Below are 72,089 nucleotides of genomic sequence, written 5' to 3'. Positions count from 1 at the left end.
TGTATTCCCTAATGCCTTAAAAATCAGATCCCTTCTTCTAAGGTCTGCCCCTGTATTTATACAAGTTTGCCCCCTCTCTTAAGTGCTGCCTGGACCCCTTTCTTCTTTTAAAAATCAGAAAGTCCCATTAAAATATGCTTTCACTACTTTAAATCCCATTAAGTTAACTTTTTCCTGATTTCCAGCATTCCATTACCCTTTGTTTCCCATTATCCCATTAAATTAACAGCCACTAACATTCCACTTTCAGCACACTACTATTAACATATTACCCTCACTGTTTTATCTGTTTCATTCCCAGAAATGCCCCTGAATCCTACTGTTATTACAGTCTTTAAACTAAAAATCAGAATCTATTACCAACCAGATTAAAAAAATCTGTTCAAACCTAATTATCAACCTGATTTAAACCAGCTAATACCAATTCTCTTAAGTTCTGGACTGAATCTTAACTGAGAATGTACCTTTCTAACACAATGGTATCTAATCAACACTTGTGAAATTGAATTTTAACCTAACATCACAATAACATTACACTGAATTCAGTACAATAATTCAAACTGAACTTCAACTTTGAACTAAAATCAAACAAACACAGGAGCATTGTCAATATACTGACAATGCCCTGAAACTTAATGTTCAGGAAACAATATATATACAACATTTTGACAGACTTATTGATTTACAAACGAGTATTAATCAACTGACTATCAAATACGAAACAACTGATTACAACAAAATAATCCATCCAAAACAGGTTGTTTCAATCAACATTTTCAGAAACAGGATTTATAACACAACTAATCGACGAACTTAATCGAGTCGATTACACACATTGTAAATAATCATAACCAATAGAAACAATTCACATTTTGATCAAGTAGGCGGGTAGGAGACAGAATCATAGAATTAGATAAACAAAAATATGAAAAATTACACAGGTTATTAAAACAAACAACTATACATACGTAGGAATCAAAAGAAGTAGAAAAAAATACCTCTGAATCCTTAATTCACACGGACACAGGGTCGACTTGGACTTGGACCTTTTTGAGGCTGAACAGACTTTATTCGAAGTATTCTCAGTTGAGAATACCTCGATTAAAGTCTCTTAGACCTCAATCTTTCACTCGAATCAGAAAAATTCCAAGATTGGAAAATTTTTAGGGTTTCAGATTTTTGGATCTTAAATCCGAACACTTCTAGGTAGATTCGAAGGGAACCAAAGATGACACAAGGGTGAGGGAGGCCTAGGGGTCATTTGGTGTTAATTTGGAAGGAATCTGAGTGAGTTCATATTTGATTCGAACCTTCAAAAGAAGATTCGAAGAGTTCTGAGGGGATTCGAACCAAACCAACACTAGATCCATAGCTAGGGTAGTTAGGGGAGGCTACGGTGTGAATTTGGAGACCATCGGAGAGGGTTCAGTTTTCAGACCAACCTTCGATTTAAGATTCGAAGAGTTGGGGTCTGATTCGAAGGAAACTAAGGCCAGATCCGTGAAGAGGAGGTTGTGAGGAGTCTGGGGTGTTAAGGTGGTGACCGGCGGCGTTGTTGCCGCCGGGTTTCAGGCGATGGGGTGCTAGGGCGGCTAGGGTTAGGGGTGTGTTTGAAGACGATGATGAACAGGAGACGAGGGGGGGTGTTTAGTTAGGGGGCCGGGGTAAGGATTTGGGGTTTATATAGGGGGAAGGTGGATTGATTTTGACCGTTGGATCAAACAGAATGGATGGCTAGGATCCATTCATTAAACCAAACGATGTCGTTTGGTTTAATGCCAGGGTCGGGCTGAGTCGGGGCAGTGGGTCGGGTAAGGATCACGGGTTAGGGTGATGAGATCTCAGCCGTTGGATGGATTTGATCCAACGGCCATTGATGAAATACGACCAAACGCTGTCGTTTTGGCTTGTTTAAATTGGACCGGACAGGGATGTTGAATTGGGCTGTGGGGGAGTTAAATTAGTTTTGGGCCTGCCTTTTCAATTAATTGGCCCAGTCCGTTTTGCCAATTATTTTCCACTCTTTTTTTATTTCCAATTTTATTCTTTAATTATTAAAATCCTAATTAAAATTATAAAAAACAAAATTACTCTTTACAAGACATTCAATCAACCTTTAACAATTATTAACACATAGACAAAATACTAATCACATAGTGAAACATGCATATTTTTTGTGATTTTATTTTAATTAACTCAATTATTAAATGCATAATTAAATCCTAGATATGCATGAAACATGTATTTTTATTTTAATTTTGTTTAATTATAACAAAGCAAAAATTTACGGACAAAACACAAACAGTTAATAAACGCAACACAATTTCTAAAATTGCACACTAAAAGAAATTAATTTTATTTTTGATTTATTTTGAAGTAGTTTTCGTGAGGCAAAAATCACGTGCTCACAATTATTATTATTATTATTATTATTATTACTACTACTATTATCGCTATTATTATTATTATTATTCTTGGTACTATTATTATCATTATTTTATCACTACCACTATTATTATTACTATTCTTGTTGTTAGTATTATTAGTATTACTAATTCATTATACTATTACTATTGCTACAATTGTTCTTGTTAATAATATTACTATTCCTACTAATAATTTTTTTAATTTTTTTTATTATATAATACATTCGGAAGACTTATTAAGTCTAATAAAGAAGCACATCAAATAGAAGAAAGGAATCCAAACCAAGTCCAAAATACCCACTGATTTCGGCCCATTGAAATAGGTTGTTTGAATTTTAACACCCCTAAAAGTCTTGCATTTCGACCCAGAACAGTAACCCAATTCACAGGGCCCAACTGATTTCTTTCCCTCACCTAACAACAAAGCCTAAAAAATAAATTAGGTCATATTTGTTTCTTCTAAGAAGCAACAACCACATATCTTTCTTTCCTTTTCATTTTTTGATCGATTTTGTACCTCCCCTCACCATCACATGACTTTGTTTAACCATTTTCATGACAGTTTCAGGAGCTACTTGAAGCTATTTTGTTCTCTTTCTCGAGTCAAAAATTTTCACAAAGATCCGTTGGAAGACAAGAGAGGGTCACGGGTTCCTTACCCCTTTTCTTTGTTCATCCATCCATGTCAGTCCTTTTTTCTGCTATCTTGCATCACAATTTTGACCTCTCAAACGACTATTTCTCAAAATTTGAAGTTTGTAAAATCCCGCCCAAATATGAACCCTAGATCTACATATCCTATAAATACTCATATCCAGGTGGGTTTAGACAGGTTGGAGCCGCCGCTCGAATACTACTGTAAACACCACTATTTTTCTTACTCTTATCACTCTTCTCGTCTCTTAGAAACTCTCAGAAAGAGCTTTCAAACTTTATTTACTATCTCAGTGTACTTTAGCCGCAATAGAGGTGCTCAAACCCATTCGACTCGAGGTTCAGATCTGTTCATAACGAGAGAGTAGATTCGAGGTCGAAGTTCTGGTTCGCTGTACTACAAGAGGTAATATTCGACCCCGTTCTGTTTCTTTTCTCTTTTTGTTAAAAAATGTTGTATTTAAGAATCATGTTTTAGACTTTAATTCTCTTAAAAATGCATTCCTGAAATTCTAGATAAAGATGTCTTTAGAAATCATGCTCTTAGGAATTTATATTTTAATCCTATGGCGTTTGACTCGTGTCCATATTATTTGTTCTATAGAGTACATTTGCTGACTTTAGAAACTGATTTGGTGTCTATTTTGTGCTTGGAATGCAGAAATGCATGTGACATTTTCTCCAATACTCTGATTTATTTTATTTTTCTTTTGTTGTTAATAAGACAACTTGGAATAAGTTGCGACTCTTTTTCTATTCTATCCTGCTACAAGCATAAGTGAACTTTATGTTAGAATTCTTAGATGACATGTTATACATCATGACTTTATATCGGCTTATTGGTTTTAAAATATTTTGTTTGAAACCAACTTTAACTAACTGAAATACATGTTGTCTTATGAATATTATGTCTTCATGCTCTTCTTTGATATTTGGTTTAAGTGTTGGTATCTTTGATCAATGTGTAAAAATGACTTTAAATTGATGTGGAATATATCCTTCTCCGCTTATTGAATTAGCTTAAATCACTTTAGGTACTACTCAATAGAAGATAGATAAATATTTATTTTCTAATATGGGACACTAGCTAAAAAATGTTTCTGTTAGTAATAGTTAAGATTTTTTGATAGATCTTAAATACTTTTACCTTATGTTTTGATGATCTAACAAACTTACTGATAAGAACCAGATAGGGAACCTAACCTACTTGGATTGCTGCAAACTGGAATGGATCCCAGCTAAGGATGAACTGCTACAGATTCAGCAGCTAGGAACCAAACAAGGACCTGATGCTCCTGTGGTTCCTATATAGCAGTACAAAGTCATTTTGACACAATTGGAACTGAAGTGACTGATGGCACTGTTTCTGCCGCACTGCAATATACTGTTAGCCCACTCATTTTCTAACCAAAAAAAGCACTCACATCACTTCAAGTGATGTGATCAATATGTACTCGATGAAGCCTTATACAAAAACATCACTAGAAGGTTTCTGTTTCTCATTCAAGCCTTTTGCAAAAAAAAAAGAAAAATTATCCTTTCACGCTTGAAGAACAAGATTGAACGCCACTACGAACCAGTTCCTAAAAGATTGATTGTTGTTGTCCTAGTTGAGCTGTAACCTTGTTATTGTACTTACTATATCTCCTAAATCGCTTACTTAGAAGCATACTAATTAGGGATCCTCTTGTAAATCCTTAAACTCGTTGAGTTTAGGTTGTGACTAGATTTAGTCATAAAGAAAAGTTTTTGTAATTGTAGAATTACAAAGTGGCTTGTGGTGGTAGCACCACAAGTTAGAAAAAGCTTTTGTAACTAGGATAGTCACAAAGTGGCTTGTGGTAAAGTTACCACAAGTTAGTTGAGTAATAATCTTTTTCAATAGGAAGTATTGTAAAGTGGCTTGTAATAGGTAAGATTACAAGTTAGTAAAGTTAAAATCCTACAGGTGTAGGTCGTGGTTTTTTGATCCCCTTATGCGGAATTTTTCCACGTAAAAATCCTCTGCCGTATTTACTTACTGCTTTACTAAGTGCTCTCAGCAGAATCTTGTAGAGGACCGGGTACTCTACGATTTGGTGGACCCATAGAAGTTAACAATTGGTATCTGAGCAAGTTCCTCCTAGCAGGTTAACACCTAGGAAGGATCATCATGACGGCTCCACTAAATCTTGAAGAAGGTCAGTCCATATACCACCCACCCAAGTTTGATGGAAAATGCTATTGGTGGCGGAAAGCTAGAATGCATGATTTTATCATGTCTGATGATTGCGAGCTTTGGGATATTATCTGCGACGGTCCATTTGTTCTAATCAAGGTACTAAATGAATTTCCATTTTCAATAAAAAAAACAGCGGAGAATACATTGAAGCAGATAAGAAAGCAGTGGAGAAGAATTTTCGTGCCAAGAAAATTCTGGTATATGGTTTGGAACCTAAAGAGTACAACAGAGTATCTACACGCGACACTGCCAAGGAAATATACGAAGCTTTGCAAATAGCCTATAAGGGAACTACACAAGTAAAGCAAGATAAATTTTATACTGATGATAGCTCCACGATGGCAGTTGAAGGCAAGGAGATTGGATATGACTCAACACTTGATTTGATGGCTCAATCAGACAATGACGAAGACAATGGCAACGACGAGGTAAACTTTAGGGATGTTCAGAAAAATCTGAAATCCTATTCTCCAAAAAAACTCATGTGTTTAGCTGATGTTTTAATTACTGCCTTCTGTAGTCTTGCGGAGGATAGGGATTCCTTGTTCTTAGAACTAGAAGAATCTGAACATATTAGAAAAGACTTAGTAGCTGCAATCACTGATCAAAAGAAGGCCATTGAAATTCTTAGAAAAGAAAAGACAGATCTCTTGGCAGAAACTGCTGACCACAGGGAACTAATAGCAAAGCCCTTGACTGAATCAAAACCTGAAAGCTCTGAAAGAGGAAAGGAGATAGTAAGTAAGGAATATTCTAGGATTGAAGATGAGGTGAAGGCCTTGAGATGTAGGATAAGTGCTGAAATTGATAAAAACGAGCCCCTCCAAGCCAATCTAGAAAAAGTAATGAATGATCTTGAAAAGTTTCTAAAGTGGACCTGGTCCGTAGAGGCTACCATTTCTTTGCTCACTAATAACAGTGAAAAAGGGCGGAGAGCAGGGTTTCCCAAGGAAGAAAGATCCTTACAACCCTCAAAGTAAGAGCGCCACTACATCTGACAACTAGCCTCGTACCCAATGTGGGAACACTGGGCACTCCAAGGAAAGTGTCTAGGCTAAGAATCAATCAGTCCCAAAAGATAAAGTGGCTGCTGAAACTGTGATCACAAAAAAGGGACCAGGTTCCACTCATAGAAAACGCACATTACCTGCTTGGACTAAAAGAGCTCTTATTCATCCTCTTAGTTACTACAAGGGACCCAAACTGGGTTCCTAAAACTAACTCCTAATTTCTTGTGCAGGGAACAGTGAAAGGAAGTGGTCAACAATGGTTCGTGGATAGTTGATGTTCGAAACACATGATTGGGAACACCACAAACTTTCTTTCACTAAAAGCCCTGCAAGGAGGGAGTGTATCCTTTGGCAATGGCAAAAAGGAGTACATTCTTGGAGTTGGAAAAGTTGGGAAGTCACTCACTTACTCACTCTATTAAAAATGTGTACTATGTCAATGGACTTAAGTACAGTATCCTGAGTGTCTCTCAAATTTACGATAAGGGAAACAAAGTGGAGTTCTTGTCCAAAATATGTATAGTCAGTGACTGGTGAAATAGTCCTGGTGGCCAAAAGATACAAGAACATCTATGTTGTTGATTTCGAATCCTTACAGAGTGGTGATCTGAGTTGTCTGAAGGCTGTTGACGATGATGCTGAACTATGACACAGAAGACTGGGCCATGCAAGTTTCTCCCTTCTTGTCAAGACCCAAACCGATGGGCCGCGATGGGTACACGGTACCTTACTCAACCGAGTACCAACGTAACGTATCTTCTTAATACATCATCATATACACGTGACATACATGCCTAATAGGGCAACATGATCTTTTATAAACTCAAAACATAGGCCGACAAGGCCGTACAATCTTTCACATACACGACATATGTCTACAAGCCTCTAAGAATACATAAATATCATAATGGTCGGGATAGAGTCCCACCATACCAAACAATACACGTCTAAATCATACTAACCAAACAAGCAACTCCGAAGCAAATGGAGCGCACCAACATCTTCCGCTGAGCTGATAGCCTACTTGGAGGGCTCTCGACCTGTCTATCGGGACCTGCGGGCATGAAACGTAGCGTTCCCAGGCAAAAGGGACGTCAGTACGAATAATGTACTGAGTATGTAAGGCATATAAATAAGTACATAAGAGACATGGAAGAAATATAGAGTACATGACTCATCCTGTAAGTCTGAATAACTTTGTAAATCATAAATTACTTTTAGCGTCATGTATATGCGTATGAATGTCATGTCGTGCATAGGTACATGTTTCATAACATCATCAGCCTCTGAGGGCATCCCATCATATCATATCAGCCACTGTGGGCAAAATCATCATCGTATACCAGCTGATCAGGTGGTGGTGCGTATATAACGCCATAACCTTTCACATACATGTATATGCGTATATAACGCCGTTTGAATACATACATATATATGTGTATATAACGCCATTTGAATACATACCCATATATGCGTATATAACGCCGTTTGAATCATATTTCATCCACTGTGGGAAACATCATCATCATATACTAGCTGATTAGGTGGTGGTGCGTATATAACGCCATAACCTTTTCCCATATCCTATATAAATATATTTACATATATATGTGTATATAACGTCATCTAGTCATGGGTCAATGCACGTGGAAGCAATGCATGAAATGTACGTCAATAAAATCATTCAGAATGTCATAAGACCATTTTGGCCCTTGAGCAATATCATAATGTAACATCCTTTCAACTTTCGTATTTTTCTGAGACCCATGAACAGATGATAAAATATTATGACACCTGAAAATTAAAGAACATAGATATTTCTATTACTCCTATGAGTAGAGTCACTTTTGGAATTTGTGCATTTGCACGTTTCGTTCATATCATATGGATCATGCCAAAAGAAAAAAGGGATAGTCTTAACATACCTGGAGTAGAGAAAACTCTGTATAATATTTCGTTAGAAAACCTTCATTGATTGAACGAAATCTACCTCTGCTCCTTAAAGATTCACGAACGAAATTTGTTTCTGGTTCTTGAAATGTTTGAACGAAATCAGTGTTCCTTTGAAATTTTTGAGAGGGAACGATTCTGTTCTTGCAATTTGGAAAGAACTTGTTCCAATTAAAGACCACATTTCTTTTGGTTGAAAACTTTAAAAAGGAACGAATTTCTGATTTCCCTTTAGGATTTGAAAGAATCCTTTGGATTCATTTTGGATCAAGGAAACGTTTCTGTTTCTTAAAAGTCTTGGAAAGACTAGTTTTTCTTTTTGGAGTCACTTCTTTGATTCCTAAGAATTTTTGGCAGATTATTCTAATCCTCAATCTTTCTTATGCCTAGGTGGCATAATAAGTGACTAGTTAGTCACTCTTATTTTGGTGGTTTCTTTCCACGTGTGGTTGGGGATAATTATTAAGTTTTTATCCGCTTATTAGTTAATCGGGTAATGTCCTGCTACCCGGTAATTAACCAATTACCCGCATAATTTAAAAATTACCACAAATTACTTAAAATATTACTCACTTTCCACATACCTTATACACCTTATTATCATGGCCATGTAGTACCTTGTATGACACTAGTTCATAAATACCGGGTATTTTAGCTCGGGCCATATTTTATCCCAAAATGCCAAACATTGATGAAATTCGTTTTCTTGGATTTTACTTACCCTCTTACCTTCATGAATTTACTCATCACTTATGATCCTTATAATCCCCAAATAATCTTTTCTTTGGACTGATGTCAATTACCTTACGACAAATTCAACGTACAATACCGCAGGGTGCAACACTGTCGTAAGTTATTACTGCAGGACATAACATCATCGTAATTTACTACAGAGGGTGACACCATTGTAACATATTACTGTAGAGCATAACATTGTCATAATATAATATTACGGGACGTAATATTGACGTAACATTGCAGGGTGTAACACTTCTGAACAAACTAATTCAGAAGAACCTAGTCCACGGTTTGCCTATGTCACAATTCAAAACTCAAAAGGTTTGTGATGCCTGTGCCAGAGGAAAACATGTAAAGTCCTCCTTTAAGTCAAAAAGAGATGTGAGCACCTTAAAACCGCTTGAGCTCATGCATATGGATCTGTGTGGACCTATGAGGGTGCAAAGCAGAGGAGGAAAGAGATACATTTTTGTGATCATGGATGACTATTCCAGATTCACATGGACTTTGTTTCTCAAAACAAAAGATGAAACGGTTGAAGTATTTGTGACCTTTGTGAAGAAAATCCAGGTGAAGATGGAGTCTAGAGTTGTATGCATTAGATCAGATCATGGGACAAAATTTGACAATGTCAAATTTGATGATTTCTGCAATGAAAATGGCATCTCTCACAACTTCTCAGCTCCTAGAACTCCACATCAAAATGGAGTAGTAGAAAGAAAGAACAGAACTCTGGAAGATATAGCAAGAACAATGCTGATTGACAGTGGACTTGCAAAGAACTTTTAGGCTGAAGTTGTCACCACTACCTGCTACTTAGTGAACATGTGCATGATTAGATCAATTCTGAACAAAACCCCATATGAATTGTTGAATGGAAGAAAACCCAAGCTGACTTGCCTAAGAACATTTGGATGCAAATGCTATATTCTCAACAATAGAAAAGATCAACTTGGTAAGTTCGATGCCAAAAGTGACGAAGGGATATTTCTTGGCTACTCTTCTCAAAGTACGGCTTACAAGATATATAACAAGATAACTCAATGTGTTGAAGAAATCATCCATGTTATTTTTGATGAATCTCATCCATCATTTGAGAAGAATACTGAGGAAGATCAAGACGGAGAACTCTTACTTGTTCCTGGTGAAGTCATTAACATGACAAACGGAAAAGCAGATATGATGAGTTAAGTGAAGGAGGCAAATGAAGACTACCTCATCATCAACAAAACCAAGCACTTCAATTACAACCATTGAAGCTGAAGAAAGAGTGCTTGATGCAGTTCAGGGAACTCCACTGGCATCTGAAAGAAGGATAGAGGAAAATCAGCCAAACATACTTTCTTTCTCTTAGAATGAACCCTAGAATCTAACTGGAGACATCAAAGTTCTCACCACATAGACAACATAATCACTCCTCTAGATTCCAGAGTCCAAACCAGGTCAAGAGCTAGAAATTCACTTGCCTTCTCAGCCTTTCTCTCCCAGATAGAACCCAAGAACATCAAGGAAGCCTTAAAAGATGCAGATTGAATTACACCCATGCAAGACGAGTTGCATCAGTTTTAGAGAAATAGTGTTTGGCACCTGGTACCTAGACACCCAAATATAACTATTATAGGAACCAGGTGGGTATTCAGAAACAAGCTCGATGAGCATGGAATTACCATAAGGAACAAGGCTAGGCTAGTGGTTCAAGGTTACAATCAGGAGGAAGGGTTTGACTATAATGAAACTTTTGCTCCAGTCGCTCGCATGGAAGCCATCAGAATTCTGATCATCTTTGCTTCTCATATGGTATTCACTTTGTTCCAAATGGATGTCAAAAGTGCATTCTTGAATGGACTACTTAAGGAAGAAGTCTATGTGAAGCAACCCCCTGAGTTTGAATGTCATGAGCACCCTGAATATGTGTTCAAATTGGACAAAGCCTTGTATAGGATAAAGTAGGCTCCTCGAGTATGGTATGAAAGATTGTCAAAATTTCTCTTAGAAAATGGCTTTAAGAGAGGGAAAATTGACAACACTCTTTTTTTCAAGAAACGAGGAAGGAACATACTCATTGCTCAAGTCTATGTTGATGATATTATTTTTGGAGCAACAACTGACTCTCTATGTGAAGAATTTGCAAAACTTATGGGAAGTGAATTTGAAATGAGCATGATGGGGGAATTAAACTTCTTCTTGGGTCTTCAAGTAAAAAAGAGCCCAAAGGGTACTTCCATCTGTCAGCAAAAATACATCAGAGAATTCTTGAAGACGTTCGACATGGAAGCATAAAAGGTGATAGACACTCCCATTGCAACTTTCACTCGACTGGACATGGATGAAACCGGATCTCTTGTGAATCAAACAATGTATAGAGGCATCATTGGGTCTCTTCTCTATCTCATTGTCAGTCGACCTGATATTGTTTTCAGTGTGGGGCTGTGTGTGAGGTTTCAATCAAATCCCAAAGAATCTCACTTGAAGTCTGCCAAAAGAATACTGAGATATCTCAAAGGCACGTAGGACCTGGTGCTATACTATCCATCAGGTGACAATTTTAATCTAATTGGGTATGCTGATGCAGACTATGCAGGTTATCTTGTGGACAGAAAAAGCGCTTTTGGGATGGCTCACTTCTTAGGATCATGTCTTATCTCTTGGGGTACAAGAAAGCAAAATTCAGTAGCTCTTTCAATAGCTGAAGCTGAATATGTAGCTGCAGCATCCTGCTGTGCTCAGCTTCTGTGGATCAACCAGCAATTGGAGGATTTTAGAGTTCTCACTGAGAGTGTGCCCCTCCTATGTGACAACACCAGTTCACTCAACATGGCAAAGAATCCAGTTCAACATAAAAGGACTAAACGTATTGATGTGAGGCATCATTTTCTAAGAGATAATGTGGAGAAAGGGTTGATATGCATGAAGTTCTGCAGCACCGAAGATCAAAATGCAGACCTTTTTACCAAGGCACTAAGTAGGGAAAAGTTTGAAAGAAACAGAGTAAAGTTGGGACTATTGAGGCCAAATTAAGAACCTGATTCCTTTTTGAATTGGCTCGAGTTATTAAGAAATAATAGGTTCAAAGTGTTTTCTAGCCCTGTCTAACTCACTTCAATACCGTTGCAGGTAAACACTCATGATGAGAATAGAAGCAGTAGATGCAGTACATGACTGATAAAAGAGGATTAATCATTTTTCAAAAAAAAAAGGCTTGAAGAAAATGTTTTTCGAAGAACCAGGTTCTTGTACTAAAGGTTAGTAGTTCTGTACATCCTTTAATACACGTCTTAAAAGGCACAAAATACAACTGCTATGTCATCAACTTTTCAGATCCGGTTGTCACGTCCCTTCAATTCAAAACATTCCATCTCCCTCTGAAATGTCACAATTCTCCACGCCCAACCGCCGTTTCAGAACCAATGCCTATTCTTCTCCCTTCATAATTATCCTCCCGTTTTAAAAAAAACCCTTCTTCTGCCTTTCCTAACCATAAGCCCTATTCTAGATTCACCTAAAAGGAAGGATCATCACACCACCTCTTCTAATGGCTGAGAAAACTTCCGACCCATCTATAGAACCTCTCTCCTTCACTGAGTCTGTGTCCCCCTCTATCATTCTTACTGCTACAATCACACCTTCCCTAGTTTCCCAACCTCTTCCCATCTCAGAAACCCTTGAAACTATTGTTCCGTCCTCTCTGTCATCTGCTGCCCACACCAGTCAAACCCTAAATGGAAAACAAGGTGAAAATACTGACTTCACAAAAGGCTCTGCCATCGTTGTCGTCGACTCCATGGTTGTGGAAGCACCTGTTGAAGAAGAAAAGACTGTGTTTGTCGTATCCGCGGATGGAATATTGCATGAAGTTATTTCTCAGAGAAAAGAGTCACAAAGCGTGTGGGTAGAAGGGGCCCTTCTGGCTGTTGAAGGGGATGTAGCAGTATACACTACTGGGGTATCGCATGAGGAACCTGATCCCTCTCCGGAGGACTCAGGTCAGGACTTTCATCCCCAGGATAGTGTTGTACCTGCATTCGATATTGTGCCCCTGGAAATTCAAGCACCAGAAATGCGATCTAGTGATGAAGAAGACCGGGACAATGTGGCCCTAGATGCTTTCATAAGTAAGCACAGAGTTGTCACCACCCTGAGTTTGAAAGTAAGCGGCCTACTACCAGACTTCAAGTCAAAGTAACCTACGATTCTGCACTCCAAAAGAGCAAGAAAAGTAGTAAGAAGAGAAGGAGAAAGTTGGTAAAGAATGGTGTCCCTGTGAGTGATGAAGCTATACCTGTAGTTGTGGTGGAAGAAGGAACTCTTGAGGAACCTGGTTCCCTTGTAAGGTGGTCCTCGAAAAAGGCTGAGTCTGTTTCCATGGAAAAAGGATCTACTTCCAAGTCCAAGACAAAGGAGTGAGTGAATGATGAAGATATTCTTGTCAAGTCCAAAAGGAAATGTAAAGTTAGAGGAGAAAAGCATAGGAAACACAAGTTTGAAAAAGTTGAAGAACCCAATTCTGGGAAGAAAGCCAGAAATGACGTCTGCCTTGGCTCTGAGCGACTAAGGCATCAAAAAGTTTTGGTGGGTCATATGTTTGACCCAACAATCTCTGAGATGGCAGAAATGCATCAGCTTCTAGAAATGGTGGAGTTTCCGCAATGGACGCATCTATTCTACATTGACGCTCCTAAAGTGTATGATGAGGAGGTCAAGAGTTTCTTCGCCAGTCTCTTTCTAGTTGATGCTAACCATTTGTGTGCCTTAGTCAATTGGGTGGATATTGTCTTTGACATGAAATTTCTTGAGGAAATTCTGCAGGTTCCTACAATTGGGGTGTCTAGTGTACGAGATGTCTGTCAATACAACTTCCGCAATGCAGTCGTGAAAGATAATTCTAATCAGAAGGGGGACTAGGTCCATAAGAAAGCACTACTTCCTGTCTACCAGTTGTTGTTTGAGCTGGTTAACAAAGTTCTGTTGCCTCGAGCAGAAAAGCGATTTATCACTTCCAAATCTGATCTATTCTTAATGGAGCAATTGGGCAGTTTCAACCCTGTGAGTTTGCCTGCCATAATGATTGAGCACATGCAGAAAGTGGCTGATTTCAAGGATGGCAATCACAGGCTTCCTTATGGATTCTTGCTCACACAAGTGTTCAAATACTTTGAGGTTTCACTAGGAACAGGTAAAGTAGGGACCCGTAAGCAAACATTCCCATAGACAACCTTGGAAGAGTGCGAGTGTATTGAGAAATATGGGGGTGTAGGAAGCACTTCAATTGTGTCTCAACTCATCAATGCCCAAAACAGTGCAACTGAGGAAATATGTCGATTGAAGGTCAGGAATGCTATCCTGGAAGGCCAGCAAGCCCGAGCGGTTCCTATTTCGAATGATGAGTTGATCCGTTTGACCCAAGAAAATGCTGACCTCAGGGCACAAGTTGAGAACCTCAAGGCTGAACTGCTCAACGAGCAAAATTCGAGAAATGCCCGAATAGACCTTGTTCTCCAGGCACTTGTTGCAGCTTCCAAGCCTTTTCCTCCTAGTGCCCCCTAAGTTTCCCCTCAGTGACCAGTTATCTGGATATGTTCCTGTTCCTTTTTGTTTCTTTGTTGATGGTTGGTGAATGTTTTTGTTGATCTTTTGTGGTTGGTATGTACTACTACTACTGCTCCCGTGATCAAGTCCAAATGTTGCCTATTTCTTTTTCAAAGGAAGAGGCATATTAAAAAAATTATTAATATAAATCACTTTCTCTTTGTGTTCTATTTTTCCTCATGCTAGTGTGCACATATGTGGCATGAGTTAGCTTGGCTGGACTTCTTTGTGCTTTTATTCTTTTTAACGATATCAAATGGGGGGAAAAGTATCGAACTAAGGGGGAACCACATTGGGGAACTGGTTGGGGAACTAGTTCTTATATAAGAATTGAAAAAATGAAAGATTAAGGCATCGTCTCAGGGGGAACTTGTTCTTATATATGAATTGAAAAATTGAAAGATTAAGGCATTGTCTCAGGGGGAACTCTTTGACACTGCTCTCTGTTGCGTTAATTCTAAACTTATAACTGTTTAAGTTTGTCATCATCAAAAAGGGGGAAATTGATAGATCTTAAATACTCTTACCTTATGTTTTGATGATCTAACAAACTTACTGATAAGAACCAGATAGGGAACCTGACCTACTTGGATTGCTGCAAACTGGAACGAATCTCAGCTAAGGATGAACTGCTACAGATTCAGGAGCTAGGAACCAAACAAGGACATGATGCTCCTGTGGTTCCTATATAGCAGTATAGAGTCATTTGGACACAGCTGGAACTGAAGTGACTGACGTCACTATTTATTCCGCACTGCAATATACTGTCAGCCCACTCATTTTCTAACCAAAAAAAGCACTCATATCACTTCAAGTGATGTGATCAAGATATACCCGATGAAGCCTTATACGAAGATATCACTGGAAGGTTTCAGTTTCTCATTCAAGCCTTTTGGAAAAACAAAAAAATCATCCTCTCAAACTTGAAGAACAAGGTTAAACGCCACTACGGACCAGATCCTAAAAGATTGATTGTTTCTATCCTAGTTGAGTTGTAACCTTGTTATTGTACTTACTATATCTCCTAAATCGCTTACTTAAAAGCATACTAATTAGGAATCCTCTTGTAAATCCTTAAACTCGTTGAGTTTAGGTTGTGACTAGATTTAGTCATAAAGAAAAGTCTTTGTAATTGTAGAATGACAAAGTGACTTGTGGTGATAGCACCACAAGTTAGAAAAATCCTTTGTAACTAGGATAGTCACAAAGTGGCTTGTGGTAAATGTACCACAACTTAGTTGAGTAAATCCTTTGAAATAGGAAGTATTGTAAAGTGGCTTGTAATAGGTAAGATTACAAGTTAGTAAAGCTAAAAGCCTACAGGTGTAGGTCGTGATTTTTTGATCCCCTTGTGCGGGATTTTTCCACGTAAAAATACTCTACCTCATTTACTTACTGCTTTACTAAGTGCTCTCAGCAGGAACTTGTAGAGACCAGGTACTCTACGATTTGGTGGACCCATATAAGCTAACACTTTTTATATCCATGGTTATCATAAGGCATATGATGTTTATTTTAATATGGGTTCTCAAGTTATGTGTCTCTTCTCGGATCTTCATATTTGTTAAGAAGTATATGTTCCCCTCTAACTCTTTTATTCTTTCTTTGTTTTCTCATGAACACCGGAGCTGAAGAGTCTTACTTTGAGACTCAACGACGCCATAACACTGCATGGAGACCGCACATCCCCGAGTCCTTTTTCCAGCTTTTACCGTGTTTAGACATCAAAAATGCAGAAGATAAAATCTTATGTGGGGCTTGGACATGGCTTCAGATCGCTTCACTTCGTTTCACTTATCTTACTTACCTGCTATTCTAACTAACTTATATTTCAGTTATATGCGTACTCTCGAATGTAGAATTGTTACATAATGATTGAAGTGTGATTAATCATTTAGAGTCTTTGCTTTATGATATCTAGTCTTAGGACCAATAACTTAATGATTTCTCACGTATTAGTAGTCTTAGTATAATGAATCTTTATAACACTTTAACATTTTGGGGCAGTATTAGGTCATGATTTGGAAAGTTTTCTCTAAGTATTAATTGATTCTTTACAATGAATAAAGTATTTTGGGATCTCGGATCGTTTTTTCTAAGTTAAATCATTTTTTTTAAAGTCAAGCTCTCTAAAGTTCAAAAGTTAGATTTTCTGCTAAGCCTATTCGACCATTTTCAAGAACGTAGCTTCACTTTCTTTATTTTCACTCTTGAACTCACGTTATAAATCTTATAATGCCTCAATCACTTTAATCAGTTAAGTTCCCATTTTGATTTAGCTAATGCATACTTATTTAAACTACCTTTTGTATTTTTAAACACACTCATTTACACTTAGCTTTAATTAACCTTAGTTCGGTCGGTTAACCATTTAATATGGATCTTAAAGGGTGCCTTAAAAACCTTCCCTTTAGATTAATTTAACCCTTACCTAGAATCTTTAGGTTAAGTAGACCATTAACAAAGTTATACTTTATTAATATTATACTTAACTTTAGGTGTCCTAATTCACCATAATTAATTAGGTGGCAACTCTTTAACAATAATCAAATCACAAAATTGCCTATATGTTGTACCTTATTATAACCAGTTTAAAATGGGGTATAACAGCTTGGCGACTCTGCTGGGGAACTAGGTTCTAACCATAACGGACATAGGTTAATTAAGGCTTGTATGGTTATTTTATTTGACTTTAAATTATTTACATGCCATAATTGCTTTGCTTGATATAAACTGTCTGTGTGTTACTGTTTTAATATAAATTGTCACTCTATTTCACTTCTTCTACTCCTAGAAAATTCACACAATTCACACACTTAAGCGGTTACATGATTTGCGACCGTGCACTACAAAAACACCCTTTAGTCGGAATGATCATGTGAATTTAGTCGATCAGTGGTGCAGTCGACAGCCACAGACTTTCTACTCCCGAGTTGTCCGCTTGGGGGAGTCTTGCATCTTAGGAAGCCAACTCTAGTCTACCTAAGATAGAGCGAAACTGATATCCTCTTTTAAGAACATTCGTCATTTCATTGACTTAGGAGGCTTGATACCCTTGGTGTATTAACTTCATTAGTTGACTTTACCCAAATGTCCAAGTGGGTCAACGACCCCAAGTGACACCTTATCATAATCTATGTGCATATTTGAAGGATAATTGTGCCTAAATATGAACTATTTTCACTAATTAATTAAACTTTAAGAAAAAGGGTAAAACGTTCTTTTCTATAACAAGTATAAAATTTTCAAGTCTGGATCAACTGTTTACCAGAAATCAATGACAAAAAAAATTATTATTTTAGATGGTACATTGTGTCTCACTTTCTTTATTTGACATGTAATGAATTCTACACTACCATCATTTTTGGAAAACAAATTATTTCAATTAATCAAGAGTAATAGAATGACATATTATGGCATATTTACCCTATAAATACACGTTAGGCCTACCTCTGGCACAAAGAGGTCACTTGCATATTAGGATGCGCAATTTGTTGACTTTACTTGCTACGTGACTTTATTTTCTACAAAATCTTATTTGACATTAGTCCATGCCAAAATAACATCAAAATCCACCATGCTCAATAGCAATAGATCCACTCGGGTCTCTAGACCCCCAATAGTCACCATACATGACCGGTACACACAGTCTACAACAACAGTATCGCCCACCGGGTAGATACATGAATAGATAAAGCAAGAAACTCCCAGGGCGTACCTAAATAATGAGCGAAATACGAGGACACATAAGAAAAGGTGGAACCGGGATTAAATAATACAGAGGCATCTGACAGATTGAAACAACACCTGTAATAACAGCATCTGAAGCAATAACATCTGGTCTGCCTGGGATAGCATAGAAACGGGCCTGACCGCCCCCTGATCGACCTCCCCCTCTAGGGCGACCCCTGGCTGGCTGTGTGGGTGGTGAACTAACTGGAGCAGAAGTCGAGGGATGAACCCTCTGCTGAGACTGTCTATCCTGAAGACGGGGGCACTGCCTCCTCATATGCCCAAACTCTCTACACTCATAACAACTCCCCGGTGCTGGAGATGGTTACTAAAGGGAACCCCTGGCACTGGAATGACCAGTAGAAGAACCTGGCATAGAGGAACCCTGGACTGATGGAGCACGAGACGAGCTTTGAGCTGGAAGGGCACTAAGTGATGACTGGCCCTGCTGAGATCCATGATAACTATGACCCGAAGATGCTCCATGGTAACCTGGGCGAGCTGAATGTGTCTGCCTGAAAGAACGACCTCTGCCCTGCTGGAACTGACCCCTCGAAGGAGCACTGCTGAAGCTACCAGATCCCCAAGACCTCTTGGCCCCTCTCCTCTCGCTTTTACTGGCGAACCGACTCAATCTCACGGGCGATGTCAACCACCTCCTCGAAGGTAGCACCCGTCACCCTCTCTCTAGTCATAAGGATCTGAAGTTGATATGTGAGGCCATCAACAAACCTCCTAATCCTCTCTCGGTCCATGGGAACCATCCAAACTGCATTTCGGGCTAACTCAGAGAATCGCATCTCATATTGTGCCATTGGCATCTCCCCCTAACGTAGCTGCTCAAACTGTCTGCGCAACTCCTCTCGGCGCGACTGCGGTACATACTTCTCCAGGAAGAGAATAGAGAACTGCTGCCAAGTAAGGGGCGCTGCACCAACAGGCCTACGCCTCTCATATGCCTACCACCAAGTGAAGGCAGCCCCAGAAAACTGAAAGGTAGTAAATGTCATACCACTAATCTCAAGAATCCCTGTTGTCTGAAGCATCCGCTGGCACTTATCTAGAAAACCCTGGGCATATTTGCCCTCTACACCACTGAATGACGGAGGCTGGAGCCTATCAAACCTCTCAAGTCGATGTTGCTCATCATCAGGCATAACTGGTAGTACAAACTCCTAAGCTGGTGCAACCGGCTGGATGGAGGTGCCCCCAGTGTCTGTAATCCCTGCACAACCTGCTCAGGTATGCGAGCAACGGGAGTCTGGGTGCCTCCCCCGGCCTGGGAAGTAGCTGCGGCCGTAGTAGCTGAAACTGCCTATGCCAAACCGATACACACTGACAAGATCTAAGCTAAGGCCTCTTGAAGGCCTAGAATCACGATAGGCACAACTGGTGCCTGCACTGGTGCTTTTGCAACATCCGCAACTGGGACCTGATCAGGAACTGGGGTAGCTGGTGGGGTTTGTGCTGCTCTAGCTGTTCTGCCCCTGCCACAGCCTTGATCGTGACCTCGGCCTCTGGTGGCCTCAGCTGGTGGCACTGGTAGTCATCCACCCCGTCCGGTAGCTCGTGTCTTCACCATCTGTGAGAGAATAGAAATACAGAAGTTTAATACTCAAACCAACAAGTTCGCACGACAAGAGTTTCAAGAACGTGAAGTTTTTCCTAAAGGTTCTGCAGCCTCTCGAGGATAAATACAGACGTCTCCGTGCCGATCCGCGAGACTCTACTAAACCGGATCATGACTCGCGAGACCTATGTAACCTAGGCTCTAATACCAACTTGTCACGACCCCAAATACCGGTCGTGATGGTTCCTATCAAAGTACTAGGCAAGCCGTCAAACCCATAATCACAACCTTTTTTCTAATAACTTTAAGCCATTTTTCTAACGTAAGTTTTAAATGCTGAATTCATTATAAGTATTAAAATGACAGAAATATGTGGTATGTCAACATAGCAATTACTACACAGCCTCAACCATCTAGTGTCACGAGTCTAAAGCCTCTAATTACAAGTCTGAACAACCTACTACATAGATAGTCTAGAAAAGCGGAAAATAATAAGATAGAGGGGAGAAATCAAGGCTGCAAATGCCATGCAGCTACCACGGAATCCCCCAACAGAAGCTGAACCAGCTGAAGAATGCTCACTCGGCCACACGGGCTCCTGGATCTGCACACATGGTGCAGGGAGTAACGTGAGTATGCCAATTCAGTAAGTAACTAAAGTAAATAAAAACTGAAGATAGTGACGAGCAGTTAAAATATATAACTGAAAATAGCAACAGGATAATAGCTCAACTTTACAGTTTAAAACTAGTTTCGTCATAAAATCCACACTTTCAGTTTAAAACTTGAAATCATATACTTAGCAGTATTTCCAACAGAGGCTTAGTTAAAAAGAATAGTGAAAACAGTGAAAACAGAATTACACGGCCTCTCGGGCAAGGAATCACTCAGAATATGGCCCCTCGGGCAGCCTCTCAGTCACTCGAGACTCAACTCTCATCACTTAGTACTCCCTTTCAGCACTCGGCTCATATATACCTCATAATGACAGAAATTATAGTAACCATTGTGGCGTGCAGCCCGATCCATGTATTTATAGTCGACTACGCTCACTGAGGGTGTGCAGACTTCGGAGAGGCTCCTACAGCCCAAGCGTCATATCGTTGCAGTGTGCAAGCCGATCCATTATATATATCACTGTGGCATGCAGCCCGATCCATTTAAGCATCACTGCGGCATGCAGCCCGATCCATAACTCATATATATATAAATATCCTCACAATTAGGTTCTCGACCTCTCTCAGTTATTAACCTCACCGCCTCTCGGGCATAACAATATAATTTAGGGAACTCAGCCCACACAGCCCTCACAATAGGAGTAGAATGATAAAACCAGTTTTAAACATTTGACAGGTAAAAACATGACTGAGGCTATGCTTTAAACAAGTAAAGTGAGAAAAACAGTCAAAGTGCCCCTAAGGGTTTCTACAGATCGGCACAAGACCCCAAACATGACATACAACCCATAATACAGTATAAATGACTTAAACATAGAATAATATAGATTTCCAAATCAATTACGCGGCTTAATAGTAGCTACGGGACGGATCAAGTCACAATCCCTACCAGTGCACGCTCACACGTTCGTCACCTAGCATGTGCGTCACCGTTTTTATCAAATCAAGTCAAATGTCGGGGTTATGTACCCTCAGATCCAGATTTACAATAGTTACTTACCTCAAACCGGTGAAAATACTACTCCACGATGTCTTTGCCTTTCGAATTGGCCTCCACTCGCGTCGAATCTATCCAAAATCAGAATGAATACGTCACAATATGCTAAGGGAACAAAGCCCAAGTGAAAACAATCGAAAAATACCAAAAATCCCGAAATTAGCAAAACCTGAGCCCCGGACCCACTTCTCGAAACTCAGAAATTTTTACATCATTAGATGCCTTATCTCCCCACGAGTTCATACATATCAAAAGTTCTCAAATCCGATCCCAAATGGTCCTTCAAATCCCAATTCAACAGTCCAAAATTCCAAGCCCTAGTTCTTCCATTTTTAGCTTAGGTTCCATGATTTTCTAGGTAGATTTCACAATAGAATCAAGTTTTAGGTCCGAAATTCTTACCTCCAATCGTTTCCCCTTTAATCCCTCTTCAACCTCCTTCAAAAATCTCTCAAAATGAGCAACTATGGGTGAAAATAGACCCACATTCGCGAACAAGACGACTTTAGAAACATTCTGCCCAGACCTTATTTTCTTCATCGCGATCGCGACCCCTTACACGCGTTCGCGATACACACTCACCCCAAACAATGCGATCACAAACCCAGCTCTGCGAATGTGAAGAGCAACTGGGCCACTTCCTCAAATCCTTCTATGCGATCGCAGGACTTCCCCTGCGATCGCGAAAGGCAAAACCCTGCAACAGCTGAACCTGAACTTCTGCAATTTTTCCAACTTAGAAATGGTCCGATTGACCACCTGAAACTCACCCGAGGCCCCCGGGACCTCAACCAAAGGCACCAACACATCTTAAAACCTTATTCAAACTTGTTCAAACCCTCAAAATACCTCAAACAACATCAAATCACCCAAAATACATCGGATTCAAGCCTAAATTTCTAAAATCTTCCGAAATACGCTTTTGATCAAAATCCAACCAAAACACGTCCGAATAACCTGAAATTTTACACACACATCCCGAATGACACAACGAAGCTACTAAAACTCTCGGAATTCCATTCCGACCCTAATATCAAAATCTCACCTATCAACCGGAAATCACCAAAATATCAACTTCGCCAATTCAAGCCTAATTCTACTCCGGACCTCCAAAACCCATTCCGATCACACTCCTAAGTCATAAATAACCTCCCGAAGCTAACCAAACCATTGGAACTCATATCCGAGCCCTCTAGCACAAAAGTCAACATCCAATTGACTTTTCCAACTTAAACCTTCTTAAAAGAGACTAAGTGTCTCAAGCTTCACCAGACTCCTTCCGGACTCAATCCGACCAACCCGATACCATAAAACACAGATAACGAAGCAGAAAGAAGCAGAAATGGGAAAACGGAGCGGTCACTCATGAGACGACTGGTCGGGTCGTCACATAATAATATTTAATCTAATTTAAAATTAAAAGATAATTTTTTTAATTTAAATGGAAAGGTAGTAAATAAGATTATTTTGAATCTGAAAGGAAAGAAAAAATAATAGTCTTATAACGATATAACCAAATACTCTATCTTAACTAATAATTTTTTGACCATAAGAAAATATTGAGCTGAAAGATAAAAATAACACCCTTATCTTAACTCATTACAAAGATAAATATGGAGGTATTATCAACACATACTACGAGTACCAATACTCCATTCAGCTAAAATATAAAATAAAGATAATAAATAAATGATACTCAAAAATATTATTGATAAATTTAAATATTAGTTTCAGCAGTAGAATAAAAAATAGTGAATATAATTTTTTTTACAAGAAAAAAGAAAAACTAAATTCATCTACTAACGGGAGTTGTGGTCAATGATATGAATAACTCTAAGTTATGGGTAATGCAATAACATGAACAAGGAATCAAAAAAGAAAAAAAAATACGTAAATAAGTAATAATCTCAGTAGCAAATATATATATAGAATGATAAGATTTATTTGATCTTTGAGAAGAGAACGTTTCTAAAATAATAATGAGATAATTCATATTATATGAATAAGATACACGTATTTAAAACCTTTATAATAGATAAAACTAAAAACATACAGACATTTGTAATAATTCCAAGAAATAAATTAAAATTATTTAAATATAATTTAAATTCTTATATAGTTAATTTTAATGGAAATTTAATGTCAAACTTCCATATAAATGAAATAATTATATAAAATTTCATAGTAGAGGGAATAATATAGAAAGAGGAGGTATAAAGATAATGTGAGTAAATTGATATTTTGAATTAATTTAAAAATAAATCTATATCTCTTGCTCAATTAGCATTTTAGTTTTGAGAATCAAGATGTGTGATGTATATAGTTTGGATTCGAATACTTTTAAAATGACTCTCAAAAAGAGAATCGTCACATAAATGCAGTACGATTCGATCAATATTAAAGCAACTCCAATAATGTTGGAAGGGAGTTAATCAATCATAATTTTACACAAGAATAGAGGAACTGATGACATACATTTTTGTAGGGATAATGTTTTAAACTATGAAGCAACTCAGACATCGGCTGAACTAAATCTCAATTATGTTGCCTTACGGTAAAATTAATTATCCAACATTTTATAATTTATTTTATATATCAGTTGTTTGGAAGCAATACATACACTTTATATATATTTTATTTTTCTATTAGTGCTAGCAGTTGCCATGCTATATTAGATAAGAAGGGAGGATGGATTCTTCTCTAATGGCTCAGGTATGGACTATGACTTTTTAGCCCATTGTTGATATTTATGTCTCTCAAAGTGTATGAGCCAATTGATTGCGCAACCGATGGGGTCGGTATATATGTGTCAATTAGAATGAAATAGATTTAGATAGGGTAAACATATACAGAAATATAATTGCACTATTTGGGATTAATATTTACACAAAATAAAGTGAATTACAAAAAACATAAGGTAAAATTCATTTTAAGAAGTACAATATATTTAAAATAGTTTAACATTTATTTAATTATAATATACTAATGTTAACTATATCCCAAAAGTATCATTTAAATTGTTTAAAAAAAGTGGCTTTAATTGTGTGGTTAAAATTGAGGTGATATTAAAATTGTTAAGCAAATTACGATCCAAATGTTTTATATGTTGGTAACTCCCAAAAGTTAGAATATATTGGTTGTCAATAAATCATCATGTGTGCTATATTAATTTATCGTTTTGAAATTTTAGGTTGGTAGAAGTTCATGTTGATGTGAGAAATTATTATGTTGAGATAATAATATAATATATTTTTATAATTTAAATTAAGATATTACTAAATGTATTTTTATTAGTTATTACTCTATTTAGCATTATTTCACTCGGTTTTAATTTTGATGAGATAGTTTGAATTTAGTTGTTACTGATACACTGTCTCTTTCCTTCTTCTTGTGCCGAGGGTCTATCGGAAATAGCCTCTACTCCTCCGGAGTAGGGGTAAGGTCTGCATACACATTGCCCTCCATATACCCCACTTGTGGGATCTCACTGGGTTGTTGTTGTTTGACTTGTCATGAAGTTTAAAAACTAAAAAGAAAACTTTTGAAACTTGTGGTCCTAAAAGCTTTGTGGAGCCGTGATAGTTGTATGAGTGTAAGAGCTTCTCATTACGGGTAAAATGAGTAAAAAGAAAAATTTAAAGTTAAATATGTCATTCTTTTGGAATAGACTAACAAGAAAAATACTTTATGTAAATTGAAAGGAAAGGAGTATTTATTTTTGAATCATATTGTATTTTTATTTGTTTGTATCATCGACTATATATGAGATTAAGTTTATGCCAATAGTTATTCATATAATTTATTATTTTTAATTTATAGAATATAGCATAATCATAATATTATTCGCACATCGTGCAGGTACTAATACTAATTTTTCAGTTAAAGGGGATGAAAAATAATTATTTGTGAAGTTTACCCCCCCCCCCCACCTCACTTGGGCATTCCCATCTACGCATTCGGGAATTTGCACAAATGGCCTTCTTCAGGCGACTATTCAACTTTAATCCCCTATTAATTCATGGAATAAATTCGTCTGTGAAAGAAAAAAATTAAAAACGAAATTTAACTCACCAGGCAAATGAAGATAGAATTTAGACCTCAGAGAGGCTAGAGATTTTTACCTAGTTATATTATATTAGAAATTTATTTACCTATGTTCTCTATATTTTGCAGTTTTTAATAAATATCTAGGTTTTTCTTACAACTTGTATATATTGCTTCTTAAAGGCTCTCATCCCATTATTAATGCCTTCAATTAATGGATTCAATCTTCATCTTCTCTCTTCACCATTGCCTATAGCTTTATATTATTAAAAAATATTCATAAATTGTATGATAACTGTATCATAATTGTAGTTGAATTATATCAGATACATCAATGCCTAAAACACAAATGTATCATACTTGTATCACAATTGTATCTAACTTGTATCTAGTACATTAATATCCAAAATAATACATGATACAATACTAATAAATTAATATACAATTATCATATTTGTGATACAAATTGTGAAATTCGTCATGAATTTACAACTGCTCGTAATAATAGATAATGAATAATAATTATCATACATTTGTAATACAATTCCTGCAAGAATTATGATACATGTACTATTATAATACAATTGCGATACATTTCTGAAAAATTGTAATACAATTATGATCTTCATTTTCCTCAAGTTTCAATCATAACTCTACACTAAAAATTTAATATAATAGTATTATAATTGTATTAATATTGTATCCACAACTTACCCACAACTTGATTGTAGAGCAAGATTTTGAATTTCTTCTATATTGAGATTTTGGATGATTGAAAGAGAGAAATCGGATATCAAATGCGTTGGAAGAAGAAAGAATCTGCAATTTTTGGGAGATAACAGTGGATGATTGAAAGAGAGAAATCGGATATCAAAATCTTTAGAAGAGGAGTGAGTAAGCGAGATTTTTGGGTTAGAAAGATTTTGGGCATCAGTGGGTAAGGGAGAATTCTTACGGTGAGTAAGTACAAATTTGGGTAATTGTTAAAGAAAGAGAGAAGATGTTTTTGTAATCCTTTGGAAAAGGAAAAGAATCTTAAATGTATGGGGATTATGTGTAACTGATACGCTATATTTAAGGTACGTTGCATTTCCTTTTTTTTATGATTTTGTATAAAACTAGTAAATATAGGTATATAAAGTAATTAACAAGAAACCTCAACAAAAGTAGTAAATATATTTTTATTATAGTATAGCTAGGTAAAAATCTCTAAGAGGCTATAGGGTGCAAATAATCCTGCCAATCCCAGATGGGCCAGTAACATTGGGCTTCCATAAATCTAGGCCCTGGCCCCGGTTCCCAAACCGGTGCAAGGCCCAACTACTTCCTTCTCTTCTTCGAGAACACGCCAACGGCCAAGCTCAGAGCTCTTTTTTACTTGCGACCTCCAGTTTCTGCTTAAAGCTCAATTTCTCCAGGTATTTTTTTGCTTTCTTCAATTTTTTCTTGCAACGGTCAAGCATTGTTTTTGAATTAGAAAAATGCAATAGAATTGTGTTTCGATTTTAAATTGTAAATTGTAAGTAATTTGTTTTTCTTTTGTAAGGTAGAATAGTAGAGGAAGCTATGGACATACCGGTCCAGCACAAGAAGCTTGCACTTGATATTAAGGCATGTCTCGACATTTTACCCCTTTTACATTGGAATATTTGTACTATCCCTTGCAATTTTTGTAATTATCTTTGTTGCCTTTCTCAGAATAGACCGCTTTTTCTTTCTTTTTTTGGAAAATTTCCTTTGTGATTAAGCTATTCAAATGAATGTCAAGTCAAAAGTTCAAAAAAAGGATCATATTATGGACAACACGAACTAGTTCTGAATGATGACAGAGTTGATTGGTTGATATATGCCTCCACATTTGAAAAAAATGGTAAAATACAACCAGAGGAAACAGGAAAAGAGAAAAGCACAAATAGAAATCCTTCCTTTGAACATGAGAATGAGATATAGGTAAGGGAAGACATAAAGGAGAAAGAAGAAAGGAAAATTTTGTGACTTTGTCAGTTTGCAACTCATTTAGTTGGAAAGGGAAAACTAAAAGTTTTGGTGGACAATATTTTCAGTGGTATGGGGTTTATGTACATACGCTATACTTGACAGTACATTACATGTGAAGCTGAAGAATGTCCTAACTGTTGTTTATTGGTATTAGGAGTGGCAAACGGGCGGGTCGGGTCGGATATGGTTCGGGTCAAAACGGGTTATGACAAAACGGATAAATTATCCGACCTGGCCCATATTTAATACGGATAAAAAACAGATTAACCGGCGGATAATATGGAACCATATTATCCATGACTTCTTGCATATGATCACTTTGGGAGAATTCTTAGTCTTCTTAACTTGAGGAACCCCCAATTTGAGGCTTTACAAATGTAAAAGTTAGACTCATTGGTTATCCATTTTCTAAATGGATAATATGGTTTTTATCCATATTTGACCCGTTTTTAAATAGTTCATTATTCAACCCATTTTTAGCGGATAATATGGGTGGTTAACTGTTTTGTTTTAACCATTTTGTCACCCCTAATTGGTGTGTACAAGATAACAATAACTATGCCTCTATCCCCAGCAAGTTGGGTTCAGCTATTTATGGGCTTATGTGTTTGCTAATTTGGAAAATTTTGTCATTTAAACTATAATCCTTTCTAAAGATAATTCCTTTTCATTTAGGTCATGGATTAACTAGCTTCTCTCGTTTCCATATCAAAGTAAAAAAGATATTGTTCTCTCTTCTCTTCCATTTCCCTTGCACTCAACTTTTGTTCGCATGTATCAAAGATGTGTTTGCGGATTTGTGTGTGTTTGTTTGTTATTTTACTAAAACTAGTATGAAGCTTGCTTTTGATTGATTCTGTTACTTCTGGTTCCAAAATTTGTCAGAGAAAGAGCTGAGGAGTATATTCTGTGTATTCACTATTCAAGAGTAGAGCATAATGCTTTTGTTCTAAAATGAACATAGTTGGATTGTATGGAGATATTTCTGGAAATCTGTACTTTGGAGGCAAAATAAGAAACACATTAGGTTTAGGGAGACGAAGAAACATCCTTCAAGTTTGCTTTTGGCGGAGAAAAAAAATTAATTCAGTTGAAATGCAGCTGTGGTTGGAAAATGTTTCTAGTGTTTATCTTACAAACCTCTCGTGTATGCAGGGAAATAAAACAGATATAGTCATCTGTGCGTATGATGACCATTTTCTGGTGAGTGGGGAACACCTGATTTAGTTATGAAGTTGTAGTCACGTGAGAGCATTTCCGAACGTTTATTGTTGTTTTCAGGTTATAGCTACTCAAATAGGAAGTATGGGTACAATTCTGCATGCCAGGTCTGCATCTTTTTCGGAACTGTTCTTGCTTAGAAATTTCCATTTTTCAGATTTCTTTTGATAAACACATATTTGGTTTGGGCAGGAAATCAACTTTTTAATTGAAGCCTGTCGATACTCTTTTGTGATCTGTGCTATTTGAAATCATTGTATCTTTTGGGGTCCTATTAAGTCATATTTGCTTTGGAGTTTCACTTGTTCTTCCTATTGCTGTAATGGGAATGACTCTTGAGATCTTGTAGCTGCATATTTGAGTTGTTTTCATTATTGATCTCGTCACTCAGTTGAAAAGAGTTTTTCCATACAACAGATGTAAGGTATGTAGTTTTGCTGTGCAGGAAGGAGGAAGGGGTGTTGATCCATCCAACCTTTAGTGTTTCTGTATTACTGGGTAAACGTGATGAGGTAATTTAGAATATATTGCAACAATTTCATGTCCTCTCATGTATGGTTATCAACTTTATAAACTGTATTTTGCTCTGCAGCCCATGCTAGTTGCATGTGCTCGGCAGATTATTGAACACATAAGGTATGTGTGGTAAATAAAGTTTTTGATTTCCGCTCTTTGTGAAGAATGATGCCCTGAATGAGAGATTGATTTCTCTTTACTGTTCCAAACCTTGCTTAATTTGCAGTAGCGCAGGTTCTTCTAGGTCTTTGGTCTTGTCTCTTGGTCTACGAGACCACTCTCTGGTTGGTAACGTGAAGATATATTACTCTCTTTCGCACATAAAAGTGTTTCTTCCCTTTGATTCATGGCCCTCTTTTTCTATGCAGCCCACCTTGAAAGGCATTGTTTCGGCTGTGACTGAGAACTGCCTTTGGTGACCTTGACTGTCAATTTTGGATTCCTCATATTTTACGGACCTGTTGTAGCCACAAGAGAGAAACTTAATTATTAGCCCAGGCTGTGAAGTGCTTGTGCTTATTCATCATTGATGTATTATTGTTCTATTATAGCAAGACTTCTCTAGACTCTACAAGTTGTTAAGAGAAAGTATTGATATGCATTGGTTGATAGAAAATTGGGAACAAGTGTGTTTATATTGGCATCCTCATTGAAAGAAGGGGCTTTTCGGCTTTAGACTATAGAAAAGCATTTCTTGTTCACCTGAGAACGGGAGAAATTCAAAAATAGCCAGATTTACAAGTGGTCATTCAAAAATAGCCATAGTTTCAAAAGTAATCGAAATTTAAATACTTTTTATGTAAAGACATATCTGAACAAAAACACTGTTCAAAATCCGGAAAAATACTCCAGCATAATATACTAGAATTCCAGTCTAATATACTGGAGTTTCAATATAATATACCGGTCCAGCATAATATACTGGAGTTTGGAGCACCGGTGCTTCAGTCTTCAGTATATTATACTGGAGCCAGCAAAGTATACCGGTCCAGCATAATATGCTTGAAGTTCATACACAGGTGCACCGAATTTCAGTATATTATGCTGAACCGATCTCTGTTGCATCAAAATAGTGGCTATTTTTCAATGACTTGGCAAACGCTGGCTATTTTTGAATGACCAGTCCGAAAACTGGCTAGACCGTGCTATTTTAACCCAAGAACTGTGTAATCGTCGTAATGTTTTGGCACCCAAGGAACTTGCCCTCTTTCCCTTGTGTGCACTAAGTGGCTTTGATTTTGCTGGAAGGACTATGTTGACAAATTGAAATCTATTGGTTACATAACATCTCGACGTAAGAATCTTCTCTTTTTTTCTAAAATTCTAGTGACTATTATCTTGTTATGGTGCAAAATCCTCGTCCTTTTGGGAACTTGTTCAGCTCTGTAAGGAGTCGTTTGGTAGGGTGTATGAGAATAATATTGAATAGGGTGTATTAGTAATGCAGGAATTAGTAATATATGGGTTAGTTATGCAGAAATTATTCTTTATACATTGTTTGGTGTGATGTATTAAAAATTAAAATGCATTGCATAATTTTTTTAAAAATGAGTTGTTTACAAAAATGCCCTCTATATTTTTGAACTTTAAGGACAATTTTGTCTTTAATCATGCTGATACATGCATTAATAGCCTTGGTATTACTAATATCATGGTTTGCTATACATTAGCTATACATAGGATAATACCTAATAGGGTATATAACTAATGCTTGTATTAGTTATACATAGATTGAAAAATTGTACCAAACAAGATATTAGTAAACACAAAGCAAATACATACATTATTTTCTCTAATGCACTCTACCAAACGGCCTCTAACAAATTTAGATATATGTCAAAGGAAGGTTGGAACTTTTCAATACACTCGTCACCGTAGCGTTTTGCCTATTCAGTTTGTGGTTTCAGTTAAATAAATGCTAAAGTCTTACGTAGACAACAAGGTCGTTGTAGTATAGTGGTGAGTATTCCCGCCTGTCACGCGGGTGACCCGGGTTCGATCCCCGGCAACGGCGTCTCTTTTTTGTGGCCTAAATCTTCTGAAGTTGGAATCTCAACGTTAAAAGCAACGTGATATTCGACAGCGAATGCGTAAAACATCTTTATGGTATTTTCTTCCGACCAGAAAAGTAGGAAATTCTTTTGCTTGTTAAAATTTAAAATAAAATCCACTTTTCATTCTCTGCTAGGCAAACATGTGAGCGCAAACTAGTGTATAATCTAAATTTTAAGCTCAAAAAAATTACTACATTCTTCAATTTGTCGTATTACGTATGATATAAAAAGGAAAGAAAAAAAATCAGTTAATATGCTTAAAATCGTAATAATCCCCGGGTCATTTTAACTCCCGAGATGAAAACTGGAAAATTGAGGGATCAGATAGTAGGATATAAGTCCTCTGTAGTACTTTAATCATATAATTTTCTACTTATTCTTTTTTAAACTAAATAAAAAAAAAATATATCTTCGTGTATTTCAGTAGCTTTTTAGAACAACAGGGCCGTTTGCTTTTCTGCATGGGAGAACCCCAATATAGAATATTTAAGAAAAGAGAATAGATCTGACATAACCAACAACCCAAAACATCAAAGCAAAGAATTTCATATGGAATAGAACAGACTCCTCCATACAGGTTTATTGGTCATACTTTGAAACAAGGAACTAGGTTTTGCAGGGTGATTTACACAAGTAGCTAGTTTTGCTCCCTGACTTTCAATTAATTTTGAAGGACAACTACTTAAATACAATACCAAATTGGTATATTACAATAGATCATAGATATTCTGACAATGAATAGCATCTCAAAATTTTGGTGCCTACTTTACATTCACACATATGTTACACAAAAATTACAACAACCCACTCGCCCAACTAGCTTAACGATGTGCCTTAGCACGAGCATGAGAGAAACTTCACCAGCCATGTGGTGCAACCTTCTCTATTCTTTCTTCACCACTGTATTCAATTTCTTTTCCAACTGCAAGACAGAAATGACAACTTCAGATAATCATATCGTCAATGGTTACTTGGAAATTTTAATATAACATGCAAGCAAAAAGAAGCACCGCATTTTCATTTTCAATTTTTCAACTTCGAACTAAAAATATTCAGATCTTTGAAAGAAAATAAAGGAAAGCATTTTCTAACAATTCTGCTACATACCTGAATATTCTTCATCTTTTGTCTCTGCAACTCCTCCACAAGACTTCCAATGCTGAAAATTGATAAAGTTCAGTTGAACATTACAAAGCAACCAAGTTTAAATACGTCATAGACCTTAACTCGATATCATACCTTTGTTGCATTTGAATGACCATAGATTGCAATTCTCTCTCCCTAACAGAAGGAGGAGACATCTGCAGAGTGGCAGTGTTTGATGTTAGAGGATGCAGGAGGCCATAAATCAAATACACCACGTTTCTTCAACCTCGCACTCATGGATGGGATTCTGCACATCAACCTCCCCACCTACCCCCCTAATAAAATTCTAACCCCTTAACCTTCAGTTGGCAAAAAAAGTTAAAACTCAACATAAACCCCACACTCACATCATAGGGCTCAGTATCTCCACCACACTCCATTTCCTAAGTCAATTCTTCTTATCTCTTACTAATCATTAAAAAAAATAGTTTTTTAAAACGATGTGCCACCATTTCTAGTAGCTTATCACATAAGGAACAACCAATTACCTGTGGAAGATCACTGGTCCCAGTTTCAGCCAAGTCTGTAGGATTGACTGCAGCAGATGTAAATAACAAGATAGTTAAGGGCAACACATAAATACAGTTAAAATCCAACATCGAAAGGAGAAGTAGCTACAATCCACATCAAAAGTTATGCACACCCAGTGGTGATGGTCAAAATGTGATGATTGAATTAAATAAAATTACCAGATGCTCGCTCCGCAAACTTGATCAGTTTCACTATTTCCTCCTAACAAGATGCAGAATGGATTAGCAAACAGATAACAGTGATGCACACAATTTAATGTAGTAGAAATTACCCTTTGCAAAGTATTCTGCTGTAGAATGCATTGCAATGATGGAAGTAGTGAAGCAACTAGATTGCTTGGACTAGTAGAACCTCCATGACCTGAGTTAAAGAAACAGCTTGTAGGTTCCTGAACAAATGAAAGAAGGCAATGGTTACGAAGCCATCGCCTAAAGAGAGATTGTTGAGTTTGACACTTACCATGAGAACACCAAATAGGGCGGTTTATGCTGAAACTAGGAAAACCCATACACAATGCAACTCACTTGACAAATAGAAAGGAGACAGCAGCTGAAAGTACTAAAAACGAATTACATGATTAATTATTTTGTGCTCATATGTCACAAGAAGCAAAGAACTACGGCCTTACACAAAAATGCTTCACTCCTCTCAATTAAGAGTGAGTTATTATTTCATAGAAAAATTCAGAATCCGACAAAACCATAGAACGGATTTCTCCCGCACCAACCTGGAAGGATTTATCATTTTTTGTTGAAACAAGCAACAGAAAGCATGGTGCAATGTATGTATATTTGGCATTAGCCATTTCGTGTTAATTCACATGTATTAGAGACAGAATATGGCCGTTGAAGCAAAATCCCCTTCCACAATGCAATATTATAGCTGATCTGACAATCAATACAAGATACTACTAGATGTATACCTTGGGACTCAGATCTGCTGATGTGACTTGAAAACGTCCCTTGCGTTGGACGACAGCTCCTTCTGATGCATCTTCTCCTGCAAAAAGCATATTCAGAGATGAAGAAGAAAGGTGACAGACCAAATTCCTTTATAAAATAAGAACTCATAATAATCTGCAGGAACTTGTGTTTTTTTTTTTTTAACATCCCCGTCTGAATACATTGTCGGAGACTGGATTACCTAAGTCTTTCTTATGTCGATACTGCAATGGACCGCTATAGTTTCGTTCAGCCTGGTACTTTGGATGTTGATATTCCCTACATATAGAATGAAACAAAATAACGCAGCTTGAACCAACAATTTACTGCTTGAAATATGAAAAATGTAGACTCTGAACCATCGCCAATAATTGGACATTGTGTAGCCACCCATGCCTCATATTTTCCTAGATAAGGGTCTCCATGTAATCTGAAGATGATGCGGCATCCAACTAATACTTTATACAAGCAGCTAACATCAAAACTCAAACCATGTAGGTCATAAGTGGAACAATTGCAGTCTAGAGAAACTATCATCTCTGACATCAAAATGTAACTAAAAATGTGCTGGAACTTGAAGCACCGCACTTCTTAGAAGCAATTAAGTTGACACCACAGAACTAGAACAGTCAAAATATTCAGAACAGTCAAAGCACAAGAATCCCAATACTTCCTCGATTGCAATTATTCAGTAATCATTTTATTTTCAAGTAACTTACATTTACTTCAAGAACAAGAGTCGTTTATCTTGGGATCGCACATTGTGACTACTCTTACTTCTTAATTGAGAAAATTCCGTGATCTACCAGCATATAAGTAGTATTACCAGCCTATTATAAGTTTATAATTACCTTCATACATATTGCAACTTCTTTTTCTTTCAGAAAACATTGACCAAGTCTAGCATTTCAATGGTGAAAACAAATAAATATACCTCTCGCCATCAGTAACAACTTTTTTGGGTGAAAGAGCATTATCCTGTAGCAGTGAACCACTAAAAAACTTTTTATGCCCTGGAATAACAGAACGTGGCAAGGAGCTACTCTGTCGCAGATTCTCACCATCATCTTTTCCATTGTCTTGGTCCTCAACTTTTGCTGGTGACAGCATAAAGTTCTGCTGATTAGACTCTGATTGCATAGCATCTTCCCAACTTGGACTACTAGAAGTTATGTCATCTTCGCACACATCAAAACACCCCCTGCATCGGGTACAAGATGTACACATTAACTTTCACAGAGTAACATAGAACTAACAAGTCAGCAATGTAATAATTACACTCTTGCTGGAGCATTTCAGGCTTAACCGACTTTCCTTTTTCCTTTGATAATTGGTCCTTCAAAAAACTTGTGCTCACTTTCTACTCAGTGAGCAGGTAATTTCATTCATCTGTCAATCTGATGTAAGCATGCTTATCACAGGAGCAAGAGCTTGACGGAAGAGATTCCAGACAAAATAGAGGTCGGACAACATGGTTTAACTCAATGACAGCCAAAAGTTTTATTACCTTTCTTTATCAGAAAAAAAAAATTACCAAAACTTTTAACTCTGAGATAAGAAAACCTGTCATAGACCGTATGCTATTCAGTAGAGGCATGCATGGCTGTCATGAGCTCCATTAAAGCGGTTGGAATGTGCATTAGAATTCGCAGGACTTTTATGCTAATTCTATACCTCAGATAGTTATACACACAGCACTTACCAAGACTCCACGAGCACATCACATTCCTGAATAATTCAGTCTCAGCAAGACAAACATACAATGCATAAACAGGGTTGTGCTTCCAAGGAATACCGCATTCCAAATGGCAAACCCTGTTTATGCATTGTATGTTTGTCTTGCTGAGACTGAATTATTCAGGAATGTGATGTGCTCATGGAGTCTTGGTAAGTGTTGTGTGTGTGTGTGTGTATAAGGTATGTATATGTGTGTGCATATATACATATCTGTATACACACACATACACATTTGAATGATGAAACCAACCAGCTCTAATTTGGTTGGTATGATGGATTTAATATCGAGCGCCAACAGAAGTAGCAGAATGAGGAAAAACACAATATTCTTACTTGAGTGCTTGAAGAGGCTTAATAGGAAATGCAGCAAGTGAACTGTCCAAATCATGATCATCATTCAGCTCATCCTGAATGGAGATATCTACAATCATAAATCTGATAATGGAGGACACATTTGATAAACTTATAAAAATATTCACTCAAAAAGAGAGAGCAGACTGGAGGCACTTGAGTATGATAAGAATTTGAGAAAGTTTAAAAAGAGAAGTGTATATCCGTCGAAAAGAATAGTACACACAGATAGCAACTAGTACTTCAACATGGTTAACATGAATACCTCATGAGAAACACTTGGCTGATTAGGCCTTTCTGCTATAGAACCAATATCACTATTCCCCTCCCGCAGCTTCCCACTAGTACTTGAATCTTCAGCATCTGGAATGTCGTCATAATCCGGAAGCTATGAACAGCAAAGGAAAAGGACGAACAAATTTAACAGACATAAGATATTGTTATGGTGTTAGCTAAATAAATTGTTTTTATTGAATGGACAATAAGTACATACCAGCGCAGCTTGGCTCTTCAGATCCTCCAGGTTAAAATTCCAAGCACTGATACCACGAATATACTCTTGCTGCATCAGTGAAAGTTCAGAATTACATTAAAATTATGATTGGGGTGGGGGGTGGGGGGGGGGGAAGCAGGGAACCTTTTTTGTTTTCATTTGACATACAAAGTTAGATACTCCTAAAAGATTGAAGCGTTATGAGTATAAATAAACAAAAAGACTCGAAATAAATGGTTAAAAAACCAGAGTGACAAAATGCCTTAATTCCTGCACTAAAACACAAGATGATGCTACAGCAATATGTTTGTGAATCGTGAGATTTCTCTAGCACCCTCAGATCTGCAGTTTAGGCACATTCATTTTTTACCTGTGATAACTGATCCTTGTCCTCATACATTGCCTTGTTCTGTAAGAGATAATCTGCTTCTTTTGCCTGATAGAGAAGTTGAAATTGCAAAATTCAGAATCATATATGACTTCGGCAGAATTGGGAACTGCCATCAGCTAGAAAAGCAAAGTATAAGATGAGCACAAGACCTTAAGCATCCTAAAACGATCACCTAGAGGTGGGAGGCCATCAAGGATTGAACGTGCCAAATAATCATTTGATCGTGCTTGTTTAAAGAAAGGGTGCTTCAAAAGCTTCTCAGAAGATGGCCGCTTCTTTGGATCTTTCACTAAGCAAGCAGCAACCATTTCTTTAAAAGACTGCAAAAGCACCAAAATTCAGACCCAACCTTAATATGAGTGAAAAGTTTTGTCAAACAAACAAACCTTGGAGAATCTCTTGTCCCGTTCATAGTCAAGGCCTGGGGGTGCATTCTGTAAGGTCATCAGCAGAACCTGAATTATGAAGGAAGAAAGGATCACAAAACAACGAATTTCCAGGAAAACACGGAAACACTTCCATGACTATTTTGTATAGCAAAGAACATCCATCAACCTTCATGGGTGGGTACTTGGAGAATGGCGCATGACCATGAGCAAGTTCAAGGGCTGTTATTCCAAACGACCAAATATCTGCTCTGTTAATTCGAAACAACTTTTAGAAGGTACGGGAGGTGACCTAAAACCAACAATAGAACCATGATGCAGATCAGATACTTACTTAAAATCATATCCATGCAGTTGCTGCATCACTTCAGGAGCCATCCTGATTAAGATTTCAAAAAAAAAGAAAAAAAGGAATTGCAGTTACAAGTAAAAGAGTATGTGCCTAACGTGATGACACTACCAAATAAAAACCACACCTCACCACAGCCCTGGGAAACTTACCAGCATGGAGTTCCAACAAAAGTATTTCTTGAACGTTGCCTATCACCAGTATCAAACATGCAAGCTGCAACTCCAAAATCTGCCAATTTAACAGCACCATCGGAATCAATCAAAATATTCCCAGCCTGCAGAGAACATATACTAAAATAATGAGTCGAAGCTGAAAATTGACATAAGTAAGCATGCTGGAGTCAGCAAAACGAGAGTAGCTCAGATGATTTCAGCTAAAAACTATTCCCACATGAAATTAACTTCGCCGATTTGACTAACAATGAACGAAGAAAATGTCATTGTCAGGGAAAAAAGAATGGAGGAAGAAGAGCAAAGAGAAGAGAAACTTAAGAAATTTGATCAAGACCACATGTTTTTGCATTTGCTGTAGGACAGAATACAGAACTTTGAATTAAAGAGGCTGAAAATCCTACACGTACAAAAAGGAGCATCACCTCCCCTTTTCTTCAAAAATGGCAAACAATTAGTAAAGAATGCTATGCAACTGCTTCTTTCTTTCTTTCTTTTTTTGGATGAAGTAAGAATGCCATGCAACTGTTATTACACAGAACCAGGTAACACGGTGATACCTTTACATCTCTATGTATGTGTCCATGGTAATGAAGATATACAAGGGCTTTGAGGACCTCGCGCAATAATGTGGCAATTACAGGCTCCTCAAAACCATCAGGATAAGAAGATTTCATAATATGAAGGCAAGATCCTCCGGCCATGAATGGCATGACAACCCAAAGGCTGTGACCTGCAGTGAAGGAACAGTGTGCACGCAATACATTTGCATGATCAATCAAGATCATGGTCTGCACCTCTCTCCGGATTCCATCCTATAACCACAAAAACATTCCAGAAGTTTCAGCAATTGAAATGAGCATATGTTTAGGCCCAAGAATGCTCCTTAAAAGAAATTCTTTCGAAGATGCCATCAATATGAATAAAATGTTCACAGGGGATACACGATTACAATGTGGTAAATTCTGCCTAAATATAGAAACAATGTGTCACATACTACACAAGACATACCAGTAAGAACTTTTGATTTTTCAGATTTAATTTGGATTAAATCTATTTACTAAAAGGTGGACTAATCTAAGGAAGATTCATGAAAAAAAAAAAAAGAGAAGGGAAAAAAAAAAGAGATGATGGCTGAATTGCAGAAAGTATAGTAAAGGAAAACGGACCAATTGAGCCCCATCTTCCTTGAAGCTAGTAATAAGAACCTGGGTACATTTTGTTACAAACTTAATGCATGACCAAGGTAGTGATGAGAGACCAAGATATTTACTTAAAGGAGTAGGGGCTTTATTAATAGTACAGACCAGTGTTGTCAAAGGCAAAAGATTTAAAAAGGGTCAAGTCTATCGAAGCTTTAAGCGCAAAGCGCAATTAAAGTGTGGGCTTTAGTTACAAAAAGCGCAACGAAGAAAAAAATAAAAATATATATGTCATGCAAGAAAGCAGTGACAATTTCATTCATAATGATTTCCTCAACAATTTATATATCTTTTTGCCAATCATAGTTATTGTTTTGTACTGCTTTATTCAAAATAGAACTTATAGGCAATGAGGCGCACACCTCAGTGCCTTGCCTACACTGAAGCGCAGCCTAAGTGAGGCGAAGCGCATATCCTGAGCTTTCTTGAGCTTCAGGGCTAAAGCGCGCCTCAAATGAGCCTTTGACAACACTGGTACAGACTAATACATGTTTGTACCTATAGAGGACGGACCAAGAGACTTGCTTCCTTATGCAGATGGATCAAATACGTATAGTCATGCAACATTCTTACAATATTGCCAATTTTTTTAAGAAAAAGTAACTTCACAAAAGGTAACCAGGTAACAAGAAAATATCTAAAATCAAAGAGCAGGTCTTTGACAGCACTGTTCTGAGTAAATTCAATACCACAGTGTTTGCTATCTAATATATATCTAAAAGACATGTTTAGATGGCATCACATGTAAAATCAAAAACAGCAGACTTACCAGGTCATTGTTGCACTTTTCCAAATCCAGAACCTTGATTGCAACAATCTCATTAAGAGGAATGCACAGAGCCCGATACACAGTTGCACTAACACCATCTCCAACTTCTTCATATAACTTATAATCTTTCGCATTGACAGGGAACTTTTTCTCTGATAGTTGTTCCATAATTGCTAGTTATATTGCAACATAAACAACCTCAAGCACTGTAGAGAAAATAATGTGAGGCTTCTTCCAATTATATAGCATTTTGCTTGTGAACCACAAGATATTTTATAGCTCCAGCTACCTCATGGGAAGAACTTCCCTAAGAATAACTTCAACGAAATAAATTCCTGAAATGCACCAGATCCAATAAGTCGACTTTTATATCTCAGATTGACAAGTCTTATAACCCAACAACAGTGATTGCAATGACTTGCCTTGATCACCTTCAAACACAATACTGCCTGTGCTACTCATTAACACTTCAGCATTAAGCCAGATGAACCTAGCCAATATATTCCGTGAGACCGCTCACAGATATAAGCTAATATTCAGGCTGAGTACAATCCAGATACACGATGAAGTGGAGTACCAAAATAGTAGAATGCTAGAAGCAATCTGCCACTAGAAGCTGAGGCCTGAGTTAACTCCAGAACTGATAAAGCAATCTGCCATAACAAACGAAAGAAGATAATGAAAACAAGAAAACTGAAATAAGAGAGAGAGAGAGAGAGAGAGAGTGCGTGTGAGAGTGAAATCTAGCACCCAAAAAGTTGCCAAATAAGTTAACTAAAATTTTCAACCTTCTTGAAAAACAATTGCCCTTTTCTTCAGTTGGGAAGTAGGAAATTTCAATTGCATTCCATGTTCTCATATATGCAGGGCTAGTTTGAATTCATTTTACTGACTTGACAGATGATCTTGACTCCCGACGAATACATGTTGACATGTGGATGACTTGTACTCCAGTTTTAGAAAAGGATAAAATGGACAGAAGGCATTTGGGGCAGCCTATTGAAAAAGGAAAACAAGATCATCTATGTGAAACATACATATTTTTCGTCGTCACATTTTCATTAAACCCACTAGGAGTTATCTTTAAATAGACTAGTATATTAGGTGGCATTTGCTTCAAAAATGTTGGAAAACTTGTTCTGGATTAAACAAAAATTGCATGTTTTGCAAATAAAAGGAAAAACTGTTTTTCAACCAAAGAGCAGCAAGGAGAAGTTTTTCAATTTTTCTTTATAACCTAGAAGTCCCCGAGGCCAGTGGCGAACGCTCAAACCCGATGATTAATGGGCCAATTCCTCTACCATTCTCCACTTAAATACTAAGACCACTGCGCGGCAGGGATTGAACCCATGACTTTGCACCTAACCCACACATCACAAGTTGAACCCATGACTTTGCGCCTAACCCACACATCACAAGTTGCACTTTTATCACTAGACCATAGCCTTCCGGCAAAAAAAAATAATAATAATTTTTGCAATAACTGAAAGTATTCAAAAATTTTGCAAAATTTAAAAACTTTTTATTCTTGGTGGTTATTGAAGAACAGTTTTTGCACCAAAAAAAAAAAAAGTTGAAAGATTCTGGTTAAGACTCTTCAGCAAATTTTTGAAAGCAGAAACGCGAGTTATTTGAACTAATAGTTTGAAATGCAAAAAGATGGAGAAATTGGTCAAAGAGATGTCATGTTAAACCGAGAGTAACATAAAGTATATATAATTTAATAAATTGTTTTTTATAACGTAATACATATAATAAAATTCATTAGCAAATGAAAAGAATTGCTGTTTTAGGAAAATATTGAATTTTTCTAATGAATTAAAATAGTAAATAGATCAATGCATTTGTGGTCTACTCTACCCCCATTATCCCAAGTACTCCCATTTAGGTGCTTTTTATCTAATACTAAAGAGTCTTTAATTTGGGATCACATATGATACCCGAGCACTGCAAGCGGGGGATGCAAGAAAACTACCAACTTGACCCTCAACCCAAGTTTCATATATTGTAATTCTCCAACTAACATTGCCAGCAAAATTTAGTTGAGGCCCCCTTAACATAGAAAGTCATGAGCTAAAGTCCCTTCAGAGATTAGGCGACTTTCTTGTGTTATTTCACCCACTTTATGTCATCTTTGTGAAAAACAGTGAAGAGGCAAAGCAAAAATGTGGCTTTTATTCGCAAGGGCAAGCAGTGTGTTTAACTACCATGTCAATTATTTACTCTAGTATGTTCATCAAAATATCAGCTTGAACTTTCTAAGTTTTTAAATTAATCAGAAATGGCAATCAAACACTCATCCTACATCAGAAAAAAGATAAGTGCAGTTAAAAACTTCCCACGAATCATGGTACTACTCAATCAATAAAGCTTTTTCCCCAAATCAAAAGTTCATAAAATGTCAGTAAGCTTTTAGAAAAACTTTGCTTCTGCAATTGTGGATGTCTCCTGCGAGAGTACATTCAGTTAATAAAGCAATTAAGTCAACAACAGAAGAGTAAGTCAACATCTAAAATCAGCAATCTGAAAAACAAAGTAGAGTCCCAACAACTCCAAGTCCAATGCAGCTGAATCAAATAAATCGCATCGAAATCTAACATTTTGTAACATTTCAACATATAAGTAACACTAAATGAATCCAATAAACAAGTAAAAGGGACAGATATTGGACCATCGCTGATAATTATGACGTTGAACAACTATAACTATCTTAAATCTGACACCTGGACAAGTGTAACATCAAATTTCAATCTGAAATCAGTACAGACCTAGGGTTCCGATGCAATGGAGGAAATTTCGAGAACTGAATCTGACTACAGAGAATGAAATCCGGTGAAAACGCCGCCGTTTTTGTAAGGTGAATTGGCAATGAAACCGTTCGACTAGTCCGCCATTGATGATGCTGCTGCTATTATAATCTGAAGATATAGTTCTTTCTTACCTTGCAGTCAGTCGTCCCCTGTTCTTCTGATCGAATCTTCGCCGTTTATTGAAGAGAGAGAAAATTTCGGCGACAGTACATAAAAGGACTTGGTTTTACCTTCGATGAAAAAAGAAACGTCTTTTGGGAAAAGAATCGGAAAGAAAAAAGGGGACAGATATTTTGGAAATAATAACAGCACTATTGAAAAGGTATTCCGTTTTTCAATTTTTTATTTATTTTTTTCTTCTCTCTATTCTTTGGTCGTCAATTTTGCCTTATAGCCTGTTTGGCCAAGCTTGAGAAATCAACTTATTTTGAGAAGTGCTTTTGAAAAAAATACTTTTGAAAAAAATATTTTTTTAGAGAATCAGTTTGTATTTGGTTAATCAGTCAGAAAAACACTTTTGATAAATAATTTGTGTTTGGCCAAACTTTTTAGAAAGTGCTTTTAAGTATCAAATTACGAATAAGGACATGAATAGATTTACTTAATAATTAATATTATAAGTAAATAAATAATATCAAAATTTTGTTATCACATGCAATAATTAAAAAAAACTCATTTTATTTAAGTAAAATATGAAAATAAAATTAAAAAGTACTTAATTCTTTTAATATAAGTTAAATATATTAAAATTCTTTTAACAAATATAAAAGCATTCACTCCTAAAGTCACTATATATTAGAAAGTTTCCTAAAAATAAGAAGAAATATTTATAAATTAATATCCTAAGTATTAGGTTTACGGGTTATTTTGGTTTATACTATATTTTGTTAAGGGTATTTTAGGTAAGAAGAAAAGCCAAAACTACTTCTGCTTCTGCTTTTGGAAAGAAGCTACTTTTTCTGCTTCTCTGAAACTGCTTCTGCTTCTTCCCAAAAGCACTTTTTTCCCAAATAAGCTTGGCCAAACACTTCAAATTAGGAAAAAAAAATATTTTTGGGGAAAAAAGCATTTTTTTTGTCTTGATAAGCTTGGCCAACATGCTATTACAAGACTTTGACATATATTTATGTGACAGAAACGTTCGTTGGTAACATCGAGAAATTATATATATATATATATCCAGCTAGAACCCCGCCTAAGGGGCTCGGTAGCGAGGACCATCACGACCTGTTTCGATCTAAGTATATACAGTGTATCGTAAGTCAAAGATAATATTCAAGTAACGAGGCCACAGCGTGAAGGCACACCGACCAGAGAAGGTAGTCATGGTCTCAGAACTATATATATAGGGGATGAATTCACAAAGAAGGGTGGCCTTTTTCGTTTCCTTCTATTTTCTTCCAAAAAGGATGTACAATTGATGATCTTATGGGTCTTATGAAAGAAGAAATAAAAAGATGAATGAAGATTGCTCACTCTTATTTTATTTTATTCATTAATTTCTGAATCTGCTTCCATATCTGGGGTTTATTATGCTTAACTAAGATTGACTTCATCCTTATCATTAGTTGATTTAATCATAAAGGTTTTGACGTCTTTTGATCAAATAATTTGGCGCTGTCTGTGGGGATTTCTTAGTGAAATTTCCAAGTTTCTTCCAAATCAAAAACCGGAAACATAATCACCCACCAAAAAGAGCGATAAGTAAACCTCACGTGCTAATTCGGATCATGATGTTGTATGCAAGTAGAAGTTACAACCAATATCCGCCCCCATACAACGGGCGGTCCATGAACCAGCTAAGGCAAGCCCAACCCACGCGGAGCAAGAGCACAAAAAAGAAGGGGAAAGAGGGCTGAATATGGCCACCGAGTTTAGAAATCACTACTCCATCAACCATTGAAACGCCAGACAAAGCGAGCAACGTTATAGATCCACCCTCATTCACCGACTTATCGGATCGGGGTAAGGAAAATATCATTTTGGCTCACCTTCTATTGTTTGCTCAAATAGGAACACAGGCGTCGCACGGGCGAGCGAGCAAAGGAACATCTCAACTGGAGAATGGGAAACTAATACAAAACAACTGAAATATCGCCCACCTCACATTCCAACCTCTAGAAAATGATGCCCCTTAAGCCGCACTCCCTCACCCTCACCTGGGAGTTGTCCCAATAGGACTTTCCCGGAAGCTGAAGGACCGAATCGATAAGGGGGACGTCCCCAAGTTCAAAGTGTAATGTATCGCCCCGCCCGCCAATGACATCCCCAGACCGGAAAGCAAAAAGACTAGACAAGGAAACTCCAATATATGCACGAAACAAATGAGAGCAAAACAGCAACGTTTTATACCATTCGACATTACACACTCTAATGTAAACAAAATCAAGCAAACTGGGACTCCCCCAGAGGATACCCGACTCTCAAAAAAACTGGGACTAACGACGGGTTAACATTTCGATAAAAGTTCGAAATAACACCCTTAAGGCCAAGGGTCATCGCCAAAGAGAAGAGTTCGACCCCGATCGAACAACGACAGATTAACATTTCAACAAAAGTTCGAAATAACACCCTTAAGGCCAAGGGCCATCGCCAAAGAGAAGAGTTCGACCCCGATCAAACAACGACAGGTTAACATTTCGACAAGTTTTAAAAAATACCCTTAAGGCCAAAGACCATCGCCAAAGAGAAGAGTTCGACCTCGATCGAACAACGACGGGTTAACATTTCAACGAATTCGAAATAACACCCTTAAGGCCAAGGGCCATCGCCAAAGAGAATAGTTCGACCTCGATCGAACAACGACGGGTTAACATTTCGACGAATGTTCGAAATAACACCCTTACGGCCAAGGGCCATCGCCAAAGAGAAGAGTTCGACCTCGATCGAACAACGATGGGTTAACATTTCGACGAAAGTTCGAAATAACACCCTTAAGGCCAAAGGCCATCACCAAAGAGAAGAGTTCGACCTCGATCGAACAACGACGGATTAACATTTCGACAAAAGTTCGAAATAACACCCTTAAGGCCAAGGGCTATCGCCAAAGAGAAGAGTTCGACCTCGATCAAACAATGACAGGTTAACATTTTGACGAGTTCGAAATAATACCCTTAAGGCCAAGGGCCATCGCCAAAGAGAAGAGTTCGACCTCGATCGAACAATGACGGGTTAACATTTCGACGTGTTCGAAATAATACCCTTAAGGCCAAGGGTCATTGCCAAAGAGAATAGTTCGACCTCGATCGAACAACGACGGATTAACATTTTGACGAATGTTCGAAATAACACCCTTAAGGCCAAGGGCCATCGCCAAAGAGAAGAGTTTGACCTCGATCGAACAACGACTGGTTAACATTTCGACGAGTTCGAATAACACCCTTACGGCCAAGGTCCATCGCCAAAGAGAAGAGTTCGACCTCGATCGAACAATGACGGGTTAACATTTCGATGAGTTCGAAATAACACCCTTAAGGCCAAGGGCCATCGCCAAAGAGAATAGTTCGACCTCGATCGAACAATGACGAGTTAACATTTCGACGAGTTCGAAATAACACCCTTAAGGCCAAAGGCCATCGCCAAAGAGAAGAGTTCAACCTCAATCGAACAACAATTGGTTAACATTTCGACGAAAATTCGAAATAACACCCTTAAGGCCAAGGGCCATCACCAAAGAGAAGATTTTAACCTCGTTCGAACAACGACGGGTTAACATTTCGACGAAAATTCGAAATAACACCCTTAAGTCCAAGGGCCATCGCCAAAGAGAAGAGTTCTACCTCAATCGAACAACGACGGATTAACATTTTGACGAAAGTTCGAAATAACACCCTTAAAGCCAAGGGCCATCGCCAAAGAGAAGAGTTTGACCTCGCTCGAACAACGACTGGTTAACATTTCGACGAGTTCGAAATAACACCCTTAAGGCCAAGGGCAATCACCAAAGAGAAGAGTTCGACCTCGATCGAACAATGACGGGTTAACATGTCGACGAGTTCGAAATAACTCACTTAAGGCCAAGGGCCATCACCAAAGAGAAGAGTTCGACCTCGATCGAACAACAACTGGTTAACATTTCGACGAAAGTTCGAAATAACACCCTTAAGGCCAAGGGCCATCTCCAAAGAGAAGATTTCGACCTCGTTCGAACAACGACGGGTTAACATTTCGACGAAAATTCGAAATAACACCCTTAAGGCCAAGGGCCATTGCCAAAGATAAGAGTTCGACCTCAATCGAACAACGATGGGTTAACATTTCGATGAAAATTTGTAATAACACCCTTAAGGCCAAGGGCCATCGCCAAAGAGAAGAGTTCGACCTCGATCGAACAATGACGGGTTAACATTTCGACGAAAGCTCGAAATAACACCCTTAAGGCCAAGGGCCATCGCCAAAGAGAAGAGTTCGACCCCGATCGAACAACGACGGGTTAACATTTCGACAAAAGTTCGAAATAACACCCTTAAGGCCAAGGGCCATCGCCAAAGAGAAGAGTTCGACCTCGATCGAACAACGACGGGTTAACATTTCGACGGAAGTTCGAAATAACACCCTTAAGGCCAAAGGTCATCGCCAATGAGAAGAGTTCGACCTCGATCGAACAATGAAGGGTTAATATTTTGACGAAAAGTTCAAAATAACACCCTTAAGGCCAAGGTCCATCGCCAAAGAGAAGAGTTCGATCTCGATCGAACAATGACAGGTTAACATTTTGACGAAAGTTTGAAATAACACCCTTAAGGCCAACGGCCATTGCCGAAAGAAAAATGACTTCGCCCGAACCAACGGTAGTTTGATCCCACCCGGACGACCCAAGTTATGAATGGCTTCGTCCGGAATGACGAATATACTATAAAATCCTGTTTTGAATCGAAAGCAAATTTGCTTATAGCAATAATCCACTTGTTGACCTCGCCTAAATAGGCAGATCAACGACTCCATTTAGACTCATATGACAAAGTCTTACTCAGTCCGACTAAGATTAAATTCCCTGAGAATCAAGAATCGACCATACGGGAATCCGAAATTTCACGCCAAAATTATGCAAAGGAAAAGGAAGGAAAGTGCAAAAGACATACACTGATGAAAACTTCTTTTTATTTAAAGCAGTCACGCAAATAGTCACAAATTACACACGGTTAAAAGTCGGGCAAGTCCAAAGAAATAAAAAGAACAACACAAAGACAATAAACCAAAAAAAAAGAACAACATAAACAAAGATAAACAGTTCTTTCACTCGGCATCATCATCGTTGTTCTCCTCATCATAGTCTCCAGGAAGTATCCCTTCAGCATCCTCGTCGATCCCCGACATCGCAGGATCATATCCACAGTTAACACGAGCCTCTAGTGCCTTTGCCCATGCTCCTTCGTATGTGGCCTCAAAAAATGCAGATTCAACTTGGGCCAACAATTGTGCCTTATCGGCCTCAAGAGCAACGACCCGGTCCCCTAAAATCGGCGTTTCCCGATCGATGTCACTAATACGCTCTTCGAGCCTCGCCTCCCTAAGCATCACCGTCGCCCTCTCAGATTCCTGCTCGGATCGAAGGACGCAGATAGTGTCCTCTAAATCCGCTGCCCTCGCTGAAGCCGACGCCCAAGCACTCTCCATGTTCTCCAACCCGAAAACCTTTTTCTCCAGTTCGGCTAACTTTCTCACCCATTTCGCATTTATCGCCTCGACCCTGATGGCATTCTGGTCCATCTCGGACTGCATCGACCGCACCTTCGCCTGAAGATGCTCATATTCTGCAGCAACCCCTTTACCCAACTCGAGTTCTTCATCCTTTGCACAAAGTTGCTCCTCGAGCACGCTACTCCTGTGAATGGCCTACATCAACTCCTGATCCCTCTTTTCTAATTCCTCACCAAGGGATCGATCATCGGCGCTCGCCTTCAGCCGCTCGTGCATCTCATGGTACTTGTTGCAGTAGTGCCGATACTTCTCCAACATCGTCAGAAAAATCTTGGCCCGAGTGTCGGCCCTACGAGCACTCTCAATCTCCACAATGTACATCTGAAAAATGAAAAAGGTTGATTAAGGCCAAGGTCACCAAAGATGAAAAGAACATAAAAGAAAGAAAAAACTTACCCTCAGGCCCATAGCGGCTACTTCATGCATCAAGTCAATATCACGAACGTCTCGGAGAGCCTCGCTCTCGGCGGCGGAACATAAAAGGTCAAACTGCGGTACCAAGTCTTCCGTATCCCCCAGGAGGTTGATATCGATGAGATTTCGAGTATACGGGATGGGCCTCCCGCATGTACCACCGAACGAGTAAGGCCCTTTTCAAACATCCTAATGTCGTCAGGATCAAGATTAGACTCAGATTTGTAGTCATCAACCACGACGCCTTTCCCCCTCTCTATGGCCGAAGAAGAAGCATGACCCGGTCCAGAAATGAAGGCTCGCCCAAAGTAACAACAACGGCCTCGGGACTTTGACTCCCCGTCGCAATAGTCTGTTGATCACCTATAATGGTCGGAATCTCTATCGATAGGCTGATCACGGTGACCGGTTCTACCTTTCAGATGGGTTAGCATCGTTCCCCGTCTCTGACTCCATCAAGGGGACGTCATCCTCTAAACATATGACGGTTGACGGAGCCATTTCAGGCTCCACTCGTTGTCTCTTTGACGGTCCCTCGCCATCTTCGGCACGGGAAGACTCCCCCGTTGGGCAGACAATAGAAGTCGGAGCCCCAAGCTGAGGAATAGCTTCCACGCAAACGACTACAGCCATAGATTCAACTTGAGAAGTCCTTGCCGAAGGTGAGGCAGCAGGCCTCGATATGGGCCGAGTGGAGGACGTTAGCTGATGAAATACAAGCGGAGGAACCCTCATCCTTCTCACTCTCCCTGCTAACGATAGATGTCGTATAAGCAACAAAGACAAATTGCAAAATGGAAAACAGAGACTGCGGTAAAGTTGCTTACTAGTAAGGGGTTTACGCCCGTATCTCTCATAGAAGGACGACCATTCGCGAACTCCAGCCGTATAAGGAATAATGGCGTTCACTCATTCACGAATATCATCGATAGGTGTAGGAGGTAATCTTGCGGCTACAAAAGCAAAAACAGTTCAATACCGCCCAAAAGAAAGCGGTCTACTATCATTTCAACTAAAAGTACAAAAAACTTACGTGCGAAGTTCCATCTCTCAGGGAATCCCGCAGGGTCCGCTACAAGGTGCTCGATCCGCACATAAAAATAGTTTTCATAAAAGCGACAGTTGGCAATATTTCCCCCATTTTTCCCTCAGCTCTGCAATCCCCGTCTCAGTCATAACAGAGGGAGCAGGTTCCAGTTCTTCTCCGGAAGGACTGTGAAAATCGTTTCACGATCTTTCAGGGCGAGGCAATATTTCGTCCGCCGTTGGAACCCCCTCATCTTCTATCACTTCTACTCCCCCGAGAGCAGGAACATCACTTCCCGACGCCGAAACTGCGGCAGGATTATCAGTACGGGAAGAACCACCAGCCATTTATATCGATTGAAAAAGAACAAAGGGCTTGAGAAAAAAATAGACGGAGATGAAAATTTTCGGCTATCCGAAGAGGATCGGAAATATGAAAGTATCTGAAAAGAGGAAGGTCTACAGTGTGTTCTCAACAAAGGCAAAAAAATGTATCAATCAGATGATGTCTTTCCTCTATTTATAGAGACATAAATTCCCCAAGCGGGAAACCCAAGAATCGCCAACTGATGAAAGCACGAAACGGTTCAATCACCAGGAAACGTGTGCCATAATGACAGTAGCCACGATCGACGTTTCAAATCGAACAAATGCTTCGATTCCGAACGGTCGTGACGGTCCAAAGGCACCGTTATAGCGTCATCCCATTGCCTCAATTTAAAAACTACGTCCAAGACATAAACAATCAGATTTCTCCTAAGTGTTCAAAATCACAATTCGTCCGCCGGGCCCACCAATAGACGACCCCGACAGATGGAGGGACTAACTGTATAGGTCAAAATCTGACCACAGTAGCCGACCCAGTTGGAACCCCGCCTAAGGGGCGGGGTAGCAAGGACCATCACGACCTGCTTCGATCTAAGTATCTACAGTGTACCGTAAGTCAAAGATAATATTCAAGTGACGACAATAGGCCACAGCGTGAAGGCAAACCGACCAGAGAAGGTAGCCATGGTCTCATAGCTATATATATATATATATATATATATATATATATATATATATATATATATATATAGGGGATGAATTCCCAAAGAAGGGGGCCTTTTTCATTTTTCTCTCTCTAGTCTCTCCTTCTATTTTCTTCTAAAAAGGATGTACAATTGATGACCTCCTGGGTCTTATGAAAGAAGAAATAAGAAGATGAATGAAGATTGTTCGTTCTTATTTCATTCTATTCATTAATTTCCGAATCTGTTTCCAGATCTGGGGTTTATTATGCTTGACTAAGATTGACCTCATCCTTATCATTAGTTGATTTAATCATAAAGGTTTTGACATCTTTTGGTCAAACATAGTTATATACACACTACCATAGTTAATATTTTAATATTTTGTAGGAGTACTAACATGGTCTAATCTATCTATACTATACTACTATATTAAAAGCACGAAGACCTTTAGCGAAATATTGTTCGCTTTTTTTACTATTCAAAAATAGAGTTCACATTAGCCAAACTAGATATTCTAATTAATCCCCTAATATTTAAAATAATCATTTGATTATTTTTCTAATATTTAGAAATAGTCATTTAATTTTACTAAAATCTTTCTTTTATTTAAAATATATAAGACTCTTAATATTTAAGACTTTAAAAGTAATAAAAGTTTTATCTTATTTAAATTATTTCCTCATTTAACTTAAGATTAACATACTTTTTAAATTGAGATAATATCAATTCTGTATATTTTTTATGGGCGTGGGACAAAGAGTAGGTTTATTATTCAAAAATTTTAATCAAAAGATCCAAACGCCATTAGTTATGCATTTTATTTTGAATTTATTTTTGAAAGAATTAGTTTCGAAATTTAAAATAAAAATTCCTTGCTTTTAAATTTTTGTTGTCTTTTATACTTTGTGTGTATTTTGACTCACAATTATCTTTAATTATTAATATAACCATGAAACTCATGAAAAATATCAGTGTTAATAGAAAATTCTCATGATAAAGCCATCCAAATAATAAAAAAATCATATTTCAACAAAATTATTCGTGAATTAATAGGGATAATATCCAATCAGTTCAACTCAAGTACCATCACTAAATATTATCAATGTAAGTTGAATTCAAGTACCATCACTTAATATTATCAATGGATAGCTTTTAATTAGTTAACTATAATTTGATTTTATAATTCAAAAAATTTAAAAAAATTATGCAGATAAAAATAGATATTGCAAATACTATTTGTCACACTCCTTTTTACCCCTCCAAGCGATAAGTGTAAAATATTATGGATTGTGGGTTAAAGAGTTTTTCCAATTAAAGTGACAAATTTGAAATATGAATTATTTTATTTACAGAGTCGTCACTTGGATGATTTTTGCCGGTGTTCCAAGTCACCTTTTATTTGAATCCATATTCAAAGGAAGGTTTGACTCTATTATTATTGGTCTGCGAAAATAAAATCCGGGTAAGGAATTCTGTTGACGGGGGAGAAGGTGTAAGGCATTCCCTGAGTCTCATGGTTCTAGCACGGTCGCTTTATTGACTACATTTGGCTCGAATTAAACTTGGATAAACTATGATTTATTTGATTTTTATGCTTTTCTTATGTCCGTTTTATTTATTTTAAAAAAATTAAAGAAAAGATTTGAATAATAATCTACAACTTAACTAATGAGAGAAAATTATTGTTATGAGTACTAATTTAAAAGATGAAACTAATGAGAGAAAATTATTAATTGACATTGCTTAAAACTAGTAAGATGTGAGTTTGTCTTGACATTGAATGAGGCAGCCCACTATTAGGTTGATGGAGTCAAATGAGCTCATGTCCAAGACAAGGTTCAAAATCCCATATGCTTTTGGACTTTAAATCTGCAGATATGGTCTTTTAAAGCTATGTTACAGATTTGACATTATCTTGCTATTTGCAATCCGTACCCAACTATTTACAAAAATAAGTTTACAGATTGTCTTTCTAATCTACAACTTAACTACCTTACTAAATAAGTATTATTTAAGAGATAAAAAAAAAGATTATTGGGACTCTAAAATATAATAATAATAATAATAATAATAATAATAATAATAATAATAATAACTTAGCTTGGTGATAACAAAAGGACAAACATGGCTACAAGGATTCAAATTTTAATATATATGCTCCTTTCAGACAACCAAATGCCAGTGAAATTATATCTAATGCTTTGCAAAAATAAAAATAATTAAAGATGCTTAACACAATTTAATTAACTAACATATCGTTATAACATTATCAAACATTCAAGAGCATATAAAAATGAATTACAATAGAAGGACGAAGCTACTAATATTTCCCAGCGTCATTATCTTTTATTCCAACTCGATTTTATGAGTTTACATGGTCCGAAAATTACCTAGACAACAGAAAGAAGAACAAATACGGCAGAGTCAGCTCTTTCCAAAATCAACAACAAAACAATTAAACGGGCAACAACAATAGCAAAAGACAGCGACAACCGACAGATTCAAACCCAAGAAAATAAACTAGAAATACCCAGCAAAACAGTACAATTATGTAACTCTAGAAAAAAATTTCGAGACTACTCTATTTTTCTTAAACAAGTTTTTCACTTAAGAATCAACTCACAAAAGCTACTAAGGGATATTATAGCTACTGATTTTTTTTCTTCTCTTTTTTGTGTGTAGAGCTCTCTTAGTAAGAAGGAGTGTCCTCTTTTTTTTTTCTTTTTCTCAGAAACAACCAGCTATTTCAAGATTAAAAATCAATCTTTTGGACAGATTTTTCTACAAAATTTGCTCTTAAATTCAAAAGGCCAGACTTTTTGGTTCAAATCTTGTCAAGTATTTCAAACAAAATCTACTCTCCACTATAGAAAGACAGACTTTTATTCAAACACTGTCCAAAGGTCTACATTTTGTTACCAAACAATTTGACTTTTAAGCGTTGTACTCAAATAGTTTTGAAGCAGTAAATAAACAACCAAACAAGTATCATATACTCTTAAGTATTTTTCACTACCTCACTTTTATCAACACAAAACTATTTTACTATTTCAACAAGTGCAAAAACAGAAAATTTAACATTTCAAACTTCAAATATTAATGCTAAAATAATTAATAATAGACAAAAATAAAATTTAAAAATCATCCATAAAAAAATAGGATTTTTACCATTTTACAATTCAAGTGGCCGAAAAAATGGTGGTATACCAAAAGAGGGTGTTCGAGGAGGTTGTCGGAATTTGGCCGGATTTTGGGGGTAGAAATTGGAATCAATAGGTAGGTCTTGAGGAGTTCTATCCATTGATGTAGGTATTGTGGGATGGTTGTGGCCGGAGCTTCAAGAATTTGGGGCAAAAAAGTGGCGGTTAAAATTTCCTAGATCTAAGATTCAAGGAGTTTGAGGGGGTTTTGAAGAATTTGGTTTGGAGATATGGAAAGAGGAAGTGTTAGAGATTACATGGTGAAATTTTGGGGCGGATTGGAGGTCGGCCGCCGCCGGTGGGGGTTTTCCGGCGGCGACGACGGCTTGGGGGGAGAGAGAAGAGAGAGTGATGAGAGGGAAAGAAGAGAGAGGAAATAAGGGGAAATGGGGCAAATTTTTGGGGATTTTAGGCTTTATATACTTAAGATGAAGATCAAACTAGGACTGTTGGATTAAATCAAGATGGGTGGATGAGATTGAATCTTGTCACTTAACCAAAACGACGTAGTTTCAAGACAAAACTACGTCGTTTTAAGCTTTTCTTGGCAGCCCCCTTTTGGCCCGGATTTGGGCTCTTTGGGCTCAAAATTTGGGCCAATTTTGGCACAATTTTAATTAAATTACACTAGCCAAATCCCTACCTTATTTATCAAACCATTACTCAACTCTTAAAACCTATACATACATAAGTAAGAACAAACACACATACACACACATATATATACATATATGTACAAGGCAAAAATTAGGCATTTACAGCTGCCCCCTTTGCTCGAGAACATGAAGAGTTTTCGTGCAAAGACAAATAAATGTCATGGATAATTTTTGCTCACATTCACTCTAGTGGAAGCATTTTGAAAAAGGTGGTGACCGAACCTTGCTTCTGAGGTTGCCTACATATCCTGGGCTATAAAGGAATCAGGTCAGTGTAGTTCTGGGAAAATTTGGTAGGTGGGACTACCAGACACTGGAGTTAAGATTGTTGTTGCTGCTGATGTTGTTGTTACTCTTACCGTTACTGCTTCTTACATCAAAAGAAAAAGAGAAGAGCACTACATATGTTTGCAAACTAAGAGTACAAAAATTCCTATCCACGTGTCTTCCGGAGTCAAATCTTGATTCTTGACCTGCTCGCTTGTGTTGACCTTAGATTGGATCTTAATTCTTTTAAAGAAAAGATTATGACTCAATCTCGATGGCTTGCTTTCTGGATCAGAATTTGAGAAGATGAATCTCGAGAAGTTGGGCTGTTGACACATTATCAAAGCTAAACTCCGACTATCTTGTGATCGAAGGATCTGATGAGAAACTGAAACTGCAAGCTTTAATCGTCACTTGTGCTATACAGGAGAGCCTGCAAAGCAATCAAAGACAAACAAAAACGAACAAAATTTTTCTGCCCCAGTCTAGCACTAGAAAAATTTTGTGAGTTATTAGGGAAATCTGTAAATTATCTAATTTATTGAAAAGGCAGACAGAAATAGTAGTAAAAACTAGCTAAAAAGGGATAAAATTTGGTAACGAATGATTGTGTAACCAGGGATCGGTACCCCGTACTACTGAAAGGAAATGTAATCAGGGGCTGGTACCTTCTCTTACTAGAAGGAAATAGAATTGGGTGTTAGCACCATGTATTATTGATAAAGTGTTGAATCCTTCTAGGTGAAAAAAGGTTTGATCTGAGTTAAACTGTATTAAACAAACTAAGCGAAGATTACTTTTACCTGGTACTACGAACTGGATCCCCTTAGGCGAAACGGTTCTACCTGGGTTAAGCTACGTAAAACACCATGAACGAAGAGTACTTCTACCCGGAAACTATGAGCTAGATCCCCCTAGGCGAAACGGTTCTACCTGAGTTAAGCTACGTAAAATACCCTGAGAGAAGAGTACTTCTACCCGGAACTATGAGCTGGATCCCCCTAGGCGAAAAAGGTTCTACCTGGGTTAAGCTACGTAAAACACCCTAAGAGAAGAGTACTTCTACCCGGAACTATGAGCTGGATCCCCATAAGCGAAAAAGTTCTACCTGGGTTATGCTACGTAAAACACCCTGAGCGAAGAGTACTTCTACCCGGAAACTATGAGCTAGATCCCCCTAGGCGAAAGGATTCTACCTGAGTTAAACTGCGTAAAAACAACCTGAGCGAAGAATACTTCTACCCAGAACTATGAGCTGGATCCCTCTAGGTGAAACGATTCTACCTGAGTTAAGCTACGTTAAAACAACCTGAGCGAAGAGTACTTCTACCCGGAACTATGAGCTGGATCCCCCTAGGCAAAAAGTTTCTACCTGGGTTAAGCTAATGTAAAACAACCTGAGCGAAGAGTACTTATACCCGGAACTATGAGCTGGATACCCCTAGGCGAAAAGGTTCTACCTGGGTTAAGCTGCGTAAAAACAACCTGAGTGAAGAGTACTTCTACCCGGAACTATGAACTGGATCCCTCTAGGCGAAAAGGTTCTACCCGGGTTAAGCTACATAAAACAACTTTAGCGAAGAGTACTTCTACCCGGAAACTATGAGCTGGATCCCCCTAGGCGAAATGGTTCTACCTGGGTTAAGCTACGTAAAATACCCTGAGCGAAGAGTACTTCTACCTGGAAACTATGAGCTGGATCCCCCTAGGCGAAAAAGTTCTACCTGGGTTAAGCTAATGTAAAACAACCTGAGCGAAGAGTACTTCTACTCGGAAACTATGAGTTGGATCCCCCTAGGCGAAAAAGTTCTACCTGGGTTAAGCTACGTAAAACACCCTGAGCGAAGAGTACTTCTACCCGGAAACTATGAGCTGGATCCCCCTAGGCGAAACGGTTCTTCCTGGGTTAAGCTACGTAAAACACCCTGAGCGAATGGTACTTCTACCCGGAACTATGGAGCTGGATCCCCCTAGGCGAAAAGGTTCTACCTGGGTTAAGCTGCGTAAAAACAACCTGAGCGAAGAGTACTTCTACCCGGAACTATGAACTGGATCCCCCTAGGCGAAATGGTTCTACCTGAGTTAAGCTATGAAAATGGGAGGTATGAACAATAGTGATGCATGCTGAAAATAGAAAAATGGAGAGTTTAAGGATCTTACGTTTGGTGACGTTCGTATTTTTTTGTTCTTTATTTCATGGAATGCGGGAAAGAATTTGGAGGGGAATTCCCTTTTGGATTGATTATTGTTGTAAAGTTGTTTCTAGCCCTTGCGCAGTTTCTCTTTGGTTGCACCTGCTTCTCGCAAAGTTGCTTTGGATTGCACCTGTTTCATGTTTTTAAACAAAGAACAATTGTTAGTTTGAAACGGTAGTTAATTTCTTGGTTGTTTTGATCACTTGGTCTCGGCCCTTTTAACTGCAACTGGTTGCTTCCTAAATACCAATTGCCTTTCTGACTCTGGAAAAACTCTGGCTTTTCCAGAATTTGTCATGATGATTGGTCGGTGGAACTCAACCTTTTCGACTCTATCTTGCCTTCGTAGGCCTTTCCCTTCTAACTTCTTTTTTTTTCTTTTTTTTTATATTATTTTTTTTCATCATTTTTTTCTTTTCTTTTCTTCGGAGCATTGGGGAACTTTTGGCTCCTTAGACTTTGCTGCAATGGCTAGTCGCGTGAGACTTAACCTTTTCCAACTTTATTTCGCCTTCGTAGGCCTTTCTTTTCTGGCTTCTTTCTCCCAACTTCAAATTCAAAGCATTTGGGGTACCTTGGCCTTTTCAACTCTTTTCCGAGACGGTTAGCCACGTGGGACTCAACCTTTTCAACTTCATTTGCCTTTATAGGCGCTCCATTTGATTTTCTCTTTCCAAGAGTTTTGATTTCGAAGCATCGGCCGTCATGGCTAGTCGGGGTCGACTTGATGCCCATGACGAGGCTGGGTGCCTTTTTGCACATTAGCTCGCGCCAAATGAGAACCCTATAAATCAGTCTTGGCATCCTTTATTTGTCTTAGTTTCAGAACAGTGTTAGACCGAAAGGGATTCAAAGAAAACAAACAATGGAATGGAGAATGAGTTTAAAAAAAGAAGTGTCCCTTTCGGGGAAAGGAAAAAAGGACTTATCTAGAGTATATGCGGACTTCAATGAACATGACATGCCTTTTGGACTGGATGCCTGATCCGTGTAAACCGTCCGACTCTCAGAAATTCATCACAGTTTTTACCTTAAAATCGAGAATCCTTGCCAGGACTCTGTTGGTGCCGATGGCTGTGAGGATCCTCTTTTCGATCAGGGGCGCCCTTTGTGGGTTTTCACGAGCTGACCTCTCTCATTTCTCTTCTCGCCTTATAGTGCTCTTTACGAGTTTTCACTGACAAGACTCTCTCATTTTTCATTTCTCTGCTTACTATCGCCTCATGGTGCCCGTGTGGGTTTTCACCAATAAGGCTCTCTCATTTTATTTCTCTCATTTTTATTGCATCGGATCCAAGTAGTCGTATTCTCTGATCCTTGAACATTCTCATCGATTGATCGGAAGGACTTGAAAGGATTTGGGTAAAAATGATTTGGATCGAATTACAACTTTGGAACCATTCAGGCGGGATCATCACCGGACCATTACAACATCTGCCCCAGTTTCACTTTTGGGGGAATTTGGATTTTTATTTTGGTGTGACTGAACCCCAGAGAGAGGTTGTCTACGTATCCTTTTGGAATCAAGTTGAACGTAGTTCAGGACGACTTGAACTTGTTTTGATTTTTTTTCTTTTCATTTTTCATTTCATTTTTTTCAATAACACCTTTAGGTTCCAAAGAGTATAATCAAAGAAAGGTAACCGACTCAAAGGGTTGGCAAAAAGGGTTGATGGTGTTTGGGTAGCGATAATGAAAGCCTTCGTCATCCCAATCAGAGAATATTAATGTTGCGCAGGGAGTTAAACATAATATCTTTGGATTGCATCCGCATTGACAGTTGTATCGAGGACATTTTCTTCGATGTAGCCTAAATACAACGCTCATTTTGGCTAGACTCTTGTTATGATATATAGACCTTTTCCAATTTTAGAGCAAACATTCCTTCAGCTTCTTCATGATGCGGGAGGATACATCTCAGCATGAGTTGCCCTACTTCAAATTTTCTGAAACTCACTTTCTTGTTATAGGCATGAGCTATTCTTTGTTGGTACAACTGCTTGTGGCAGATCGCAACTAACCATTTTTCAGCCATTCAAATAAACCATTTTAACCGGATTTTGACACAATTGTGATCCTTGATCTCAGTTTCAACAAGGATCCAAAAAGATGAAATTTCAACTCCTGCTAGTATCATGGCTTCAATGCCATAAACCAATCACGTAAGGGCGGTTTCATTTGGACTTTGTTTACTTAATATTCCAATTCTCTGTATATTTCATTATAAGCCTTATCTTCAATACATTCTGCTTCGTGATTCATTATTTCGGGGTCTGATAACATTTTAGGATCTGAGCATGAAGTCTGCAAGCATGTCATGTCATTAAAATCTGCATTAATAGAACTCAAAAGAGAATAAGAAAAGTGACAAGATTAAGAAAAGAGACATTCCTGGACAATGAAATATTAATTTCATTTGATTTTTTTAAGATAAAAGGGTTTACGTCAGAAGTAAGATAACAAAGTAAAACATCCAGATTACACCTTGAAATAATCCAAAAGCAAAAAGGATAGCAAGACTGGCTACCGAGACTCCCATCTGACCGGGAACTTTCAGGCTTGGCGATCATTTTTTGGCTTTTCTTCTGTCTTGGTAATGGCTGCAACGGTCTTTAGTGCCGGATCAAATTCCTCATATTCACAAATTATTCCGGCTATTGGCCTGCTGTTGTGTGCAGGCGACAGATTGTTCATCACATCAAGAGCTTCTTCATTCTGAAAAACAATTCTTTCAGCTTCAATCAAATCTTCAACTGCCCTTTTGAGGGTCCAACGGTCCTCTGTACTGTGTCCCACTGCTCCAGAGTGGTATTCACATCTAACATCAGCTCAGTGCGAGGGGGGCTTGGGGTTCGGTCGGTTCGGGGCCACTGGCTGCAATAGATCTAACCTGATTAGTTTTTGGAACAAGCTTGAATACGATTCACCAATAGGGGTGAACTGATTATTTGTGAAAGGCTCTCTTTGGGCGAGGATTGTATTGAGGATCATTTGGTTGAGGATTATATGGAGCTTGGTAAGGATGGACATTTCTGGGAGGTGGAGCTCGATAATATTATGGCCGAGTACAAAGTTGCGCGTTCATCACCACATAGGGAGGCAGTGCCACGGCATAAGCAACATCTTGATGGGGATAATGGTGTTGTGGGACCTTAGGAAGCATGTATGATTGGTTGAATGACATGTGGTGCCCCCTCGAGCTACAAGCTATCATGGCTCCCTCTTCTCTCCTTTTTCTCTCACTTTTTTTTAATCTTTTTTTCCTTTTTTTCAATATTTTTTCTTCTTTTCTTCTTCTTTATGTTTATTTTTTCACTCAATGTGTTTATGGATGTGATCGAATCCGATATGGATTGCCTACATATCATGACGCCGCATGAATCAGATCATTACGTAGTTCACGAAAAAATCAGGAATAAAGTACACTAACTAACTGTCGTTCTTTTTTTTTTTAACTCATATACAAAATAACTCCATGAAAGCTCCTAAAAAGGAACATGTTTTTGGATTTTTTTTGGTAGAAGGAAAGACTTCAAAAAAAAATTGGATTTCAATTTTTTTTATTGAATTGTTGAAAGGACTTCTAAAGAAGATTAAAAAAAATCGATTTTTTTTCATTTTGTTTTTGGAATTGTTGAAAGAAAGACTTCTAAAAAAAGATTTTATTTTTTTATTTTAATTTTTTTTTACGAATTTTGTTTTTTTTTTTGGATTTTTTTTGAAAAAAAAGAACTTCTAAAGAAGAAATAAAGTATTTTTGGATTTTGAAATTTTTCCTTTCAATTTTCGAAAGAAAAACTTCTGAAGCAGAAAAAAATATTTTGGAAATCAACCCTTTTTTGGAATTTTTGAAAGATTCATTTTTTTGTAATTTTCAAAAGAAAGAAGATATTTGTTTTTGAAAGGAAAAATTTTTTTTGAATTTTTTTTTAAAAAAATTGGGGTCTCTAAGAAATTCTTTTCTAAAGGAAGGAAGTAAAGGAAAATATTTTTGGATTTTTTTTGTTTTGAAAATTGGGGGCCGGAACGATGAGGTTTGCCTACGTATCTCACATCCGGTGAGAATCAGACCCGCGTAGTTCGGTTAACTAACTATTTTATTCTTTTTGATTTTTTTTTAAAAAATTAATCTATATGCCAGACCACTACAAGATTTCAGTAAAAAGGGGTTATTTGTACCAAACTAGGAGAATGCTGATATTTTTTAATTAATTCCGCTCAAATAATTTGCTAAAGCCGGTCAACAATGCGAGTAAGCCTTCCAAATGAGGTAGCAAGTAGCACAAAAGTGAATATAATGGTCTCAAAGAGGATACCTGTCTTATACAGACCCGACCCCTGTGTCGAGCTTCGCTAAGTCGAATGATGCAAAAGAAAAACGATCCTACTAGGGATAATGAGGTATGTGGCTTGTTCTTCTATATTTTTTTTAAATCCTATAGGAGAAAGTATCTAGACTGACTTACTCGAGCGGACAACTCGAGCCGAAGAGCATCAGTGTGCCGACTGTAGAACGGTTCCGACTTTACTGGCGGTTCTCCCCGCCTAAACATGTGTGACTAAATCTTTCACCAGGAGCAGCTCTGCACAGTGGCTTTATCTCAGACATAAAATTTTGTGGAGCTGGTCAGCACAAACAACACTATTACTTATCAGAAGACTCAAATGTGGTGCGCGATAAGACAATTTATATATACAGTTAAGACAATATCAAAGTAGTAAAAAACAGACAAGTAGCACATTAGGCCCAAATAAATTACAATATATACAAAAATTAATAAAGCCAAATAAAGTTAATGTACAAGCTCGAATTCTTGAAAAAGTTCTCATCAGAATCGCCAGAGCTGTCACACCCCTTTTTATCCCTCCAAGAGATAAGTGTAAAATGTTGTGGATTGTGGGTTAAAGATTTTTTCCAATTAAAGTGACAAATTTGAAATAAGGATTATTTTATTTACAGAGTCGCCACTTGGAATTGATTTTTGCTAGTGTTCCAAGTCACCTTTTATTTGAATCCCTATTCAAAGGAAGGTTTGACTCTATTATTATTGGTCTGCAAAAATAAAGTCCGGGTAAGGAATTCTGTTGACCGGGGAGAAGGTGTAAGGCATTCCCTGAGTCCCGTGGTTCTAGCTTGGTCGCTTTATTGACTATATTTGGCTTGAATTAAACTTGGATAAACTGTGATTTATTTGATTTTTATGCTTTTCTTATGTCCGTTTTTATTTATTTTTAAAAAAAAATTAAAGAAAAAATTTGAATAATAACCTACAACTTAACTAATGAGAGAAAAATATTGTTATGAGTACTAATTTAAAAGATGAAACTAATGAGAGAAAATTATTAATTGACATTGCTTAAAACTAGTAAGATGTGAGCTTGTCTTGACATTGAATGAGGCAGCCCACTATTAGGTTGATGGAGTCAAATGAGCTCATGTATAAGACAAGGTCCAAAAGCCCATATGCTTTTGGACTTTAAATCTGCAGATATGGTCTTTTAAAGCTATGTTACAGATTTGGCATTATCTTGCTATTTGCAATCCGTAGTCAACTATTTACAAAAATAAGTTTACAGATTGTCTTTCTAATCTACAACTTAACTACCTTACTAAATAAGTATTTTTTAAGAGATAAAAAAAGATTATTGGGACTCTAAAATATAATAATAATAATAATAATAATAATAATAATAATAATAATAATAATAATAATAATAATAATAATAATAATAATAATAATAACTTAGCTTGGTGACAACAAAGGGACAAACATGGTTACAAGGATTCAAATTTTAATATATATGCTCCTTTCAGACAACCAAATGCCAGTGAAACTATATCTAATGCTTTGCAAAAATAAAAATAATTAAAGATGCTTAACACAATTTAATTAACTAACATATCGTTATAACATTATCAAACATTCAAGAGCATATAAAAATGAATTACAATAGAAGGATGAAGCTACTAATATTTTCCAGCAACATTATCTTTCATTCCAATTCGATTTTATGAGTTTGCATGATCCGAAAATTACCTGGACAACAGAAAGAAGAACAGATACAACAGAGTCAGCTCTTTCCAAAATCAACAGCAAAACAATTAAACGGGCAGCAACAATAGCAAAAGACAGCGACAACCGGCAGATTCAAACCCAAGAAAATAAACTAGAAATACCCCAGCAAAACAGTACAATTATGTAACTCCAGAAAAATCTTTCAAGACTACTCTATTTTTCTTAAACAAGTTTTTCACTTAAGAATCAACTCACAAAAGCTGCTAAGGGATATTATAGCTACTGATATTTTTTCTCTTTTTTGTGTGTAGAGCTCTCTCAGTAAGATGTAGTGTCCTCCTTCTTTTTTTGTTCTTTTTCTCAGAAACAACCATCTATTTCAAGATTAAAAATCAATCTTTCTGACATATTTTTCTACAAAATTTGCTCTTAAATTCAAAAGGCCAGACTTTCTGGTTCAAATCTTGTCAAGTATTTCAAACAAAATCTGCTCTCCACTATTCAAAGACAGACTTTTATTCAAACACTGTCCAAAGGTCTACATTTTCTTACCAAACAATTTGACTTTTGAGTGTTGTACTCAAAGAGTCTTGAAGCAGTAAATAAATAACCAAACAAGTACCATATACTCTTAAGTATTTTTCACTACCTCACTTTTGTTAACACAAAACTATTTTACTACTTCAACAAGTGCAAAAATAGAAAATTTAACATTTCAAACTTCAAAAACTAATGCTAAAATAATTAATAATAGACAAAAATAAAATCTGAAAAAATAAAAATAAAATTAAAAAATTAGCCATGAAAAAGAATAGGATTTTTACCGTTTTACAATTCAAGTGGCCGAAAAAATAGCGGTATACCAAAAGAGGGTGTTCGGGGAGGTTGCCGGAATTTGGCCGGATTTTGGTCGCCGGATTTTTGGGGTAGAAATTGGAATCAATAGGTAGGTCTTGAAGAGTTCTATCCATTGATGTAGGTATTGTGGGATGGTAGTGGCCGGAGCTTCAAGAATTTGGGGCAAAAAAGTGGCGGTTAAAATTTCCTAGATCTAAGATTCAAGGAGTTTGGGGATTTTTTGAAGGATTTGGTTTGGAGATATGGAAAGAGGAGGTATTGTAGATTACATGGTAAAATTTGGGGCAGATTGGAGGTCGGCCGCCGCCGGTAGGGGATTTCCGGCGGCAGCGGCGACGGCTTGGGAGGAGAGAGAAGAGAGAGTGATGAGAGGGAAAGAAGAGAGAGGAAATAAGGGGAAATGGGGCAAATTTTTCGGGATTTTAGGCTTTATATACCTAGGATGAAGATCAAACTAGGACCGTTGGATTAAATCAAGATGGGTGGATGAGATTGAATCTTGTCACTTAACCAAAACGACGAAGTTTCAAGATAAAACTACTTCGTTTTAAGCTCTTCTTGGCAGCCCCCTTTTGGGCAGAATTTGGGCTCTTTGGGCTCAAAATTTGGGCCAATTTTGGCATAATTTTAATTAAATTACACTAGCCCAATCCCTACCTCATTTATCAAACCATTACTCAACTCTTAAAACGTATACATACACAAATAAGAACAAACACACGCACATACACACACACACACACATATATATATATATATACATATATATATATATATATATAAGGCAAAAATTAATTATTTATACTATTATAATAATTTATCTGAATGCACATTGCATGAAATGTTAATAGATTTTTATACCTTTTGAGAATTATATTACATGGCGATACCTTCATATTGGTTAAGATGATAATAATAATATTAATTTTTTACCTTAATTTTTACGACAATTGTTTTATTTTTTCCAGAAATACATGTAGTTGGGTTTAAACAATATCCATCCGATTGAATTGTTCATATGATAATTAAACCTAATAATATAGAGGCTTTTTTTATTTTTTGCATTTTTCAGTTTGATTTTCAATAAGGAACAAGATAAAAATTATATTACGTACTTGAGCAAATAAAATTTATTTTTTAAGGCCACTGAGAATATAATATTGTTGCAAGATATATTTCAGTACGAGTTAGCATATTATTCTTGTCATGTCGAGCAACTAAAGCAAATGCACAATTCATATACCAAAATCATGATAAGACATTAAAATAAGTTTATGTGCAGTACATAATTTTTTTTTATTAAGTTAACTCTATACTATCAATATTCATCATTTTCAAGAGCTCGTGCTTTTTAAAATTTTACTTTATTAACTCAATTACATAGGTTAATAATATTTGTATAATTTTAATAAAATTATATTCACTAATATGAAGTACACACGCAACGCGCGTACTCTAAAACTAGTTATTTAAGTTTCACTGAAGCTATGTGAAAGTTATGCATTATTAATTTTTTTTAAAATAAAATATAGAATAAAATACAAAAATTATTAATATTGATTAAAATAACTAAAAAGACAAAAGATTATCCTAGTATAGAGACCTACCTTTTTATTTTGTTTGAGAAGTAGTTACATATTTTCGATATATTCTGCACTAGTAATGTTTATTCATATTACGAGAAGAAGAACATGCATTAATTCTCCTGAAGGAAGTAGCTCCCTACTACAACTTACAAAAGGTCTAACAAGAAATAATATGTAAATTACACTCATTGCATTACTAATTTTCGAATGACTTGGCTAAAATAAAAAAACCCTTTAATATTCTTACATTACTTTATAATTTTTTAAGCAGTAATGAGTAATGACTTTACAAAAACACTTTTGATTTAGGAAGTATAAAATGTTGGAGACTCCTTGTTTTATAGCAGTTATAAATGAAATAACTTAGAGGCCGCCGAATAAAATTTAAGGAATTTCACTGAATGCACAACGAATACGTCAAAACTTTGTTACTCATACTATATGTGTACTTTGGTGGAAGTTTGAAGTTATGTCAATTCTCTAACTTAAATTGTAACGTTCCTAACTTTCCATTATTGGAATGCCTTAAGTTCATCGAATTGCTTGGTAGTATAAACTTTTGACCATTCTCTTCAATTATTATTATTTTTTCAAAAAAATGTTTGACCAAAAAGTTGTAGGCCCTTTTTGTTAAACTAATTTAATAAGTAGATAAATAGTGAATTCTAGTTAAATATAATAAATCCTAAATCTGAAGTTCGAAAATTTTGATGGTACGGAACCGTGTTCAAGTCAACAAATGCCAAGTTAATGCTCAATGATTATCAATAAATGTGAGAATGAAAACATGCAATAAATGTGACAAATGACATTAAATGTAATAAGAAAGAATTTGTCACCCAAATATTGAATGAGTTGGATGATTCCCTCTTCTAACAATAGCGTGTGACAACAAACTATGGAAATGAACAAAGTGTTCTTGGATCTTGTGAATAAAAGAGGAATGTGACAAGACAAGCTTTTTGTATATTCTTGATAGTCAACCATTTACAAGATGTTCTTCTTAGAAGAGTCCCGAAGCCCCCTTTTTTGTTCCCTACCTCTCCCTATTTATAAGGGATATTCTTAGAAAATCCTAAAATAAATACAATTTGGGGAATATTCAATGGAATATTCCTATTCATAATCCTAAGAATATTAAATTGTTGTCGATGTTCGTTCTCTACTCGACCTTGGCACTGACCTCTCTCTGGGCGATTCCTCGCCACTGGGCCATGCTTGGATTCGGCCTCGGCCTCAGCTCGTCCATTTGCATTCACTAAACTTTCCTTAATTTTGACCCATACAGTTAGTCTCTTCGCTTATTGAGGTCGTCCTCGATGAGTGGATTTTATCTGCATCTGATCACAAGAAATCCCGCCGTGGTGAATTAGCTGAATTGATCGATGTTGAATTGATGACGGATCGGCTCAAAGGTTGTGGTTGGCGTGGCTGACATAGGATGATGTCATGGCCACACACGTCATCATTACGCATCTTTCTGATGCAATGCGTTGTTTCCAGTGCCTTTGTTGCTTCAATTTTGGTGTCACTGACAGTTCCTTGCATCAATTTGGACGCCACAATATCATATAAATAGAGGAAGGGGGATTCACAAATGAAACTTTCGCACTTCATATTCCATTTGCACTTTGCTTGTTCTTCTGCTTCTTCTCTAACCCTTCTTTTGCCTTTTAGCTCTAGCTTCTGGTTTCTTTTCCCGTTGATACTCTCTTTCCGGCTCTAACATATACACGTTACTGCAGAAATGGCAAACTCCCCTCACACTTCTGACATAGTCTTCGATGCCACCCCATTGTCGGTGGTCATGCCTTCCGGTGGCGATGAGCCCACGGTTGCGGAAGACGAAAGTTTTCCCACCGTGGAGGAGGTTGTTCCCCAGAACCAGTCGGTCAGAAATGACTTCCCAAAAGAGTCCACCCCTGCTCTTGAGCAGGTACTATCTGATATGGGGTCGAAATAAATATCCGCCCTCCGGTCTAAATTTCGTATCCCTACTCACGTCGATATTATTCCAGCGAGGAACGATGTGATACAAGTCCACTGGCCTGGGTATTGTGCATTCTACGCTTACCTGTTTTTGGTGGGTTACCCTCTTCCTCTTTCCCCACTAGCTGAGGAGTTCTGCCGCTTTTATGGCGTCTGCCCGGCATAACTTTCCCCTTACTTATATAAAGTCTTTTTGATGTTTGTGAAGTTCGCAGAGTTGGCCAGCTGTGAGGTCTACATCTGTCATCTGCTGCATCTATTCTCACCTAGTTTCTATAGAGGCACGCTGATTCATCTTCGCCACCGTGGGACTAGAGGATTGGTGGCGGGGATGGATGACAAGGTGAACCGCCGGTTCTAGTGCAGTTACTTCTTCGTCAGGATCGAGCACGTAGTGGCGGACCCAGTCAGATTCCCCGAGCAGTGGAACTTCAACCGTAAGGGTCTTTTACCGTCTGTCATATATTTTGTTTATCCACCCTTTTTTTTTATTTCTGACTCGCTCATGTCTTTCTACTTTCAGCTAATAGGCGCCTACCTTTCCTGGTTTTTGACATTGAAGGCTGGGTAACTCGCGTCTTACCTCATACTATGGGAATTCGCGACTGGGCGTCCTTTAACAAGCGGTCAGGCCCAAGCCTTCGTCTAATAAGTTTGATTCTCACTTCCACGACCCTTTCGTCTTCGTCATAGCTTATCACCGTCTTTTGTCATTTTTTTAACATGATTTTTTTTGTGCCAGGTCGGCGAACTTCCAAGAAGGCGAAGGCTCCGGTGCCCATATTCCGCCAGGTGGTCTCTTTGACTGGGATGCAATTTGTACTGGTTGAGTCCGTACGAGAGGGTTAAGCTCTAGCTCCACCGTTGGGCGATTCCATCCCACAGACGGCCATTACATCGGCTATGACCTCTGATCACCCCGTCTTGCACCTAATTGATGAGTTGTATCATGGTGAGGAGGAGGCGGTACCGAGGAAAAAGTAGAGGGTGGAGGCCGGAAGGGTCGGTGCTGCTGATGCTGAGCCGGAAAGACCCATTGTTTTGGATGTGGAAGCAGCGCCCTCACTGGGCATTGAGGCTGCCCCCACGCCGGCTATCGTCATGGAGTAAAGGTCGTTAGAGGTTGAAGGGACCTACGATAGAGGGGAGCCTGCACGAACAGCTAGGGTTGGCTCATCATTAGCGGACGGGAGGGATAGAACCGTCCTCGTAGAAAATGATGGTTCGGGCTCCGATATCGACCCTGAGGAGGTGCGGGCTTTTGAAGAGAGGTTCACCTGAGTGGAGATAAGGACGGAGGGGCCTAATCAGTACATAGTCATCCCCATAGATTATAACCTCTTGGTCAACTCGAAATGGGCGGTGCAGGCCTTCGCTCCTCTGTGCACCGACTCTGAGAACAGGATGCTACAGACACTGAAGGATGTAGATCTGTTGTTGGGTATATCTAACATGGCCTTGCGGATAAGCTTGCTTTTCCCATGTTAAGTTTGTTTATTTCGTATGTGTAGTTTACTTCTGCTAACGTGTCTTCTTTTGCGTGTCAGACACTCATCTTGGAGATTGAGCGTGACCGGCGGGAAGAGCGAAGGATGACCCTCTTCAAGAAGATGGTATCCAAGTACAGAGAGTACCGTTCTAAGCAGCAAACGCTAGTTAACTTACTTAGCGAGGATGACCAGTTTCAGACGCTTCGCGATGGGCTCAAGCAGAAAGATAAGGAACTGAGGGAGAAGGACGAGAAACTTATGATGGCCATCAACAGATGCATCGTGCTTGAGGGGGCGCTGAGGGCTAAGAAGGATGAGATCGAGGTGAGCAAGGGAGTGATGCCCGAGAATACTAACCTTTAGGCGGAGGTGGCGTCTTTAAGGGTCGAGCTCTAGCAACGCGAGACAAGGGCCAACTTTATTGGTGAGTTAAGCACTAGGGTCGAAGAGTTGGGCCGTGCTGAGAAAGCCAGAATGGCCGGTGTGGCGGAGGCGGCAGCCCTAGGGGGCACCCTTCATGTTTGCAAGTCTGAGCGAGCTATTGAGGAAGAAACTTCGGCGATCAAGGAGGCAAGGTTTGAGGAGCGGATTGGGGGTTTGGAGGTGGAGCTGTCTGAGCTGAATGAGCAGGTTTCCACCCTAAGAGCCGAGATGGCACAACAGCAGGCCCAACCGTCTACTTATCATACTTCTGCCAATCCCGATGTGCCACGGGAGTTGTATGAAATGTGGGTTCATGCTGAGGCCTAACTTGACGTATACAGGTCTCTGAAGATGGTTGGAAAGATTTCTGAGGCAGAATTCGAGGATGTTCGTGTCAAGGCACGTGCAGCTCGTGATGCATGTGGTTATGATCCTGATATGCCCGGTAGGGATGATGATGAAGACGCCTTAGATGGGCTTGCCTCCGACCCTTGCTACGACGATGAGTATGCTGGTGACATTGGTGATGGGGGGATGATGCGGTTTGAAGTCTTTATAATTGGTTTTTGTTTTTTGTATTTGGCTGTTTTCCTTTTGTGGGGGCGTCTTTCAAGCCCTTTGTAAAATATATTCGAATGGAATGATTGAAATGCAACAGTTGTCTTTTGTTGCGTATTTTCGGCTCTTCTTTCTTTTTCCTTTCTCGTGAATGTCTTCTTTTTGTGAGAAAGTCCCTAACTTTCGGTCGGTCGAATGTAGGTCGATTCGAATGAGCTCGAATGTAAGTTAAGCAAGGTAGAATGTAGATTGATTCGAACGAGGTCGAATGTAGACTTAGAAAATAATTCGAGCGAGATCGAATGTACATTTGCATTGTTAATTCGAACGAGGTCGAATGTAAGTTAATTCGAGCGAGGTTGAATGTAGACTTAGAAAATCATTCGATCGAGATCGAATGTACATTTCCTTTTGTTAATTCGGACGAGGTCGAATGTAAGTTAATTCGAGCGAGGTCGAATGTAGACTTAGAAAATCATTCGAGCGAGATCGAATGTACATTACCTTTGTTAATTCGAACGAGGTCGAATGTAAGTTAATTCGAGCGAGGTCGAATGTAGACTTAGAATATCATTCAAGCGAGATTGAATGTACATTTCTTTGTTAGTTCGAACGAAGTCGAATGTAAGTTAATTCGAGCTAGGTCGAATGTAAGTTAGTTCGAGCGAGGTCGAATGTACATTTCCTTTGCGTTGGCATGATGTGTAAAATTGGTGGAGTTGTGTAAGAATGTCATATACTGCTTTGTTTATTATTCATTGGAGAATATTACATGTTTCTATTTGGTCTGTACAGACATTCGAGGAGTCCCAGTCTATCTAGTCCCTTCATCGCTCGACCTAGAGAAGTATTCGATAGGCGGGGTGATGAACTTAATACCTAAATTTTGAGATGCACTCTTCGTCACCTCATTAAAAACCTCCCCGAGAAAACCCAACTGGGACAAAATTCGGGTGAGGGAAAAAGAGTACAACTTAGAGGACGTCCGTCTTTAGAAGTTGAAGTATTTGAGGCGGGGAACGTTCCAATTGTTTGGTAGTAGTTTTCCCTCCATTGTTTCTAGTTAGAATGACCCTTTGTTTGTTGTCGCCGTGATTTTGCATGGTCCGTCCCAATTGGTTACCAGTTTGCCTTCTCGTGGGTCTTTGCTCGCTTGTGTTTTGGCTTTGAGTACGTAGTCCCCTACCTTGAGTGGTCTGACTTTGGCTTTTTTGTTGTAGTACCATTCTGCTTGCTGTTTTTGAGCTATCATTCTTACGTAAGCCATGTCTCTCCGCTCATCTATTTCGTCGAGGTCTTGATTTTTGCTTTCATCGTTACTTGGTCCATTCTCATCGAAGTATCTCAAACTTGGTTCCCCGACTTCGACTGGTATCACTGTGTCAGTTTCATAGACTAGTAAATATGGCATTTCTCCTATGCTTGTTTTTGGCGTGGTGCGGTATGCCCATAACACTTCCGGTAGCATTTCTGGCCACAGTCCCTTGGCGTCCCCAAGCTTCTCTTCATGATGTTCAATATTGTTTTGTTGGAGGACCCGTCTGACCGTTTCTTGTGGGATGATATGGCGTGGAGAGTATTCGCTTGATGTGCCATTTCTCTAAAAATTTGGTGGTTTTTTTCCGGTGAATTGTGGTCTGTTGTCACAACTGATTTCTTAGGGGATGCTGAAGTGGCATATGATGTTCCTCGATATGAATGTGATAACTTCCTGTTCGCGTATTTGGGCGAATGCACTTGCTTCTACCCACTTGGAAAAATAGTCAGTTAAAACCAAATGAAATCGTACATTACCTCGTCCTGTTGGAAGGGGTCCGACGATGTCCATCCCCTGTTTGATGAATGTCCAAGGCGATGTGACTGAGTGGAGGTGCTCGCCCGCTTGGTGGATCATTGGAGCATATTTTTGGCATTGTTCGCACTCTCTAATGAAGTCGGCAACTTCCTTTTTCATGGTGGGCCAGTAATAGCCTGCCCGTATGAGGCATCTAACGAGGGAACAATTACCGGTATGGGCTCCACAG

At 37.9% G+C, this 72,089-nt stretch overlaps 2 protein-coding genes, 2 long non-coding RNA genes and 1 other non-coding gene across 7 annotated transcripts; 3 read left to right on the top strand and 2 right to left on the bottom strand.

The window, feature by feature from the left end:
- Positions 1-2,995: 2,995 nt before the first annotated feature.
- LOC138886294 (uncharacterized) lies at positions 2,996-4,650 on the top strand. The gene is made up of 2 exons (XR_011404945.1): positions 2,996-3,486; positions 4,270-4,650. It is a non-coding gene; the product is annotated as an uncharacterized lncRNA (long non-coding RNA).
- Positions 4,651-26,955: 22,305 nt separating this feature from the next.
- On the top strand, positions 26,956-29,975 carry LOC104234797 (uncharacterized). The gene is made up of 8 exons (XM_009788432.2): positions 26,956-27,023; positions 27,156-27,216; positions 28,759-28,806; positions 28,885-28,931; positions 29,270-29,336; positions 29,417-29,460; positions 29,567-29,624; positions 29,709-29,975. The coding sequence occupies exons 2-8, from the start codon at positions 27,172-27,174 to the stop codon at positions 29,757-29,759; spliced, it is 360 nt and encodes a 119-aa protein (XP_009786734.1). The 5' UTR covers positions 26,956-27,023; positions 27,156-27,171; the 3' UTR covers positions 29,760-29,975.
- A 1,307-nt stretch (positions 29,976-31,282) lies between these two features.
- On the top strand, positions 31,283-31,354 carry TRNAD-GUC (transfer RNA aspartic acid (anticodon GUC)). Its single transcript has one exon. It is a non-coding gene; the product is annotated as a tRNA-Asp (tRNA).
- A 570-nt stretch (positions 31,355-31,924) lies between these two features.
- Positions 31,925-42,938, bottom strand: LOC104234796 (serine/threonine-protein kinase BLUS1). Of its 3 annotated transcripts, none has more exons than XM_009788428.2 (22): positions 42,632-42,938; positions 40,652-40,859; positions 39,864-40,516; positions 38,453-38,707; positions 37,872-37,996; positions 37,705-37,749; positions 37,540-37,621; positions 37,371-37,439; positions 37,134-37,304; positions 36,964-37,029; positions 36,594-36,662; positions 36,366-36,488; positions 36,083-36,156; positions 34,947-35,213; positions 34,215-34,291; positions 33,994-34,070; positions 33,343-33,459; positions 33,230-33,272; positions 33,029-33,075; positions 32,634-32,695; positions 32,502-32,553; positions 31,925-32,316 (listed from the first exon to the last, which is right to left on the bottom strand). In XM_009788428.2, the coding sequence occupies exons 3-22, from the start codon at positions 40,029-40,031 to the stop codon at positions 32,278-32,280; spliced, it is 2,028 nt and encodes a 675-aa protein (XP_009786730.1). In that variant the 5' UTR covers positions 40,032-40,516; positions 40,652-40,859; positions 42,632-42,938; the 3' UTR covers positions 31,925-32,277. The 3 variants fall into 3 exon arrangements, with proteins under 3 accessions (XP_009786730.1, XP_009786728.1, XP_009786727.1); XM_009788426.2 differs by lacking the exon at positions 40,652-40,859 and having other exon boundaries at positions 39,864-40,198; positions 40,286-40,516; XM_009788425.2 differs by lacking the exon at positions 40,652-40,859.
- A 10,112-nt stretch (positions 42,939-53,050) lies between these two features.
- LOC104234795 (uncharacterized) lies at positions 53,051-54,374 on the bottom strand. Its single transcript, XR_713054.2, has 2 exons — positions 53,995-54,374; positions 53,051-53,216 (listed from the first exon to the last, which is right to left on the bottom strand). It is a non-coding gene; the product is annotated as an uncharacterized lncRNA (long non-coding RNA).
- Between the last annotated feature and the right edge of the window lie 17,715 nt (positions 54,375-72,089).

Source organism: Nicotiana sylvestris, chromosome 2 (assembly GCF_000393655.2).
Source record: "Nicotiana sylvestris chromosome 2, ASM39365v2, whole genome shotgun sequence".
Classification (NCBI taxonomy): Eukaryota; Viridiplantae; Streptophyta; class Magnoliopsida; order Solanales; family Solanaceae; genus Nicotiana; species Nicotiana sylvestris.
The sequence above is the reverse complement of the archived record's forward strand: the minus strand, read 5'-3'. Positions and strand labels throughout refer to the sequence as shown.

Coding starts and splice junctions, on each gene's coding strand:
- LOC104234797 (XM_009788432.2), top strand. CDS start 27,172: ATGGACATACCGGTCCAGCACAAGAAGCTTGCACTTGATATTAAG. Junction 27,217..28,758: donor AGCTTGCACTTGATATTAAG/GCATGTCTCGAC, acceptor TCGTGTATGCAG/GGAAATAAAACAGATATAGT. Junction 28,932..29,269: donor GGTACAATTCTGCATGCCAG/GTCTGCATCTTT, acceptor TTTGCTGTGCAG/GAAGGAGGAAGGGGTGTTGA.
- LOC104234796 (XM_009788428.2), bottom strand. CDS start 40,031: ATGGAACAACTATCAGAGAAAAAGTTCCCTGTCAATGCGAAAGATTAT. Junction 37,997..38,452: donor ACATACATAGAGATGTAAAG/GTATCACCGTGT, acceptor TGTTCTCTGCAG/GCTGGGAATATTTTGATTGA. Junction 37,622..37,704: donor CTGCATGGATATGATTTTAA/GTAAGTATCTGA, acceptor TCGAATTAACAG/AGCAGATATTTGGTCGTTTG.